Source organism: Physeter macrocephalus, chromosome 8, assembly GCF_002837175.3.
Source record: "Physeter macrocephalus isolate SW-GA chromosome 8, ASM283717v5, whole genome shotgun sequence".
NCBI classification, from domain to species: Eukaryota; Metazoa; Chordata; class Mammalia; order Artiodactyla; family Physeteridae; genus Physeter; species Physeter macrocephalus.
In genome coordinates, this window is record NC_041221.1 from 111,085,276 (window position 1) to 111,156,262 (window position 70,987).

At 40.8% G+C, this 70,987-nt stretch overlaps 1 protein-coding gene across 1 annotated transcript; it reads left to right on the plus strand.

The window, feature by feature from the left end:
* The first annotated feature begins 11,630 nt into the window (after positions 1-11,630).
* NREP (neuronal regeneration related protein) lies at positions 11,631-42,826 on the plus strand. Its single transcript, XM_007120029.4, has 5 exons — positions 11,631-11,839; positions 14,902-14,943; positions 16,254-16,322; positions 36,725-36,802; positions 41,082-42,826. Exons 3-5 carry the CDS (start codon positions 16,320-16,322, stop codon positions 41,205-41,207), a joined length of 207 nt encoding a protein of 68 aa, XP_007120091.1. The 5' UTR covers positions 11,631-11,839; positions 14,902-14,943; positions 16,254-16,319; the 3' UTR covers positions 41,208-42,826.
* Positions 42,827-70,987: the final 28,161 nt, after the last annotated feature.

Here is a 70,987-nt window from a genome sequence, read left to right on the forward strand (position 1 = left end):
TCTCACATTTGGAATCTCTCTGAATTCCCCCTTCTGTGACATCTTGCTGCAGCTAAAAGAGGTTCTCTGCTTTCAAAGGCCTATGTGACTAGGTGGACACAACTGGAAAATCTAAAATCATCTTCCTTTTTAAGGTCTGTAACTTTAATTATGTCTGCAAAGTCCCTTTTGCCACGTAAGATCACATATTCAGAGACTTTGTGGGTAGGACACAGGCGTCTTTGGGAGGCCATTAAGGTGCCTACTGTACCTTTTTTTTTTTTCTTTCTCTCTCCCTCCTTCCCTCTTTATTTCTTTCTTTCCTCCTCTTTCTTCTTTATTCACAGCATCTAGCACAGTGCTGAGTTTGTAATGTAAGGAGAATGAACATTGATGAGTGGAATGATCTTTTTAGAGTTCTTCATCTTGAGGCTTTAGTCTAAATTCTCAGAACGTATATTTAATCCAGAATTTGTTGGGTGGTTTATGAACTGCCAGAAGATCAGAGTAGAAAAAACACAAGGGGCTTCTCATCACCTTTCTCCTGCAACCTCGGATGAAGGGCCTGTCTGGTCCAAGAGTGTGGCTTTGTGTTTCTTAGTCTGAGCAAACACTTGGGGTTGTCCTAAGCACCTCAGGGCTGCTGTGCCATGCAGGGCTCTGGGGACAGAACAGGTAAAACTCTGTGATGACACAAGCCAAATTTGGACTCACTGGGGTTTTTAGAAAAACAGAGAAGAATATTAGGCACTCGATAGAAGGCAATCTGTTCTGGAACAAAGAAATACTGTGGTAGAGGAAGAACTTTAGATCACTGTAACCTTATCTTTGGTTCTGGGCTTTTCTTGGCAGAAAGCAGAGACATCTTTGCATGAGAATTTTGATCACAATCTACCCAGAGGCAACTGAGAAAGACAAATTCTCACCGTTCCCCAGCAAATTTCACTAAAGATAAATCCTTATGGTTAAATATTCTCAGTGGAATAAACATCTCCAAATTTCTTGAGCAAAGAGATTTTGACTAATACTTTAGCTCCGACTGCTTGGTTTGAGTGAAATAAAATCACTATATCATTATCGGTTTTTTTTGCAATGGTCAAGGACTAATTAGTTAACTTCAAATTCTATTTATTATGTTTGTTTTAGAGAGTTAGATATTTACCAGAGTTTTTATGTATGTTTACAACTCAGTCTCCCCTTAGGCTGCACCTTCCTTGAGCAAATGATTCATCTTTAATTCAAGGACATAGTACAGTGTTGGGCATCTAATAGTTCCTTAATTTTTAAAAAATAAAGGCTCAGAGAATCAAATGAAAGTTATTTGCACTGTAACTTGCACAGTTGGATCTGTTGCATCCCTCAACCAGAGACATATGGATGATGTATAAACATAATTAATAGTTGAAAGAAAATGTGTTTATGTGCAGTAAAATTCTGGAATTATCAATACTATGTTGACTTTAGTTGAATACAGATAAACATGGAACCTAAAATAGATAATCTGAATATCATTACTCTGCTACCGAAGAGAAACTAAGCAGCAGTAACCATTAGTAACAAGATAACATTACCTAATCCCAAACTGCCATGCTATGAAACTCAACATCATTTGTATTATACCTCCATGATTAATAATATGTAGTAAGAAAGATTCATGAAAAGGAACATTTCAGGAAAATAACATCTTTCAAGTTGAGTCAAAAGTTATTCCAGTTACATTCTTCATGGGGAACAAAGCAACCCCCTACTTGGAGGGTATGATTATAGTTCCCATAAAGAACCAGAGGCATTCGTGTCAGTGTTTAGTAAGAAGCTGGATGAGACGACTTGGTTTTGCAGCTCTCAGGCCTTACACCTGTTCCTCTATGTGGGACCAGACTAAGTATGCTCACCAAGTGCATAAAGAAGTTCTCCCAAACCAAATGATGATTTGCTTATGGCAGTTGAACTTCCAGACTTTCAGAAACTAGAATATTTCTTAGGTAGAAATGAGATTGCCCTTTAAAATAAAGCTTTGCATATTAATGATGGACATCTCAGAATCATTTTTAAAATTTAGTGAAACAAGCACTGACAAAAATGACAAAGGAAGAGTATTTCAAAACTACTGAAAAATTAAAAAAAAAAACCCTCCATCCTGTCATTTCTGATTGCTTATCAGGAATGCAAAAGTGACGAAGTGAGCAAATAGAGTGTGACTGAGATAATAATTTTACAAATCATCACAGTTTGAGGGCAACTAAAGAATTTCATTTAAACAGAAGACGGCACTTACAGATTTTCATATAATAATTCCATTCTAAGCTTTAAAGTCAAAGGATTTTAGAGTGTTAGAGCTGGAAGGGGTTTGGAGAAATTTCCAGTCCCGTTCCCTTGTCTTATAGATCATGGAATTCCAGTAAGTCAATTTCCTCTAAAACTTTTTCTAATTACAGTTTTTTATAGTGGCATTTATAACAACCTATAAACTAAGCTATTTTAACAGCTGATATATATTTTTAAATCATTCTGTAATCACGATTCTTTTGCTTCAGTTTTTTAGCTAAAACTGTGGTCATGAAGAATGTTCTTAGGGATTTTGATATAATTTTTGGTTTATATTAGAAGGATAGGGAAATACTAAATTTTGATGGTGCAATAAAATCCTGCCTCTAAATTTTCTATTGGATGTGTAATATATATGGAATACATGTTCAATTGTTTTATATATATAAATATGTATGTATTACATATACACATAAAAGAATATGAAGCATCTGGTCAGACAGTCCTGCTTTCAAATGCTATCTCTGTCATTTAGTAACTGTGTGTGATCTCAGGCAATTATTTACTCAGTAATCCCAGATCTGTTAAAATGAGTTTAAAAATGCCTAACTCAAAGAATTTTGTGAAGTTTAAGGGGGATTATGCAGGTGAATGTGCCTAACACAATACCTCTCAAAACATATCAGCTCAGGGCTTCCTTGGTGGCGCAGTGGTTAAGAATCTGCCTGCCAAGGCAGGGGACACGGCTTTGAACCCTGGTCCGGGAAGATCCCACATGCAGCGGAGCAACTAAGCCCGCACGCCACAACTACTGAGCCTGCGCTCTAGAGCCCGTGAGCCACAGCTACTGAGCCCACGTGCTGCAACTACTGAAGCCCATGCTCCTAGAGCCTGTGCTCTGCAACAAGAGAAGCCACCGCAATGAGAAGCCCGTGCACCGCAACGAAGAGTAGCCCCTGCTCGCCGCAACTAGAGAAAGCCCGCGCTTAGCAACCAAGACCCAACGCAGCCAAAAATACAATAAACAAATAAATTTTAAAAAATTTTAAAAAAACCCATATCAGCTCAATAGCTTCTTCTTTCATTCCTTCCTTCCACCAGCACTCATCTGTCTTTACCTACTACTTAAACACATTCTGCATCATTTCATTATTTCTAAATGAAGTATTAGTACTATTCTCCAAATAACTGTAGGAAAAAAATTTTTTAACATTAACATGGATGAGAAAAATAAATGTAAACACTTTTGTTCTTTAGGTGAAAACAGAATTTTCTATATTGAGCGTTTCTTTCCTGGGAGAAAAAAAGTTTCCATGCATGAGCTTTGGAAAATACTTTGAAAGTACTCATTCAAATCACGATGTAGCGCTTTTTTCTCTTGCTTACCCAGGGAGAGGGAATAATTGGGAATAATTTGTTATTTTTCCTTCCTGAAGTCTAGTCAGGTTAGCATCAACTTCGTTTCAACTTTGGCACTAAATCAAACTTGAGCTTGATGTGGTTAAGGATTAAGAAAAATAATTTTAACACCTCAAATGAATTCTAAAGCTAGGGGCTGACTTTACAGCCTAAAGAGAGAAACTATAGTTTGCTTTTTTTTTTTTTTTTTTTTGCGGTACGCGGGCCTCTCACTGTTGTATCCTCTCCCGTTGCGGAGCACAGGCTCCAGACGCGCAGGCTCAGCGGCCATGGCTCACAGGCCCAGCCGCTCCACGACATGTGGGATCTTCCTGGACCGGGGCATGAACCCGTGTCCCCTGCATCGGCAGGCGGACTCTCAACCACTGCGCCACCAGGGAAGCCCTAGTTTGCTTTTATAATCCTCCACAAGTTCTGTGCATATTTGAAGTTGAATATTGATAATTTATTAAACATTTAGTAAAACTTCATTATCTTGAACCATTTGACCACTTAAAACTCTATTTTTGAAGAAAAACTTGTTCTTTTATACTTATACATTAAGCAGATATTTTATCTACTTAGTGCCAGGTTTTATGTCATACATCAGGGATCCAAAAATCAAAAGTAATCCCAAAGTCTGGTGATAAGACAAGCAGACACAATGAAGTCTTACAATACAACATAACACATCCTAAACTAGAAGAATGCTACCTTTCTGATCTCATCCTTGGTACTCTTTCTCTTCCTCATTACACTCTAGTCACATTATCTCAATCACACTTTTCCTATCCTTGAACACCCCCACTGATTCATGCCTCAGTACCTTTGTACTTGCTTTTCCCCCCTCTGATAGGGATGCTTATCCCCCATATCTTTCAATTGCTGACTCCATCTCATTATTCAGGTCTTAGCTCAAATGTCAACTCAAAGAGGCCATCCCTGAATACCCCTTCCCTCATCTTGCCCTGGGTCAATCTTTGCTACATCATTTAAAAAAATTCTTTATCTAAAAATGCCTTGCTTACTAATTTTTTACTTGTATCTTGAATATGTGATTGTAATTGTAGAATTAAGTTCCATTAAGATAGTGCCTGGATCTGTCGTGTTCATGGCTCTATCTCCAGTGCCTAGCCCTTTGCCTTGCACACAGTAAGCAGATGCCCAATAAATATTTGTTGAATTGAATGAATGGTGCCATAAGGAGTAACTGGGGCCATCAGGAAAACTTCACACAGAGGGTAATGCTGAACTTGAGGCTTGAAGGACCATATTTGAGATATGAGATTAACACCCAAACTGGGGACTGTTTAGAAGAATTTAGGAAGGTTTCCACCATATGTGAATGAGTATGTGGAAGTGTGACTATTTGCATAAACAGAGAACAGAAGATGGTCCCATACTTCCAAGGGAGATGATAACTTCAGTTTTGGATAAGGTGAGTTTATGATGCCTGTGAGTCATTCAGGTAGGGATGTGTCATGGACAGTTAGACAAAGGAAAAAAGGTGTGTCTTGGAGACAGAGATTTCCACTACTTTTTTACCTTGTAAAGCCACTCAGGAGAGTTGCCAGTGAACTACTCCTAAGCATAGATCCTTCAGGGACTGCTTCAATAATTTTTTTTTTTTTAATTTGCAACACATTTTGTGAAAATTACTGAAAATGTGCTGAAGCCAGACTTTGAAACATAAAGCTAGACTTTAAAAGCTTAAATTTTGTTTATCTCATTAATTTATCTCATAAAATCTTCCTTCATATATGTCCCCGAAATATATCTTTGTCTAATCTCAGTTTAGCCTAACTCAAGTTGAAGCATTGACTGCATGGATTCCATTTATATATCACCAATTTAGGCTTTGTTCATGTGTGTCCTTAAATTCCTGGGGTGGGGGAGAAGTTAAAGTAAATTGCAACTTATGAAAATTGGACAAAAAGAACTCAGGACATTTTAAACTGCAAAACTATGAAAAGTAAATTCGTTGACAGAAGGAACAAAGGTTCTGAACTTAGCAACCAATGAAAAATTACCATTCATATGATTTACGACAGAAATTTTCTCCTCTTGTCCAGCTCTTCCAGGGAAAAAGCTCTCACCAACCCCTCTCCTGGGCCTTCAGCCCTTCTCTCCCACCAGAACCGGAAGGACACCCGACTCCCTGGAGGAGAAATCAATGGGCTGCTTATTTGAACTTGAGGTTGTGAGGAGTAAGCAACAGAACTCCAGGGAGGATGAAAAGAGGAGGAGTGGGGGAGGCAAAGGGCTAAGAATGCCTAGTAGACAATGGAAGGGAGGGAGACTCAAGGAGAGAGGCTTTCAGATGTCCATCCCGGGTGGACTCAGTGTGTAGGAGGAGACTGAAGATGCATAATGGAGAACCACCTTGCACCACCCTCTGCACTTGTGATCTTGATTGTCTAAACCTAAGAATTTTCTCTCTACTAAGGAGCAGTGTTTAACCCTTTCAACTTTTCAGGGCATAGTTAAGGGATTACAGCTGGATGCTTTAAGACTCTGATCTTTTGGTGCAAAATGAGGCAAATCCATGCAAATGAAGACCTGGCAGTTTTTCTTGAACTCTTCTGATTTCAGCTTCTTAATGTGCACATTCTCAGCATTCTCAGGAAAGTCTTATGGGACTTTCCAATCACAGAGTCAAATTCTCACTGTTTTATTATGATGCCTTTGAGAATCAACAAAAATAAAACTTTACCCTGTCTTAAAAAATGCTTAGGACACATTTTTCAACTCTAGAAAGATGTTTAATTTAGGGCCAACGCCAAAAACACACAACTCCAAAACTAAGATGAACCTGAGGTTATGAAATCTGTGCCCTTTTAAAAGGAACCGTAAAGATAGGTATGTAAATGAATATATGTGTGTGGTGCGCGGGGCAGGGAAGAGAACCTTAGTTTTTCAGTTCTGTTTTCTGAGAATACGTCATTACCAGTATTTGGTGGAGTAACTGGCACATGGTGTCATTCAAAACCATTTGTGAAATAAATTAATCACGTCAAAGAATCTCAAGTTTACAAATTGTTCTGCCTGCAGAACCATCTCTTTTCTGTAAATTGCCAGAATTTATGGGGTAGAAGGCGGAAGATGAGTTGGTGAAAAGGTCAAAGAAGCCAGAGAGTAAAGGCTAAGAAATTAAGGGGAGTCAAGGAGTGAAGGACTAACCAGTGTCCATTGGATCTGGGAATTTCTAGGCCTCAGGGCACAGCATTGTCGGTACAACAGCATGAGGACTAAGAGACAGGATTCTGGAGTCTGACTTACTGAGTTCAAGTCCCAGCTCCACTCTCTACATTGTGTTAAGTAATTGGGTGGCTTTCTCTTCACCTCAGTTTTCCGTCTGTGAAATGGGGATACAGATGTAACAGAATTGATACAAGGACTCTATAAGCTAACTTTCAGCCCAGGAGGAATTCTTGTTTCTTTTCTTTCTTTCTTTTATTAAAATAAATTTATTTATTTTATTTATTTACTTTTGGCTGGGTTGGGTCTCTGTTGCTGCACGCGGGCTTTCTCTAGTTGTGGCAAGTGGGGGGCTACTCTTCATTGCGGTGCGCGGGCTTCTCATTGCGGTGGCTTCTCGTTGCGGAGCATGGGCTCTAGGCACGCGGGCTTCAGTAGTTGTGGCACATGGGCTCAGTAGTTGTGGCTCGCGGGCTCTAGAGTGCAGGCTCAGGAGTTGTGGTGCACGGGCTTAGTTGCTCCGCGGCATGTGGGATCTTCCTGGACCAGGGATTGAACTCGTGTCCCCTGCATTGGCAGGCGGATTCTTAACCGCTGCGCCACCAGGGAAGTCCCGGAGTGCTCGTTTCAAATGCTATTTTCTGGGGAATGGAGGGCTTTTGGTGAAAAGTAATGCAGTCTAGTCATGGTTTAGATAGTCCAAACAGTGTTACTAGCTAGAGTTGTGATCCTAAGTGACTTCTTTCAATTTTTTTGCCTTTTTCCTCATTTGTTAAATAGGAATAATAAAATCTGTTTCTTGAAGCTTATGAGATATATATTGGAAGATTTTTATAAGATAAAAAGAAAGTACAACAAAAATATGTGAAAGTATTATTATTTTTAAATTCAAACACTTTCATCATTCTTTGCATGTGTATTCCCATGAATTCCAGGGAACTACAACATCTGATGTCTGAAGTTTCTGGCAAGGGTTTACCTTCTTGAGTATCTCCACAAGGAGAGGAAGTAAATCACTCCAATTTTTTAAAAGAAGAACTTCATACTAAAGGCAAAGAGCCTTCTGAAGGCTTCCAATCAGCTGTTTCTCTCTTTGGTCAGCCTCCTCCTTCCATCTCCATTCTCCACTAAGTGGTCAGATGAGAAGGGTGATGAGGTGAGGAAAGTGCCTAACGAGGGTTCCCCAAACTATAACCCTGGGTATCTCAGGTTCTATTAAATCCTGAAGTCTGAGGATGACAAATCCCCCTGTAAGGGGACAGAACTTGGCTCAGCTGTCAAGGTGCTTGAGTTAATTTCAAAAATAGATTTAGTATGTATAGAATTTTGTTTTAACCATGGCACAGTATCAAGGGATATTTAAATCTGGAGACTTTTTTGTTACTACATGTCTTGAATAAGGTAAGCACTACCTTCATATAATAGAATGGTGTACGTTCTGTCAGCTTCTTAGAGCATGCTTCTGCATTTTCCCAGTGTTATGGAGAACATCCATTGATTAATCAGTTTTTTAAAATTCACAATTTCCCCTTCTTCTTTGTTAAGACCAATTAGCTAACACACACACACACAAACACACACACACACACACACGGGCACACACACACTGGGATTTTAAAATTCCTTATACTTGTTTTGGAACAGCATTTACCACTCCTATTATTTTAAAAGTTTTGCACCACCATTCAAATAAGTTTTAAGGCAAGCAGAAGACTAATTTTAAAATATGTGTCATATGTGTCTGTTTTGCATAGTAGGATAATCTGAATAAATCTTCCTTTGAGACATTCCTTCCATTTATCTCTTTGTTTCTACAACAGCCAGCTTGTTCTTCACCTACAGGAGGGCTAACTTGACTTTTCCAGGGACTTTCAGTTATTTCTAGATGTTGGGAAAAATACAAGACTGAGATCACCATGATTTTCAAAAGTTCCTCATCTCTTACATGGTGTCCTTTATCTTTCAAATGCTATGTTCATCATTATGTTTGATAGAGTGACGTAAGTTGGAAGTTATCCTATATTCACTTTTATGTTCAGATTTCACAGTTTGCTAAATATAAACCTATTTTTCCTCCTTTCATTGCCAATGTCCCCAACATCAATGGCTCAGTTCTTGATGTTTTGTGTTACTTCCTGAGACTTACTGAATTCTCAGATATGAAGACACTTTTCTGAACATATTCTCAGTGTGGGTTTCTCAGTGGTGGAGTGGAGAATCCTCATCTGTGCTGCCTTCAGCAGCTGTGTAAATACAGCTGGAAACTTGCAAGTGGACAGCGTTGATTGTAAATTGGTTTCCTTATGTGTTTTGGAATGCTGTTCTGAGAACCATGAACCCTGAATTTCAGATGAGTTTTCATCGCTACAACTTTCATATACATATTTAATATTACTTTCTGGGTTTGGACAAAGCCTTGCCCTTAGTGGACATGTTACTTCTTTAGGCTTAAGCTCCTTCTTGGACTTTCTATTTTACAATATCCTAAAACTCATAACAAACAGAAATATTACAAATCCTTTAGTCTTCTGGACGTTTGGGGTAAGGCAGGTGTATTAGTCTACTAGGGTTGCCATAACAAAATACCACAGACTGGGTGGCTTAAACAACAGAAATTTATTTTCTCACAAATCTGGAGATCGGGGTGTCAGCAGAGTTGGTTTCTTTCAAGCTTATCTCCTTGGCTGGTAGATGTCCATCTTCTCCCAGCATCTTCACAGGGTCTTTCCTTTGTGTGTGCCTATGTCTTAATCTCCTTATAAGGACACCAGTCACATTGGATTAGGGCCTTCCCCCATGAGTCATCTTACCTTAATCATCTCTTTAAAGACCCTATCTCCACATATAGTCACATTCTGAAATACTGGGGGTCAGGACTTCAATATATGAATTTTGGAGGGGACACAATTCAGCCTATCATAGGAAGGAAGCAGGAGGAAAAGGGAGGTAGTGATAAGAAAATTACTCAAAGCTTGCTGTTGGAGTATTGAGTGTATGAGTTCTACACTCAACAGGTACAGAATTGAACTTATCATCACCTCCTTCTCCTCCCAAATCCACTCTTCTTCTTGTGTTTTCTGTTTCAGGAGGGACCATCGTCATCTAAGCAGTCACAGAGCCAGAAACCTGGAATCATCTTGGACTCTCTTCTCCAGCTAATCCCTGTTACTCTATTAAACCCCTAATGAGTCCTGCAATTCTACCTTGGAACGTATCTTGACTCCTTCCCTCATCTCTTTTCCCATGGTCTCTACCTTAATTTGGGCTATTTATAATTACTCACCTGGATTACTATAATAATCCCCTAATTCATCTTATTTCCTCAATTCTGCCCTTTCTCCCTACTAAAATTCATCCTCCAAACTGCTCTAAGAGTAGTCTTTCTAGGAAAAAAAAAATCTGGTCATGTCACTTTCAGATTGAATTTCTTTAATGGTTCTATATTGCTTTAAGCATAGAATTCAAATTTCTTAGCTCTAACATGCAATATAATTCTTTCCCTTCAGTCTGATGGTCACATGCTCATTTCTGGATGAGCATTATTAGATCCAGGCAATCCAGTACACTGATTGGCTAAGATAATTAGGATCTACTCCTTAGGGTCATCTTCCCTGGAATCATGGGCTGGATGGGGGAAACATGGGGCCCAGGACAAAATCAGGGTTTCACTAAGAATGTAGAGGAGGAAAGAGACAGTGGGTGTCAGGCAGGTAGCCAGTAATGTCTTCAGTCTGTTCCTTCATGGAATTCGCAGCCTAGTGGTGAAGACAGAAAAATAAAGGCAAAGTTACAGTGCAGTGTGATAAGGACAATTGTAGAGTTTTGCACAGGGTGCACAGTAAGCATGAAGCCTCCTTTGTAAATTAGACCAGGGCTTCAAAGAAAGTTTCCTAAAGGAGGTGATACACAACCCAAATTTGTGAAGAATGAGCAAGAGTTAACACATTGAAGAAGAGGAAAGAGGCATTGTGGCAGCCGGAACAGCAAGTGAAAAGGCCCAAGAGTCATGCAGGAGTCACTGGGGAGCCACACGTCATTTGGGTTGACCAGAGAGGAACTATATGTATCATATAAGTTTTATTCTATAAAGTTTCCGATAATACTTCTGTTGTATTCTATAAAGCTACTGTGTATGTACTGCTAACTAAAGGCCAAACACGGTATGCAATTCCACTTAATACAGTACTCCGGGGTTAGAATGTAAACCCCAACCGAAAGATGAAGAAACTCAGGCTAAAAGGCTAAAGAACTTATCCAGGGTCATATAGACCTGGCTCTAACCACTTTTATACACAGCCTTTCACTTAGAATTCAACCTCATGAAACTTGTTACCTCAAGCAATGACATAGGCTGAAAACAAATAGAATTGCAGGAATATACATTTGGATATATTTGAGAACCAGATATCTAAGAGAGATTGAAGGAAAACCATTTCTAAAGTACATCTTCTCTTTTTGACCAAGTCCTCTGACGGACTAATCTTTGGCATACATGTCAGGGATAGAACACAACGGTCAGTTTCTGACGCAGGGTTCTTCTGTCACCTGGCTGTCACCAGTCAGCGATCACATTTCTTAGCTCATGATCTGCCCCCATCCCTGCTGGAATGTCTCTTTCCCCCTTCTTCAATTTGCTGCTTTTTGTTCATTCTTCACAGATTCAGTTTAAGCATCACCTCCTTTAGGAAACTTTCTTTGAACCCCTGGTCTGGTTTAGAAAGGAGGCTTTGTGTTCACAGTGTACCTGTGTAGAACTCTACAACTGTCCTTATCACAATGCACTGTAACTTTGGCTTTGATTGTTTCCCTACCCCCTCACTCCAGTCTGTAAAGTCCAAGATAAGGCCATTGCATTCTTCTTTTTCCTCTTTCCTAAGAAAACCTCAGTTTTGTTCAGGTCTCTGTCCCTCCTGCATGTGGTCCACATAGCTCAAGAAAGGCTACCTCTTTCCTCTCACAAATGGATCTGATTGCTTAAGCCAGTGATTCTCAACCAGAGGTAAGTTTTCCCCTCCAAGGAACATTTGACAATGTGTGGACACATATTTGGTTGGCACAGCCAGGGCTTGCTACAGGCATCCACTTGGTAGAGGCCAGAGATGCTGCTAAACATCCTACAATGAACTGGACGGCCCCCTATCCCCTCCCCACCCCTTGGCCCCATCAAAGAGTCATCTGGCCGCAAACATCAAAATACTACTGCGGTTGAGGCACTCTGGTTTAAGTCAGTGTTTGTGTGACTTTGTTTCCTGATCATTAATGGTCTAGGGATGAATATGAACCATACGGATGCAAGGGACTGATATACCATGAATGGGAAAAAGATGGGATTAGAAAGCTAGAAAGCTGGATTGTGGTTACATTGTGGCGAATTTTAAGTGGAAGACTAAGTACGGTCTTTGTACTGTAATGGAGCAGGGAGTAAGTACCGTGATTAAAAAGTATTTCAGGAGAGTGGTTCTACTATGTCAGCCGCAGGATAGATGGGAGTGGGACGGAGCGTGACAGCCAGGAGCACCTGAGACAGCTATTGCTACATTTCCTGAGTGAGGTGACATGGTGGGTGGTCCTATTTAGGTCCCTAGTGGTTAGTGTAGTCTCCTACACCCAGAGGGACTCAAGAATGTTTCTTGAATAGTTGGTTTGCAACTGTTTTCTGGAACACAGTAAATAGATTATGATTCTGACCCAGTGTTCTTATTACTTAAAAAATCTGTGTCACCTAGGTGTCTGTGATTACACGTGAAGAAAAAATAACATTTAATAAATTCCAAATTTCCCTGTGTTTTGAAAGGACATCATCTTAGGTAAATTTTGCATAAACACTAAAGGCAGTTTGTGTGTGTGTGTGTGTGTGTGTGTGTGTGTGTGTGTGTGTAGAAATGTTTTCTTGTAGAAGTAACTTTTGAACATACTTCCCTGGGATAGATTTTTGGTTCATGTGGCAGTGCCCTGTTGGGTTTCGAGTCTGACTCTGAGGTGAATGCCCAAGATCTCAATGTTGGGGGTACCCTTTACCAGCTTCCTGGGGCTTCAGACCTGCAGAGGCAGCCCCCAGGCTTCTGCCCTATCCCACTGCTCCTTTTACTCCGCAGACCTGCCTTCCATCACTTTCCTGGCTGGTGAACACTGGCCCTGAAGGCATTAGGGAAGTTCACTGAGACTTGTTTTTTCCCTTTGTTCCTAGTAATGGTTCCAAGGTAAGTTTTTTTGGCAGGAAAACGACTGTGATGTTTTAGATTAATTCGGGGAAGCTCCTAGTGGACCCCTTAAACATCGCACCCACTGGCAGCCTAATCAGTACTTGCTGCTTTGGTAGTGTGCAAGGACATCTATAGTCCTGGCAATAAGCTTACAGAGAATTTATTCTTTATAACTGAGTGTAAAACATTGCTTTTTAAGGTGTGCTTTTCGTACTCAAAAAAACTTAAGACTAAAAAACAAGACATTCTATAAATATATGTTTAATAACTTAGTTTTGTTAAGTCCACCTCCCCTTTCCTTTTGATTGTTATAATGGAAAACATTGCTTTCAGTGATTAGAAGTAAAATGTTGATGGCAAATTTAAAAGACATTACGATCCTTTATATCTTTTTTCTCTTGGCGAAACAATTTAATTAGGAAATAATCTTGTCCTCTAACATCTGACAGTTACCATAAAATTTTATCCCGTTTGGTTGGCAACGAAACCAGTTTGTTCGAATTTGTAGCAAAATTTTGAGCTTTTACATTACTGTGAAAAGACAGTCAGATTTTAAATAAGAAAGATGAGGTTAAAAAAAATTAGAAATGGAAAGATCCGCTTTTAAAACGCAATCTCCAATTTTCAGAAGTATGATTTCAGTGGGGCTGAGAGTGAGGAACCTACAAAATCCTTCAGGGAAGAAGGGAGCACCTGAGGAGGGTGCTGATCACATCAGAGCTCAGCTCTTGCTGCCTGTGCACGCGTGTGACTGTGTGCACGCACCCGTGTGACTGTGTGCACGCACCCGTGTGTGTGTATGTGTGTGCCGGTGTGTGTGCCGGCGTGTGTGCGCGCGCGCAGCCACAGGGCCGCTGAGGTGCTCGGGCCACGGGCTTCCTCGCGGCCGGGAGCTGGGCGCGCGTCCCCGGCTGGGCAGACCCGGGTCGTGCGCAAACGCATGCAACGCCGGCTCTTTGTGTGTCTGTGTGGCTCCGCGCCGCCGCGGGCACCATTTTCTGCTCCGCTCGGGACAGGCACATAAAAGGGAAGGCGGCTGCCGCCCGTCGCCGTCCTCTTTCCCTCAGATGCCCTCTGCTGCAGGTTTATTATTACAGTACGGGCCGCGCCGCCTCTCCCCGCGGCCTTGGCCAGCCGCCGGGCTATGCAGCGCCCTGGCCGCCTTCACGCTTGGCTCGCCCCCAAACCGCCTCCTCCGCCTCCTTATTTGTCTGAAAAGCAACCGCACGTCGAGGCGGAGAAGCCCGCCGGGGCGACAGAGGCCGGGCCGGCGTGAGTGCGCGCCGCGCTGCGGGGGGCGGGGCCGGGGCGGCGCGCCTGTCTGCGGGCCCCTTTGTCCCCCAGGCCCGGGCCAGCGCAGTGGGGGCAGCGGGGTGCCTGGGGTGCCGAGGGCCGGGGCGCGCGCTCGTTGGCCGCTCGCCGACCGGGCCCCGAGTCGCCGATTCCTGCCGAGTAAGCAGTCTGGCTCCGCCGCGGCAGCACAGTGGCAGCAAGGCTGGGGCGCTGGCGCCGCACCAGCCCATCAGAATTAGCTCATTGTTCACTAGCACACTAGCAGCAGAGAGAGAAAGAGGGAGAGAGAGAAAGAGGGAGAGAGAGAGAGAGAGAAAGAAAGAAAGAAACTGACTCTTAGAGAAAGAGACACACACTCTTGGAGAGAGAGAGCGCGAGGCAGGGAGACCTTCCCCTCCTTTTTCCAAGGCTGCACTTCTTGGAAGTGAAGCTGGTTTGGGTTTTGTTTCCCTTCCCCCTCCTCCCTCCTCTTCCTCCACCCCTTTTCCCTCCCCCTGCCCCCTCTCCCCATCCCCCAGCTGTCTTTCTAGCATGATACCCTTTTTCATCCACATTTGTGTTTCAGGTGTAGAGAGGAGAGAGTGAACAGGGAGCGGGGCTTTTGTCTGTAAGTATATGCCATTCCCATCCCCGGCCGGGAGCGCTGCTTTCTCTTTTGTGTCGATTTCTTGCCATTGCTCTTAGCTGGACCCTTCAACCCTGCAGAGTTCATGCTTCTTCCCTCTTAATTTTAAAGAGCTGAAGCGTGTACTTGGAGAAATTCTGGCATTTTGGGTCCTACTGCATTAAGGCTGGAATTTAACTTGGGCTTTTTTTTTTTAAAAAATGCACAAGTTAAGAGGGAGAATTCTTTTGCGAAGGGGTGGGGTTTTTTGCTTGTTGGTGTGGTTCATTTTTGTTCTTCTTGCTCATAAAGCATTGTTAGGAATTGTTTTGTTTCTTTTCATGAGATGCACTTTGGTGCATGCAAGCCTCCCCCCCCGCCCCCCCCCCGCGCCTTTTATAAAATGAATTTATGTCCCTCCATCCTTAGACTTTATTACTCTTTCAAAGCTGCTGTCGCCTCCTGGGGTCTTTCCAGGCATTCGATCTTGCAACACTTTTTTTTCCTGCATTTTCTTATAAAGCAGTTGAACTTCAGGGGAGGGAGGGCTTAAAAATAACTGACTGCTTTTTGCTTGATGATGATAATAATCTGGTTTGCATTTATACGTATCTGTAATACCATTATAAGAAAACTCGAAGAGCTTAAGATACCCTGTTAGAGAACTTTTAGTTTCTCCATTCATCTTAATTTTTGTCTTAACTTACGTTAACAAAAGAACTGTGTTCTGATGACACAAAGGTTGAGAGAAAAATCACTGCAGCATGTACATTAATGTTTATTTGGTTTAGGGAGAAGGGCATAATGGTGTATATTCCTGACTTTTCCCCCTCAGTGTAGTTTTTTTTTTTTTTTTTTTTTTTTAAGCACGGAAGGTTATGTAATGCAGTGCCATTTCCAAAAATATCCACTCTGAGGCATTACACTACGCGGTGGAAGGCTGATTCCTATTCTGCTGTCTTGATTGCAAATATACTGCCAGTAGTATGTCTGGGAACAAAGAGCAGCCAGAAAACAATCTATTTTTATCACTTGGTTCTACTTTTAAGTTTGAACTCCTGCAATTTAAAGATGAACCCAACACTAAGAATAGCCCAGGACTCTGGGAAGCTAGGTACCAGGGATTCCTTTGTCCCCTATTTAAGCCTACAGACCGATTGAAAAGCTCTTTCAGAAGCCCCAGTGGTTACAATAATTTGCATGTAACTTAGCTTAACCACAGAAAATGGTTATTTGTAGCCTCTAAAAAGGCTTTCTCATTTGCTGACCTGTGGTGTGGCAATTTGTCTACTGTATTTAAACATATTTTGCAGGTTGGTTGATCTCCTTGGACTGAAGAGAGGGAGGGTGCAAGGCCAAGACTGTTAAAGATTCTCAAAATGGTAAGCATTGGTCATCAGGAGATTTTCAGTTGCTTCTTATCAGTCTTTATTCCATATAAATATCAACCACCCACCTTCATCCTGCCTGAACCCTCCATTGTTCCTACCCCATCTGACCTTTCAAAGGTTCTGTCTCTAGCCTGGGGAGCTTTGCAGTACAGCAATTTATATGAATTGGATGTGGTGAATTAGGGATTAGGTCTTTTGATTTTCAATCATTTTGAATAGAAAACTGAAATTCCTCTTTCAGAAGTGACGATTTATTTAACTCCAACAACAGAAACCATTCTGTTCTTTAAGAAGAGTGATATGTTGTGACATGCGTGGAAGAGGTGGCAACAGTAGGGCTCAAACAAAGCAATGAGTCTTCTATTAGAGATAGCCAGAATTTATCCCCAAAAGTAGGAGTCTGTGTCCAGCTAATCCAACAGCTATAGAATCTGCTGTCTTTAAAAGCAATATATACATAGGGCATGGACTTTTATATTAATACACTGTCTATTGTATCTCAAACATAATTAGCGTTTTGTTGTTGTTGATTTATAACTTCATTTATGAGAGATATCTGCTCAGTTTTAGAAGATAAGCATGTTATCCTCTAAATGAAAGTGTAACTATTTCTGACAAGCATTATGATCCACAGAGGAGGCAGTTAAGTGTTTGATGACTGATTAAAGAAATAGATGAAATACATATTAAAAACAGTGGAATAAGTGTATTAATTTTCTTTGAAAAATTTCCTCTATGGAAATAAAGTTGAATTGAAAAATAGAACAGAAATGTCATGAAACTTTTCACTTAAGTACAGCATGTCCTACTGCAGATGTTTATGCTCTTTAAAACACCTCTTTGCCACTTAGAGTGTGTGATTTCCAAATTTAGTTTTCATTTTTTCTTTTAAACGAGGGAGGAATTTAATGAATCAAAATTGAATCCGATGTACTTGATGTTTTCTTTGAGAACAATCCAAGTATAAGCTTCCAACGAGAAAAATGAATCAGAAGCAGTTAAATGAATTCTGTTAATAAGTAAGCTCTTATTTTTTGTGTATGTCTCACCTGTCATTTCAACAGGTGGGTGTCAAAGCACCTAATCAAATAGATCTTGTTTGGACATAGATTGATAATGACCAAATTAAGGAACTTAAGGTGGGAGGCAAAAGGGATGAACAGAAAATTAAACTAATCAGTAGGTTTTGTGCAAATGGTTCCTAACTCCATATTAAATTCCTAACTAGCCATTGTCATAGAGTTCTAGGATGGTAATAAAATAAACAGCTGTAAAGTATTTTTGTTTATTTAATTATCTTTTACTGTGACTGGCCACATCATCTTGTCTTGTAGATCTTTATCCCAGAACCTTACCCTTTGTGTCACCATAGATAGACCATGAAGATTCATGTGTGTTGTGATATGTCAGGTGACCAGTTTGGTTGAACATCAATTTGACCACTGACCGTGCCAAAACTAGCTCTATAGATCAGGCTCAAAGAGTAAATATCATGTTTCCATAGTAGTGAGCGGAGTGAGCTTTGTGGAAGGCAAGCATGTGTGCCAAAGCTGAGAATGAAAGTTGGAACGATTTGCATGCCGAAGAGCAAATTCGAATTATTACTACATGTTGTCAGTTTCTTACATTTGTCGTTTATGTATGGTGGCAGAATGAGAAATCACAATTTGTTGCTCTTGGAAGGATTTTGAGTCATGGAAAAATTCTCACAACTTTTTGGTGATCCTTTCATCAAGATGTCAGTCCCTTTTGGCACAAGCCCATTGCCTGAAATGAAACCACCGACAGTTATTGTCCGTGGGTGATTCCAAGTAACTTTCTAGCAATTCTCTTATTCCAGGAGGTCTGAGGTCTTCAAAGTCTTTTCACATTCTAAGGTAAAAAAAAAAAAAAGTTTCGATTGTTTTTTTTTTTAAAAACTGATATTAGAGGGGGTCTTATACCTCGTTTTCTCCTTTTTGGAAAAATGAAGTTATTTTCTTTCCTTGATTAAAACAGATTACTTTGCTGATCTCTGTAACTGGCTTTTTAAAGACTTAGCCCGTATACAGTAGAAACTAGTACTAGGGAAGCAACAGAGTTAACACCTGGACACCTCTAGAAAATATACAAACATGCCTTTTCTGTTAAATGTGTATTTCCATTCACATAATTTAAAACATTAAAGAGGATCTAATTTCAGTGTATTTGACCTGCTTAGTAAAGGGCCTATTTCAAATACAAATTTATAATCAACTCATTCCAGAGTAAGAAATTAACTAGTAGACTCCAGAATTCAAAACAGAGTGATTCAATATTTAGACATTTGACATACCCTAAAGTGATGTTTCACAACGATAATTTGAAGGCACTAAGGAATACTAGTGTGCCTTTTGCATTATCAAAAAAATACAACTGCTTTGTTAACACTACAAGGCGTTAATCACATTGTATTCTGTGTAGGGGACCCTTTGGGCACAACTCCAGGGGGCACCATTTACATAGACTACAGTTCATCTGGGGTTGTGCATTTTAGGAGGACTGTTAAAAGTTTTAATTTTGAGTGTGGTTTGCCTTATCTTAGTTTTCTAGAATTTTTTTTTAATAACTCATCCCTCAGCTTTTTCAGTTTTCTAGTAAACATACCTTTTTCTAGTCCCCCTCCCCACCCACTTCTTTGCAATTAACAAGATATTGTGAGTCTGCAGAAATCTTCAGCATTTCTTTAATTTATAGTTGGCTTTTTGTTAAATTTAATTTCTAAGATTATATTTTATATGGGTCCTTGGTTTTTACTTAGCTGTTTTATTTTAAAGGTACTTGCTTCAGGTACATCACTGAGAAGAAAATACTTCAGAATGAGCAGATGGGTCTTACTGAATAGTTTGAAAAACTAAATTATTTAATTCAATGTCACAAGTAAGTCCTTATTTTCAACAGGACTACCCTCTGTGCTGTAAACTTGCCTCCAAGTATGGATGTGCCATGGATTCACAGTGGCATAAGCATGGGCTCATTATGTTTTAACAGAGACCTAGGAATTGGAACAATTTTAGATTCTCTCTAAGACCGATGCTGAGCTTTTCAAAAAGATGAGTTGACTCCATTGTACCGTTCATAGAGCTCTGCTTTCTGTACAGTCTGTGAAGTGGCATTCATGGGCTTACAAGGAGACTCTTTCAATAATCTCCCCATTGACATAAGGTTTCCTTGTTTAAAGAAAAAGACAAAGATTGCGGAGGGATGAGGTCCTGTTGGTAGCTGTGCCGTTGGGTTTTGGAATGTAAATTTACAAGTTGCTTAGTGATTCTTGATTGTGGAGATGCTGAAAAGTACCTAGGAGGGTAATTTTAGATGGTACTATCTTCTCTTTCACCAGGCCTTCTAGCACACTGTGAGGGGAGAATTGGGAATTGTTTGGGGAATGAGGACAGTAGGGATGGTCTATCTGGGTTTAGCCCCAGTCCTGCTTCCTCTTGAACTAAATAGATATTTCAGGCAGGAGAAGATATTTAAGCAGAAATCTTGGAATAAACAGTTATTTAAAGCACCATTCTATTTTTTTGTTTGTTTGTTTCTTCTATTTTAACCTGATGCAATTCTTAAAAACTGGCCTGTAAATCAGATCTTCATAAATACACTGAAGGAATTCACTTTATTTTAAACCATAAGATGAATACTTTAAAATCAGAAAATACACTTCTAAAATATGAATACTTTAGTAAGCCAAATGAGTAACCTCCAGATTATGAGTCTTATACATTGTGTTCACTTACATTGGACCGACTGGGAGCCTTGGAGTGAAGTACTGTGGCCTCCTTGCTCTTGCACATATTTTTTTAAATGCTGTTTCTGGCTGGAAAGTCTTTTAAGGCCTTATTCTCACAACCAAAGTGAAATGGAGGGTTGAGATAATTATCTGAATAATTATGCTTAAAACAAAAAAAAAGTTGATTTTTGTCTGATTCATCTTGGCTATTCAAAATGTTGCTGGAGTGAGGTAGGAGTGGGAGGGATTTGCCTGAATTATCTGAATAATTCCTTTGTTATACAGGAAAAGACTAGCAATAGGGAAATCTTACCAGCAAATCCAGTTTGAATATACCAGAAAATATATTGCATGTACATGGACTGTGTCATCTTAGTTGATCAAGATACATTTAAAAAATTCTAATTTTAAACCACTCCTTTGCTTTGTACTGGAAAACAGGTTAACCATAAATCTCAGCCCACAGCTGTAGAAATTATGGTTACTAAAAATATTACTTATTGGTTCTAAATTTATCTGAAATGGGTATTTCTGGACATATTTTGCACCTAAGGACAGCTTCAAGAATCTCTCATCTCAGTACTTTAAAAAACAGCAGTGATCCTGAAACTGATCTATTAGCACATGACAGTATTAGCAGCTCTAATGGTTTGGGACTTAAGCATTAGCATGGCTCTCAACTAAATTCTAAATATCAATTCAGTTATTAGTAGCAATGAATGGTATTAACCTAGTGTAACACTAGATTATAGTCTCCTACATTATTTGTTAGTTGGATCACATACATTTCTTTCACTGACCAGCTAAATTTTAGGCTCCCAGAGGGTTTATAAACTTCATATACAGTGCTTAATAAAGTATTAAATATATGTTAGAAGCTCAGTAAATATTTGGTCTATACATGCTAATATCTATTAAGTTGGACTTTCAAAAAATTCATCGTTAATGACTTAATCTTATTTAGTTTTGGTGGACTAGAAGTAATTTGTATCCTTCCATTCTTCTAAAGAGCTAGGAAGTTGAAGTGAGTGTAATTTTAGTTTCCACAGCAAATTATTTTCCTTTTTTTCTTAATGTACCTCAATGGCATATTGATTTTTTTTTAATAAATTTATTTTTTTGACCACGTTGGGTCTTCGTTGCTGCAGGTGGCTTTCTCTAGTTGCAGTGAGCGGGGGCTACTCTTTGATGCGGTGCGCGGGCTTCTCACTGCAGTGGCTTCTCTTGTTGCGGAGCATGGGCTCTAGGTACGCGGGCTTCAGTAGTTGTGGCACGCAGGCTCAGTAGTTGTGGCTTGTGGGCTCTAGAATGCAGGCTCAGTAGTTGTGGCGCGTGGGCTTAGTTGCTCCGCGGCATGTGGGATCTTCCCAGACTGGGGCTTGAACCCATGTCCCCTGCATTAGCAGGTAGATTCTTAACCACTGCACCACCAGGGAAATCATCCATTATTTATTAACAGGAGAAAAAAATTGTGATTAAGCCATAAAGCCACTTGCCAAAAAAGAATGGCTTGCAATTGCTCACCTTTACCAGCGTTTAGAGCCACACTCTGAACAACCTGGTACGATGCTAGCTCTCTAGGTTTGATCCAGCTGTGGTACTCAAAACTCACAGCAGCTTCTCCTGCAGTCCTAAAAATCCCCTCTGGGATCCAGGAGGACCTTTGCTCCCAGTATTGGAACTTTAAAGCCTTTACTTATTTCCAGTATAATCTCATTCTGTGATACTATGAAAATGGTCCCAAGAAGACAAAGATGCCATGTCTGAAAGTACTGAAGAAAATGAGAACAGTTAGCAGTAGGATTATGCATATATTCCCATGTCAGCTGAACAAGTTTGTGTGTTTTTTTTTTGAGCATTTTCTTTGTGCTTAGTTCTTTGCATTATAGAAAGTGCACAGTTGGCCAGTGCCCTCAGTGGATTTATATTTTAGTTGTGGCAAGAAGACTAATATGCATGACAAACTTAAACATTGTCTTGCAGTATAATCTAGTGCTAAATTGTAAGATGAAGAAGAGTGATATTATTGGGGACTGGGAATTATAGGCGAAAACTTTTTTTTAAGGAGGTAGAAATTCAGCTAGACCCAGAGATGACAAACGTATGGCATGTGTGCCACCACTGACTCCTGCTATATACCTATGGCAGACATTGCTAATCGGTGTCTTGACACTCATTATTATTATTCACCCTGAGTATGATTTCCAAATCCTCACAGTCTTGTTCTGTTAACAACTGATTGGAGTCGGCACAAAATTTGAAACCTAGAAGCTCCTTGAGAGCAGGTACTATGCCTTCTTAAGATTTTTAGGGCTTAGCATCAATCCTTAATAAATATTGAGTGAATGAAGAATTAAGAATATTCTGGTAGATTTAGTTGAGGGAAAAGCATATTTCTCATAAAAGAAAAGTATGCTTACAGGAGTGAGTGTAATGCATTTTTACTACAGTAGGGAATGTCCTCCTCCCTGTTTAGGGCCTCTGTGCTCTCAAAGACAGACCTCACACACTCGACCTAGAGGTTGAGGACTTGATGTGCTGAGCCAGAGGAAGCCACTGAGCAGGCATCTTGGAGATGGCCCGAGGCTCTCACTCAGGTTCCAGCCTGTCTCAGGTTCTTTGCGTTTTGATTGTGCCCAACAGAAAAGGGCACACACACTCACTCACATACACCTTCTGATTGATTGTAAGCCAATTTACTGCTGCCTCTCACTCTCTTTGGGTCAGGGTGGAGTGGTGGAAAAGAAAGAAGGTCCCTAGCTGGAAGGAATTGGGAAGGGAGCACATGCTTAACCTCTTTCTTGGGAGAAGATGGCAGCGCTTCCACTGGTAAATGCCAGAGGGTTTGTCAGTGTCCATTTGGCCAGAGAGGGTGTTGCTGCCATGCCAGCTGCATGAAAGGAGGCCCCATGCATCCCTTCTGTGAGGCTAACTGGGTGTAGCCATGTGCTAATCAGTTGTAACCACACGCATCCAGCTGGTTCTCTCTCTCTACTTCTTCCTGATTAGCCAGACATACGTATTCAAAGTTCAAGCCAACACTTACATCACCATAATAAAATTGTTTACAATTTGAGGCCTACAGGCTGTTACTAATTTAGTCAGTAGTCTAGTGACTATTATAAGGGAATCTTGTCACATGATACACAAAAGTTGGGGAAAGCCAAGACCAAGAAGGATTTTTCTGGAATCTCTTCTGGAAACAGCACAGACTCAGAAGGCATCAGCTGCAAGGTTTTCAATATGAAATGATTTTACCGGCTCCTTTGGCCCCTTCAGATGAGGTTGGACTCATGCCCTAAGTCTCTCAGTAAGTGACATAGGTAAGCACTGTTCCTTGAATTCCTTAAGCCTACTCCCACCTCATACTTTCAAGTATTTTTTTTCAACTTCAGTGTTTAAACCTTCATAAGTTTAATTTCTGTGGCTGGGCAGCCATGCCAGGAACTATGTGAACTCCTCTTTTATTTCTAGCTACTATAGCATATATTTTCTTAGAGGGACCAGGCCACTTGTTATTCTGAACATGCCCCAGGAGGCCCTCCCTCTGTGACTTTGCTTACTCAGTCCTAGAAAGAATGCTCCTCCTGACAAAATAAAGCTCTTCTTCCAGACTGAATTTAAATGACAAGTCCTCCATGAAACTCACCCCAGGACATCCAGCAGGAATGATCTCATGCTCCTCTGTACACTCATCACACAACAGTCTACTTGTAGCTGGCTTCTTTCTGCATGCTTTTCTACCCTCCAAGATTGTAAACTTGAAACACGAACACCAACCACTAGTAAGTGAATATCAGGCCTCTTTTTATGATAGCAGTTGAGGCTGTGATGCCTCATTTTTTTCCTTTTCCTCTACCAGGATGGTGAGTTCAGATGTGGGAAAGTTTCATCATTGAGAGGGAACTCTAGAACAGCTAGTGAAGTTGATTGGCATTCTTTTCCTACAAAGTAGAAGGAACCCCTAACCTTCATGGACCTTAGAATAGATTGCACCTCCATGAACCACTCTGACCGCTGCTCCAGTACCTGTGTAGGAACTGGCACATTCTTAGTAATCGATAAATGTCTGTGGAATAAATGAATGAGTCAGAGCTCAGGGATACATAGAGATCTGTTGTTTCTGGGCAGAACCAGGTGTTTCATCTTGAAATTTACAACTAGTAATAGCCCAACACTTTGCAGGGTCACGACAGTGCAGATTGTAGAATGTATGACCCAGGAAATGAGATCACCATGGACAGGTGATGAATTTGCTGCTGAAAACCCCTCTCACTGAAAAAGAAGGCTCAGTGTTTGCTAGGGAGGTAGAAGGGGAGAGTTAAGTGAAGTCTAAGCACAATACAAAACCAGCTCTGTAGTTCTGTGCTCCCTTCCTCTACACTTCTTTAGACAGAAGAGGCCCTGAGAGTGTCCAGAAGGTTAGTTCAGTGTGGTCTGCTGGAATAGGACTCTCATCTTTAGGGTGGAGTCACACATCCATCCAGAACACTGGCTGTGGGGTGCCGTTGTGCTCCAGGTTATCAATGGTGTTTTGCCAGTGGTCCCAGTTTGCCTCTCAGCAGTCTGACTAAGGCATTCATGATGGTAGAACATCATCTGCTCTGGTTTCACAAGGTAATGAAATCTTCATAAATGAAATGATTGCCTCTTATTACCTTAGAATGGTTTCCAGTCTAAGCTTTGTGCCTGAAAAGTGTTAGGATTATCTAGCTGGAAGTATTTTTAAACCCTTGATTTTACACTATCCTTGTTTATCGTCACTCTCATAGACTAAAATACAAACATAATTCGTGTTTGAAAAGGAGAAGTAGAAGATATTTAAGAGAATGTGCTCGATGAAAGGAAGGTCTCTTTGCCCCTTTTAAGCTGAAATTGGGAACCAGAGCCATTGACTGGAAAGAAAGGGAGAATGGCTGAATAGTTGTTGCCAGTGAAAATATGAGCCAGAGACTCATACCAATAGGCAATTAAAACAAGAGGGAGATTCATAACGTGCACAGAAGTTTTGGTGTCGTTGCCCGATTCTAGCTCTTCTCCCTTCTCCACTCCAGCCCTTACTCAGATCACCATCACACACCAGTGTCCTTTGATTACTGGGGCAGGTAACAGCCTTCCTGTCTGAATTGTGTTTGATACAATTCCAGCAGGGAAAAATACTGCAGTCCAGTGGCTGAACAGGGAGAAATCTACAAAAGTTGTGTTTAAAATGGGTCCAGGCATTTTGAGGTCACTTTTATTGGATAAAGTCAGTGTCGGATATAGAACCCATTCTTGGACAGGAAAGAGTAGAAATTAGGAGAAGATACTGCGTGTTTGGCAGCCAGTGTTCAGAACTGTCAAGGAAAAACTAGCGTCTGTAGTTAGATGAATAAAACTTATTGACTAAGATACTTATAAACATGACCCAAGTAAGGGATTGTTATCAAGTACTTTACTAAGAAGGACTGTTTCATGTCCTTCATTGTCGTCATAGTGAAAGTTACCAAAAGGCTTATTGAGACCATGAGGGGAGAGTCTGTTCTTTTGCACCTTTGCCAGACAGTTGCTGAACCTGCGTGCACTGTTGTGCCATGTGGGTTTGGCAGCACATGGTTGAACATTTAGCCTAGTGCTGCTGCGTTGTAGGGACTCAGTTAACACTGGCTGAGCGAATGAATACTGGGCAGGGAACGGACCCACTGTTTGAAAGATGCGATCTCATGTACTTTCTGTGGTTGCATGGCTAAGAGAATTAAAATTTGAAAAGATAAATTCATCAACTAGCCCTCTCCTTTCCTGAATAGACGTCCAGGATTTGGTGGCTTAGCTCTAAAAAACTTTTTTGAGAAAAAAAAAAAAAAAGGGTTTTCTTTGCTACTTTGGCACTTCCAGCCCAAGCTAATGGGACATGTTCTTTGATAATATGTTCATTCTCTAGAGCTGAAAGCTACCTACTAAATATTAAATGCTTCACAGAAAGTAAGTACTTGGTTACTATTTCATGATTTATTGATTGGATAATCAATTAATATATCTACTCAACCAATTCAGTTAATAGAGCATCAAAAATTCTGCCCACATCTTCTTGGAGCCCTTCTCATCTTTGTAATTTTGATCCTTAGTCACCTGGATTTGACTGTTTCCGAAGCCTAGATGCTCTGGACCGCAACTAAGGCTCCATTTCATGGTGCCCTGTGGAGACTTAGGTCTAATTATACATCACGGAATGCCTCTGGCCTTTGGATATTTTGTTCACTTCTTGATAATAGAATCTTAAATTGTTCTGATCTTGTTATCAAGGTCTGGGAGTCAAGTCTCCATATCTTTTCATTTCATCTTCATTAAGCCTATGCTTTTTTTTTTCATGAGGACTCCTTTTGAAACTTTAATTTTCTTTTACAGGATTAATTGTCTACACTGTCACAATCAATTCAATCAGAAATTCAATTAAATTTGTTTTTTGGCATCATATAAACAATTCATCTGATAGTTAATGTGAATTTTTACCAAATTGATCAGTCTTCTTACGTTGTTCAGACAAACCCAGAGGGGCACTATGTCTTTGACTGATTGAATACAGTACTCTACCTGTAGTCTTGAGGATCAGATACTACTTTCCTTGTTATTTTCTATTTGTTACCTTCATGATAGTAATAACTAATAATTGGCCTGTTCCCTGATCTCTATTTTTCCATTTTTCTGTCTTTAGTACTAACTGCATTTCTACTACATTAATTAAAAGTTTCCAAGTGGAATCTGGTTAAATTTTTTTTTCCTTCAGAATTACCATTCTTAGTAGTTTCCACACTGCCTCTCTGGTCTAATAGGTGTTTATTTTCTTCCTCTTCAACTAGGATTACTTTATATGTAGTGTATGTTTTGTATATCGGCATATCATTGGTAAAGATAAGAGTTTCATTCTCCTTTGACTAAACAGTTTGTTCTGAAATTGAAATTTTGGAAAGCAAAGTTACAGTGAACATGATTTCAAATCTCCAAATGTACATACTCTGCCCGTGTGGATTCCAACAACCCTCATGCATTGCTCACAGCTCTCTTCCTTTGGAGTAGTATAGTTTTGCTGATTGGTTTGCAATGGAAGAAGGACTGAGGGGGAAAAACCCAAAAGATGTCAATGTCAATGTATTCTGTTGTAGCAGAATGCAGTCAGGACTTGGAATGAAGTTCTGAGTTTCCAAAGCTGGCTTTTTCGCGTCAATTGGAGTATGTGATCCCTTTCCCAGGGAATTTAGCCTCCTAATTTGGCATTCCTTTTGCAGTTATCTTCACAACTCTTGAGGTATTTGTTGGGTGACTCCCAGTACTGAAACACCTTGTCGATTTGGGTTGGTGGCCACCCCCATAGGTCGTCTCTGCTTCCCATGGTACTGCCTGACTGAGCCTTTGTCAGGGAGAAGACTTCTACTGAATCAGACCAAGCTGTACTCAGTGGGGCTGAAAATCCAGGTGGTGTACAGGGGCACATCCATTCCTAACCTTATTCTATTCCTCTTGTACTTTTAGTTTTTTGCCAGTTTTCACAGAGGACAGGTTACTGGAAGCCTCTTAGTGCCCTGTTTGTGACCTAAACACTTATAGCATGCAGATACGGATCTGGCTGTATTTTCCCCCTTTTTTTTTTTTTTTTTTTTTTGTGGTATGCGGGCCTCCCTCTGTTGTGGCCTCTCCCGTTGCGGAGCACAGGCTCCGGACGCGCAGGCTCAGCGGCCATGGCTCACGGGCCCAGCCGCTCCGCGGCATGTGGGATCCTGCGCAGGCTCAGCGGCCATGGCTCACGGGCCCAGACGCTCCGCGGCATGTGGGATCCTCCCAGGACCGGGGCGCGAACCCGGTTCCCCTGCATCGGCAGGCGGACGCGCAACCACTGCGCCACCAGGGAAGCCCCTATTTTCCCCCTTTTTAAAGCCAAACTTCTTATAAGATAATCAACTAGCCTCTGATTTAAACCAATTTTAATTACACCCTCTCCACAACAGAAACCATTTCCCCTCCAAATTTGGTGATCTGTTATGATGCTGTTTGCTGTTGAAGAGTTATCAGTCTTTGAATGACCAAGACGGTGCAAGACAAGCACTGAACTGTGAAATGACTTTTGCTAAATGTTGAGCGGTTTGCAGCTGCCAGCAGAAGAGGGTGCATTGATGGAAAGCGAGAATAACTTCTTTCGGAATGAGCACTTTGGGAGAAAATACACACTTTCTGGAAAAGTCAGTCTTGCTCATGTCATCAATAGGAATGCTTTGAAATGTCCACAAGCTCGTCAAAAGCAACTGGCTGTCTCATCATTCATCCAGATCAAGAAAAACCCCAAATCCTTATGTCCAGATAAATAAATACCTATTCCACTAGCCTTTGATTGAGGGCTTTAGCGAAAGAAATCTGAGTTTTGAGGACTTATTCTTCCATGTTGTTGGTGAAAAGTTTTATAAGATTTTAGTGGATAGTGCAGTAACTTCAGGACAAGAGGAAAGAAAAATCATTATTCTTGGTGAGTAGAAATCAGACTTCTTATAGTTATTTGAAACCCAGCATACCTAAAATTATTCAAACCAGCTAATAAAAGCAAGTCTAGATGTTTCCTATTAACCTTGGAATGTGCTTGGAAAAAGTCCTGCTAATTCCAGATGTCTAGTATTGGAAAGCATATCAACAGCGTGACTCTCATTTGTGGCAGAGAATACAGTTCAAAAATTCATAAGTGCAGTTTGGTGCACTGGGGCCCAATGTGGTTTTCTTTCTTTCCTTCCTTCCGTCCTTCCTTCCTTCCTTTGTTTTCCTGTTTTTCAGTCTTTTGCTCTCTCTCTTTCTTTCTTCCTCTCTTCCCCCCCTTCATTCCCTTTCATCCTTCCTTCTTTCTTTTCTTTCACCTTAAAAGTAGGAGAAACATTGCAAGATGTGGTGTTTCTGATTTCTTGGTTGCAAATGAAAACCAATTTATATAAGGGAATAAGGTGGTCCAGACTTAGAACTCAGATGTGTTAAGTAAATATTTATTCTGGTTCCACTCCAGGGAGGTAAAAGATTTTATTAACATATTTGTTGAGGTCATGGGGCAAGGAGAAGCTTATGCTGTGCTTAAATGCCTGAGGGGCCTTTTCTTTTCTTGCTAGTTAACAAAGGCCAGTATTTTTTTTCTGCTGAAAAGAGCAAATGTCTTGTTTTGTGGCCTGCACTTTCTTATTGGTCACTCACAAACTGCTTAATCTCAAACTAGAGTTTTTAAAAGCTGCTTTATTTTTTCCCTTTGTTCAGAAAGTCTCTTCTTAGATATCCCTTATGAGATTTGTTTCCAAGCTTTCTTCTTGTACTTTTTCTCCTGGTTTACTTTGGGCTGTTATCAGCTTTTTGCACTTTGTTTTGTCTTCATCACTGAAAAGAAAAATCGCCCATTAAAAGTCTAGATTTGAGGTGTTGAACTTAATTCCCTGAGTCCAGTCCACAGTTTGGCTCTGATTACCGTACCAGGCTGACCTCCAGCCCAGGGGAGGGTGCCTTGGCAGAAATCTGAGAATTCCTCGATCAGTAACTCCCTTTTTTGGATTTATGGAGCCTTTAGGTGGATTGCTTTGTGTTAAGCATGTTCATGTCGGAAAGGAATGAGGCTGAGATGAGAGGAGTTTGCACAATACAAACGTTTGCAAGTGACCTCGGGTTTAGCACACTGAGTTCGCCAGCTACTGCTTCACCCCTGCCTTGAACTACACGCCATCCAAACCCCCCAAACTCACATAACGCATGGTTTCAAAGAGGGGTGACAAAGCAGAGTTGGGTAGTGTTAACCTTTTGTGGCTTGCTCCTGATTTGATTCCTTGCTCCTCTAACTCTTTGTTCTTATTCTTAGAAATCAAATTTTAAAAGACTCAGCAGCCAAACAAGCAGAATATTATATTGTGGAACAGATCGACTGTGAAAGCTCTTTGTGCTGACGATTAATTTCACATGTAAACACTTTCATTTTGTTGCCAGTGAGGAGACTTCCTTTTCCTTTCTCTGCCTAGTTGAAATCTAGAAATGAAATTCCACAGCTGTCAGGCTCCCACATATTCATCAGCGGCCTCTCAAGATGGCTTCACAACCAGCAGAGGGAATCTAGAGGATTCCACTATTAAACTCTGCACAGCTTGTTTCAGACACATCGACTCCCAAAGTAAAGAGATATGAATCCTTTGCCTGCCTGACCTGTAATCACGGGCAGTAACATAATCTGCTGCATAACAGTAATAAAATGTGGACATTTTCTGTGCCCATAGTATACATATGCACCCCAAGCAAAGTTAATGCCAGTGGGCTTAAACAGTTTGTGAGCTATGAGCCACGGTTGTCTCTCCCACCCTCATTTCTACAGATTAAGAACTTACCAGGCCATGGAAAAACTGGGAGTGTCAGCAGGTGTTGTAATACAGCAGTGCCCTAAAAGGCCATGCCTTCCTTTCTAGCAGGAGGGCGTTTGTGGTTGAGTGCAACAGTCAGGTATTTGTAAGTCTTTCTCTGTGATTACCCATTGTTACCACAGCCAACTTCTCTGTGTGTGTGTGTGTGTGTGTGTGTGTGTGTGTGTGTGTGTGTGTGTGTGTGTGTGTGTATTTAAGTTAGGTCGCTGCATGTTTCACTTAGTTCTCGAACCAGAATGTTGGCCAACTTAGGGACCAACTAACACTTTTATTTTACTTTTCAGAATCTGCAGAGGTGACGTACACTATCTGAATGACCCAGTGTTCTGTATATTTATCTTTTGGTCTTCTAATTGCAGGTCATTTCCCCCACTGTGTACTCCATCTCCAAGCAGCATTCACAGGGTTAGGCAGATCTCTAAGAGTAGGTCTCTAGAGAGACAGCTCAGTGCATCATCTTTTGGCACCATCTAATCTTTGATGTAATGCTGTTCAGAGAAAATGACCTTGTAACTCATTTATGGTTTCAGTTTACATTCTGCCCTCTCACATGACCAATAACACCTGGGAGAAGACTGGCTTTTGAGGGAGATTCTTAATAGCACCACTTCAAAGGGTATTTGCAGAAATGAAGAGCATGTATGTGCACATAAATTCTCCTTGTATTACAGTACTGGGTTTCACAACCTCCCAGCCAATTAGGCAGAATAGAACATGGATCCATGCACACACACACACACACACACACACACACACACACACACACACACATTGGCAGAGAGATGATAAAATATACTCCTTTGCTGCTCAAAGAATTAATTATGCAGGTTGGACATCTGCTGCTCTAGTTCCCGCTCCTAATTGCTGGGGGTGGGCACCTATCCTTGGTAAGTCATAAAAAGGCCATTTTTTAAGCACATAGAATCCCACCAAGGGTAGAAAATAATATTATAATTATGGTCATTAACAAGCAAGCCATGCAACATCTTCATAGCAGGTTTCTGAGAAGTTATGTTAACCAGTGTAGTAAGCAGCATATATGTCTGTGGTATATTTAGGCTCCGAATAAAGCCATGACCCTGCTTTGAAGATTGTTCTCATATAACAGTCTCCCCAAAGAAATATTGATAAAGACAGTAAATGAGCAGAGGAAAATACGAATTTAGAAACAGATAATAGATATAGTTCAAAATTTACATGCAGTATGGTAGAAGTGATAGGAAACATGTCAACAATCAATCTTGATTCTGTATGTGGACTATACTGTTGGAAAATAAATAGCAAGTTTTGCCATGAAAAGCTTGAGAGGTTAGAAAAAAGAATTTGAATGATAATCTAGTTGGCATTTGGAGGGTCCGGGGTACCTTGCCTGAGGGGTCTTTGATTCCTCCACATTTTATTTTTCTAATTTGGACAAATTCTAATTTGGCAATAATCATTGCAAGCTAATTGTCTTATAGACTTTAAAAAATGAAGTTATTTTTCACTATGCATTGCCCTGAGAATAAAACAAGCCTGGAAAGAAAGAAGGAAATAAAGATTACAAAAGGCAAAAACCATGAGCATTTTCTTCTAAACTTGTATGCAGTGATAGACAATTGAAACTTAAATGCCCAACCATCAAATACAGTTAAGGGAATCAGGAAGAAATAGTACCTTTTCTCCATAAAACTATATTAGTGGGTTAAAATATATTAAGTATACTTGAAAGCAAAAACATTGGTTTTAACTAAGAATTGCTCATGGATATCTAAATACATATCTATCATGATTAGTGTATTTAAACCAACATGATTCTTCATGTTCTGTTGTTTCTAAACAGGCATCAATGAGATAAATGTAGCATTATAGAAAAAGACGCATTGACTAACATATTCAGTGAGCATAAACACTCAACCTTCCCCCAAATTCAAGTAAAACCTTTGCATGTTCTCCAATTTAAAACATTAAAATATTTCATCCCCTCTGTATTTTCACAAATACTGATGTTTTCTTAATTGCTGAGGCTATAGCTTGCTTCTCTGATTCCTGACATCTGGAAGAGCAGTATTCAAGAGGGTCTGAGGATTTTACTTGAGCAAAAACAAACAATTGTTTATTTTATATAAGGAAGACAGTTTTAAAAGAACACACTTCTCTTTTGAAGACTAAGACAAACTTTGGTTTACTTGTTTAATAAAACAACAGTTGTGAGGGATTCCCATGTGCTTACATTTCTGAGGTGCTCACACCACCAGCATCAAGAGAGAACTTGGTGAAGTTTAAGAGAGGAAAAGTTAGTTTAACCGGTCTTCATGAAAAACACAAACTTGAATCCAGAAACCTGAATGCAAGGGATACAATTTAAATCATGTGTCCACTTTCGGAGCATAAGTTGACTAATACCAAGAAGAATGAACAGCTTTGGGGTCCAGCAAGAACAGATGCTCTCCGGAAAGATAGATCAACTTACCCTCTTTTCTGACCCACATATTATCAGCACTCAGAAGCCTCTATCACAGGGTCATTGTCAGCTTCTAATATTCTGAACTATGTAAGAAGCAGCCTGTGGGGTTGCATCTGTGTTGTTACTATTGTGGCCACTGAGAGCTGTAGCGAGATCTGGCCGTGGAGGCGCCTCCCCCAACAGAGTTCATTACATCCTTACCCCTCAGCCTTCTGTCTTCCTTGGCTTGCATCTGGCAGCCATCACATACCCTCCCAGATCCCTCGCTGCCACCCTATTTCCTCTGTTGACAGCACTAGTGGATGTCTTGCTAAATGTTGGTTTTATTTGTTTTTTTACATCTGTTGATGGATATTCCAACAGCTATTACAGTTGACATAACCTATACATTTTTCTTAAATTGCACTTAAAACACACTGTGTTAGTTTCCTAGGGCTGTCAAAACGGAATACCACAGACTAGGTGACTTAAACAACAGAAATTTGTTTTCTCACCATTCTGGAGTCTCGAGATCTGAGGTCAAGGTGTCAGCAGGGTTGGTTTCTTCTGAGGCCTCTCACCTTGGCTTGTAGATGGCTGTCTTCTCCCTGTGTCTTCACATGGTTTTCCCCCTGTGTAGACGTGTCCTGATTTCCTCCTCTTAAAGGTACACCAGTCATAATGGATTAGGGCCCACCCATATGACCGCATTTTAACTTAATTACCTCTTTATTACCCTATCTCCAAATACAGTTACATTCTGAAGTATTGGGGGTTAGGACTTCAACGTATGGATTTTGGGGGGAACACAGTTCAGCCCATAGCACATGCTCTAAAATGATCTTTTAGAGGGTCTATCGCCCCTGCTGTTTGCCTCCCCTGCCCCTTGATTTGAGCTCCTAGAAGTCAGGAACTCTATTTCTCTTCTTGTGATATCCAGAGTCTAACTGTGTGCAGCACACTGCGGGTATTTCACAAACTCATGGTGAATGCCCACATGGACAAAGGTATTCTGAGTTATTTGAGAGTAAGGATAATGATTGTCATTGATTTTTTTCCTCTTAAGTCCTTCATGTTAGAGTCTTCAAAACACCACAGGTATAGGAATGAACAAAGCTGTAATGTAGGTAGCATATATTTCTAATAATCTACCACCTTTTCCCAAAACCAAAAAATAAAAGTTTAACTATTCCCCTTTAGGTTCTGTGTTCAGGGGTATACTGAGTTCTTAGAGACCAGCCAGACAGGTGTTAAGAATGTAATTGAGATTCTTATATGTCCCTGCCATTTTTGGCTTAAAATTCTGACTCAGAAGGAGACTAGATGAATTTACCACAAGGCCAAAGTGACATTTCTTTTTCCTAACATATACACTGATTACTTTATGATTCACACACTAAAAAAATGCCTAATTAGAAATGCCCTTGGTCAATCTGTAGCTAAATTAATATGTTTCAAAAGAACAAATTTGAAGTAGGGAAGGAAGTTTCCTTAGTCATGGATTTGCTGACAGATACTCATTGGCATACAGTCACTGGCTGTTTTTCTTTAAAAAAGGAAAGTTCTTGGAAAAAAACTTGTAATAAGTATTGTAACAGTAAGTATAATAATTTCTGAGGGGTAAGTATTTTTCCCTACAGATCAGACTTGGGTGGCTTCAGTATTCATGTTTTGGACCTAGAAGTTAAATGCTAATGTAGTGTCATTTTGTTAAAGTAGAATATCATAAAAAAGCATAAGAAAACAGATACAACATTTACTTGATTTTGCTTTTCATTGCATCCATGTGCCTACTATGTTTCTACATGTATTTCTATCAATGTTTTTGGTTTACAATAGAATATTATTTCTTGCTAATACGTGTCATGTTTTTAATTATACTTAAAGCATGCCTTGAAAAGCAGTAATGTAGTGATGTCATCGTCTTTTATCTATTTATTTAAGTGAATTTACAGTAGGTCCCAATTTGAGATCTCCTATAATTTCCCAAAGTGGGATTCTGTGTGCTGTGACTTTCTTTTAAGCCTTAAACAAAGCTTGTGTATCTAAGATTGCAGTTTTGTTTTTTTCACCCATTCCTGGTTCAGGGGAATGTCAGTGGTGGCTGTTTGTCCCAAACAAGGCAGATGGTGGCGTTCTCCTAGAAGGAGCTGAGCAGAGGAGGGAAAGCTGAGCAAGAGGCAGGAGTTTGGGTGGGGGAACCGCATGGCCCAGAAAGCAGACCAAATCCAAAGTCAGAAAACAGGCCCAGTTCTTGCAGCATGAGCTCTCAAATATTTAAGACCTAAATGTGTGTGGTGGCTGTGGACTGGTGTAATTTTGAAAGAGAAATGGTAGGCAATTTGCATTCTGGGATAATTCGAGGGCACCAGGATGGCGGAAAGAACCCAGCTTCAGAACCTGGGAGCCTGGCTTGAGTTTGAGTCCTATCCTACACTGTGTGACTTTGGGCAAGTCATGTGACCTTTCTGAGTTTCAGTTTCCTCTTCTTTGTAATGATAAGACCTATTTACAACCTACCTTCAGGATAAATTAGGTAATGCATGCGAGATTGCTTCGTACAGTGGGATGTGCCATAAATGTCCCTGGGTTTGAGCAAAGATAGTTTCTGTTAGACTCTCCCACAAAACCGGCACAGCCATCACATTTTGTGCCTCAGACCCCCTGACCAAAGTGACTGATTGGGACATTGAAAACATTGCAGTCAGCCCGATGATTAGGCTACCACATCTAGTGCTTTCAAAAATAAAAAAAGACATAAAAGTCTGTTAACCAATTAATGAGGTGTAATTCATAATATTATTTATTAAATGTGAAGCTCATTTACAGCATCTAGAGAATCAGATCTGGAGGGAATCTTACCTAATTTTCTCCCCTCCCTTCAAGCAGGGCTGTATCAAATGTAAATTAGCCCTGACAGATGGTTGTTGGATTCGGTTTCTAAATTTCTTAAAGAAGATTTCACAGTTTTCCTCTCTAAATTCTTTTCTTTTAGTAATTTAACAATTCTTATGCCAAGTTCTTCCTTACAGCTGACCTAAATCTGTAGTTGTAATTTAAGTCCTTATCCCCCTACTCATGCCTTTACCAGAGATGGAGAACAGCTGGTCAGCAACCTTCTTAGGATGGTCATAACCCTTTTTAATAGTGAAAGAAGAGTTGCTCAGTGTGACTCACTCTCTCCACCTCGTCCTACCCCTGCCCCACCCCCATATGCAACAGCTAGTGTTCTCTGAATCATTCATGGCGATGCCACCAGTCCCCTGCCCTGCCCCTCTCTGAGACACTTGGCTACTTTCAGGCAGCTGGGCAGAGTGTGTTGTCAGCGGACGTGTGAATCTGGGGAGGATGCAGGCTGCTTCTTCCTTTCCTCCATATGCTTTGTGCATAATTGAGCCTTCTAATAAATGAATCAGGATTTAACAGTGTTTGGTGGGTACATGACACCTTTATCTCATAAACATGGAGTTTTGCAAGGATACTTATCACAGGTTGCTTTGAAAATTAGGCCTCCCCAGTGCCTTAGTTTGCTCAGGCAGTAAGCCGTGAAGCTACCACTTTGCATGCTAAAAGATAGCACTGATTGATATCTCTGCTCTGCTGGACTTAGTCTTGGAAGACATTGAGCTAAAACTCTCCTGAGTGCAGTGTACATTCAAAAGCACACTGACAGTCTGAAAGAGCGGACGGGCTTCCCCAGCACTCTAAGTTGCAATTGGCAAATAAGTGACCATTGAGGAGAACTGAGCTCATAAAGCTGTCCCCAAGTGGTTTCAGAGTGGATCCAGTTTTTAATCTGAATGTGTGTACTTTTATGTCTCTCTAGGTTTATTACCCAGAGCTTTCTGTCTGGGTCAGTCAAGAACCATTTCCAAACAAGGAAATGGAGGGAAGGCTTCCTAAGGTAAGATCTCTAGCTGACATTTTGTTAAGGTTTTTTTTTTTTTGTTATTTTTCCATTTAGAAACAATTTTTTTTTTCAAAACCCAATTATTTCTAATTTTAATACTCATTATTGTCTACTATAATAATCCATTAACCTGATACTATTATGACCTTGGAAATAACATATACTACAAAAAGAAAAAGAATATCCTAAAGTCCTGTGACTCTTACAGTTCATACTATCTTTCTTTCTTGACAAGTCCAAAGTCCAAAGCAAATTTTCATTTAAGAATCATGGAACCAATTTGTCAAATGTACCTTTTACAGGTTTTTAATTTGTTTGTTCCATTCCTGGGTGGATAAACTCAAATATGAAGCTATCTAACTAAAAGATATCTTACAAGTATGAGATGGTGACAGTTTTGTCTGGTAATAATACCTGACTCTCTGATAAGATTACCCATGAAACAAAACAGAAAGAATATAAAAAAGCTGTTATATTTTTTCTTCTAATTTTTAGCCTAAAAATATTTTCTGTAAACATGCTTTCATTGTTCAGACATCTTAAGGTGTGACAATTCTCTGTCTTAAGAAAATTTGTAAAATTTACATTTTAGATTTTAGCAGCATTTCAAAACAGCAACAACAACAACAAAAACATTTACCAGTTTTTACTGTAGATACCTTTGGACTCTCCTGTTAGGGTAAATATCAATTTGACCTTAAGCAAGGAGGACGGTACTTTTTACCACTGACCTATTAATTTTGCAATTAAAAAAAAAATAGGGTCCATTGAAAATAAAATTTCCATTTAAAAATGTCTTAAGTGTAATTGACCAATGGAGAGGACTCCCCAGCTACTACTGTCATTTCAACTTTGGGAAACTATCTTACTTACCCTTAATGGTTTCAGCAATTTCCTATATTTTATTAACAGGCAGACATTAGTTAAAGAGATTATGTCTACTGGCAGTTTGCACTGAAAGAAAACAATTCTAAATCACTTTTAATCTTTCAGAGAATTTCTGAAGGTCAATGTCGAAATCATTGGCAGCAAAGTAGGTGAACCAAATGATTTGGGCCCTGCCTGACCTAGAGTTGTTCTGATCTTATAGAGTTGGAGTGGAGGTGCGCTAAAATACTGGAGCTTTCCTTAAAACACACCCACACCCCACCTCCTCAGCACGACCACACCACCGGGGCCGCCGTATAGTCTAGACATTCTTTACTGGGCCACCTCAAGGCATATTTCCCCTGAGTAGCTGGGGGGAAGATGTGATTATGGAAGAGAAGGGGGAGAGAGTATAGTCTTTTCATTAGTTCCTGCCCCATCGAGGCATCCAGAGGTCCTCTCTTTGATACTGGTGGCATCAACCAGAGGGGCAAGACTGGGCAAGTTCCTCAGTGAGGTCAACAGTACCTCCCTTTCCTCTTGGAAGGCCAGTCTGTGTCCTAGGCCTTGCCTGCATTGAGGTATGCTCCAGGGGGCTGGCATAGTGGATCCTGGAATTCAGGTCTTCTGTTATTTTGAGTTCTTTCCTCTCTAAATATACGAATAGTATTTCAAGCATAATATATTTGTCCTTTTTCTAGCTGTTGCCTTCTGGAAAAGCACGTCTTTGCATAATCATATGAAAAACAATCTTGGCTTACTTGGCCCAAAGCACATTATTGAGTAACTGGGGGATTCATGTACTAACAGTCATCAGCAGAGAGGACCATCCTACCTGAGGTACATCAGCGAAGGGACGTCTAGGAGCACATTCCCTCCTCCAGCCTTCTGGATTACTCAAGTTCCTCAGTCCTGTAGGGACCATTATATGGTGGATGATAGAGGAAGATATGGTGCTGTGTGTATGAATTCTTGCAAGGCCTTACTTGTGGGGAGTAAGACATCTTTGTGGCTCCTCTTCAAACGACCTCCCCCCCTTGCTGCAGAAGCTTGAAATTCCTTTAATGGGGGCAGAAATATCTTTTTTTGTTGTTAATGAAGGACAGGAGGTAGGGACTGAAATCGAGTAAATTCCAGCCTCCAAAGGGAGTATGCACAGAACTTTATCTCCCCAGGAGCTCCCCAGGGTGCCTCATAGCAGAACTCCCTGCATGGTTTACCACCACTGCCTTGTTATCCTCCAGTTATTTAGGTGTCTCCCGTACAGCAAGTTAATTAAGGGCAGGCTGGAGGGACTGCTTTTGTCTCTGTTGACTTAAAATCTAATAGAGTGCTCAATCCATATAGTAGGGACGCAAAACATGAATAATTGAAGGGAAGACACACGTGAACATTTTGGGTCCTTGAAAGAGAAGAAAATAGTAAACATGATAAATTCAAATCTGAAGTAATCTCCTTCACACTTTTTTTCCTGAAGGGACTTCTTTCCCAATTACCCAGATCCCACCCAGCTCTTTATTTCATTTTGTTGTATATTTTTTTATGGAGATAAGAGATTAGTAAAACAGACTTATATAAGGACCAACTAATGGTCTATATATTCACTTCACAGTAAGTCTGAAGGAGGCAGTGTTAAGGCCAGCCATGCAAAGAGTATAGCTGTTGAGTGAAATGTGTTATGAACTTTTGATTTCCCTTTCTAGGCCTATGACAGTTAACAGCCATTGAATTCTTCATTTGTCCAAAACTTAAGCTTGTCATATCCTGAACTATGCTGCTAACTGGTTGATAGGGGAGGAGAAACAGACATTAAAGACATCAGGATTACAGTGGATTTCTTTTTTTTAAGTAGTGGGATTGCATGCCAAAATTTCAAGATTGAAATTATTTTCACAAGTGAAGGGAACTGCCCAATACAATGCTTTTGGATATTTATCTAGATCCTTAAGTGTGTGTAAATGATGAATTATATTTTAATTTAATTTTCTGGTTTGGTCCTGTTGGTATTTAATGATACCAAAACAACCTCTAAATCACAAACTAAGACTGGAGCATTAAAGTACGTACTGAGTGGATTTCATATACATTCTAAAAATGTTACATGCTCTCAAAGTCTGAGATTTTTAAAAAATATTTTGGTATAACAGATGTTTAATATGGGAACCCTATACAGTAAATAAGACTTCTTAAAGTTGAATTATCTGTTACATTTAGTTCACTCTGACGGCTGCTGAAAACATTTATTTGGTTTCAAGTTGCTTGGAAGTCCCTGACTTCTGAATTAAAAAAATTCGAATAAAGTAATTTGCAGATCACAAAGCAAGATTATCACTTTAACCCAAGTATTTATATCCAGTCAAATTGGCTTATTATAACTATCCTGTTAGAACATGTGACCTGAACAAAAAGGAAAAGAAAAAAAAAACATCTTTTAAAACCATAGTGGATAATTTTTTTTAAGACAACTCCAGTAATTAAGTGTTAGGCTAAAAGAGACTCTTGTCAAATGTTCACTGTATTCATTTCTGAATGAGGCGTAAAGTCTAGTTGTGATAAGACCTTTATTTTGCATCATCGTTTGGGCAAATGGGCTTCATTGTCCTGTCCTCTTGCTGTTTGGTTGTGATGGGGAGCTTCTCCCCGTGGGTACTCAAAGGATCATCAGTCACAGTGCGTTTGGATTCTCCTAGTCAGAAACACGAAACCCTCACTCATCAGGATCATGAGGAGAGACTAGAAAAGCCCCAGTCAGTCCAATCTAGCTGAATCTCGCTCTCTTCTGGCCTTGGTTTCCCACTAGTCTCCTCTTTTCTGCAGCCACTGCCTTCCCACCCCCAGCCCACATGATTTCCCTCCCAAACACTCCCCTGCCTTTGGTACCCACTTCTGGTTCTTACTGTAAGGCCCATAGGGACTGTCCCAGTTGCTTCTAGAATAAACTGTACATATATTACATTTGTGCAGTTGCGGTGTGATTTAAATATTTTTATTATGTATTAGAAAACAAGTATCCCTTCCCACCACAGCCACTGAACTCTTTTTAAAAAAAGTGTTAGCACTCCTAGGAACACCTCTCACCCAGTCTTCTGTCAGGGGTCCTATCGGATCCTGGAAACTGTCTTCAGGAACCTAACTCTGGGGAATGCTGTCTCCTACATGGCTGGGCCCAGCCATTAGGGACGCGCTTGATGCCACCGCAGCCACGGGTGGCTAGTGTTTAATTACTTCATGCCCCGACAGACCTAATATTTACATTCAGGTGAACTGTGTTTAATATGTAAACTCTGCAAAACACCAGGAGTTCAGGGATAAAAGGCGGGAGAGAGAAGCAAAAGTTTTCAAATGGTTTTAGGAGCGTGACTCAGTGTGTCTCTTTTCTGTGTGTGTCTGTCTGTGTGCTCTTCAGGGAAGACTTCCTGTCCCAAAGGAAGTGAGCCGCAAGAAGGATGGCCAGACCGAGGCTGCCTCCCTGCATCCACTTGGCAGCAGTGAGCTCCACTCCCCGGGAATCAGTTACCTCCTCTCTTTTTAATCACCTCCATTTGTATTACACATGGTGTATGGGTATTGATGAGGTCATGGTATCATATATGGGATTTTTTTCTGTGTAAATCATCAAGTATAAGAGGAAACTATGGGACTCTGAGCCTTGCTTTAGAGAATTTACAGTGGACAAATAGGTATCATCAAACCAGTTTTTAATCATTCTGACTCAAGTGAAAACGCTCAGAATTTCACACTGTGAATCCACGTTTACAACCCTTACAGGTGGGCCTTCAGGCCTGGTTTGCTACGACGATGTCTTCCACAACTCAAACCCCCTCTGCTCTCACACAACCGGTCCACTTCTGCCTTTTCACTCACACAGCTCCCGACTGCTTCTTGCAGAGGCTGAGAGTCCCCATTTTTTTTTTTTTCATTTAGATGTAACAAGCCTAGTAGTTTATGTTCATCAATTGTCTGTATATCTCTATATTTTATCCATGTACTCTTTCGATGTATAGAAGTAGTTTGAAACTCATTGTTTCCTTGTGGTAAGTGACCGAGATGCTGCCACAGGACCTGAGACACTGATGAATGGTGCTATTTTGGACTTTCAACATGCTCCTTGGCAAGGTAGCTCTGATGGAGTTATTTTTTATTTTCATGTTCTAAGAAGGTGTTGGTACTCTGTTTCCCCGAATGTTGTTCTCTAGACTGGATTGACTTGTTCTCCTTGTGTCTTCAGTGTGGCTTTCTTCTTCAGCGTTGTAGGTTGAGTGAGTGCCACCACAGAGCGGGAGAGACCCACGTATCATGGGCTAGCACTCCAGGACACGCAGTCACTGTAGCGGGAGCAATCACAAAACTGTAATTTCCTTACCAAATCTCTTCCTTTCCATAGCCTCGCCTGCCTCACTTAGAGAACAAAAAGCAATAATTTGACAGGCATTTTTAGGTGTCTCTTTTGGTTCTTTTCGTTTGAAAGAATATTGGGGGAAGAAAGGGCAAACTTTTTTTTTTTTAACAAATGCCCTCTGAAAAAAATCTAAAAAACTAACATCTGAGTAGGAACATGAAAATTACACCTTTCCCAATAATTAGGTTGGAAAAAAATGTTTTTACAATTTTTTCTTTTTTTAAAGGCAGAGCACTCTTTTTCGGCAGTTCTAATAAGCAAGGTGTAGATTTTACATTTTTGTCCTTGCTCCCAATGAAATGGATAAACAAAAATACAATCAGACAATACCATCCACTCATGGAATGTTGTTGTGTTAGCCAGTCTGAAAGCCCACCTTAATTTTTATATAACTGTCTTTTAGCTCTTCCTTTGACAGGGCAGGCTTTGTTCTGAACTGTCCCGCTTCTGACTGTTACACATCAACCGACGCATGCACTGCACTTCTTCGTTCTCTTCTCGCTCCCCCATTGGCCTGAGTTTCCTGTGCATTTCCCCCCTCCCTCCTTTGTTAGAATAGGTATATCCGCTGTGTAAATAGAGCAAGAAAACAGTATTCTGCATCTGTGGCATTTCCGTAGAGTTGCAGTTGTGTACTGCTGAATATGCAGGCTTTTGTAACAATGTGATCTTTACTGATGCACTCACAACAAGTACCCAATGTATTTTAGCTATTTTAGTAGTATTCAATAAATATGCAAGCTGTATGGTAACTGGCTTGGCTCGTCATTGGAAAGGCCTACTTTTGAATGCTTTCACTTGTTCATGTTAATTCATGTGCTCTCAGAGCCCCAAAAGTAGACCCAAGGACAAATATCAAAAGAGATAGAATCAGCTCTGCCTTTCATGCATTTTCCCTTCTGAGGGTTTTATGAGATTAGGGGCTAGGCAGTGGCTCATTAGGATAGTATTTGCAGAGCTGCCTCTGGGTACAAAGGAGAATTAAACCGAGACCCTTTTATTTCTATATTTTTCTCTTTCAGGGCACTCCCACGCACCTCAAAACATTCTTTCTTACCCCTTGCCATAAAGACCTACTCTGTGGTATTCTTTACCCATCTCAAAAGATACCTGACCTTGCTGCTTCATAGAATATTTACACGCACACACAAAAGTGTACACATGTATAAGACAAAAGGCTTTATCCACTTGTAAGTGGATAAAAATTTGAGATAGGATTTTAAATCATGAATTCATATATAGCCAGCTACCTGGAATCTAGCAAATGATAAGCTAACATCACAGCTGGGAGGAGTTACATCTTGTCTTCTTGCCCTGGTTAAACTGGAACAGGAAAGGTGACGAGGCCAGGCCAGGAGGACGGTAGGCTGGGTTGCTTTATGCCCCTCTGTGTTAATCTATTGCCACATAGCAAATTACAACCATACTTGACATCTTGGAACAACAAAATTTGCTTGTCTCACAGATTCCATTGGTCAGGAATTCAGGAGCAGTTGAGCTGGTGTTTATGGCACAGGATCTGTCCTGGGTTTGCAGTCAAGAGGTGAGCAGGCTGCAGTCATCGGAAGGCTTAACCAGGGCTGGAGAATCTCCTCCCAGTATGGCTTGCTCATATGGCTCTTGGCAGGAGAACTCAGTTCCCCCATGCATGGGCTTCTCTACAGGGCCACTTAAGTGTCCTTATGACCTCTGGCTTCCCCCACAGTGAGTAATTCAAGAGAGAGCTGGGAGCAAGCCATAATGCCCGTGACCTATTCTCAGAATCACTATCATCTGTCATATTCTATTCATTAGAAGCAAGTCACTAAGTGTACCTCACATTCACAGCGAGGGAATTAAGCTCTACCTCCTAAAGGGAGGAGTATCAAAGAATTTGTGGACACATTGGAAAACCAGCACACCATCTGAAGTTAAAGCCTCAGGGTAATTGTAGGCCAGGGGCTGGAAGTGAGAACGGCTGAGAGCAGACCTATAGCTATTTCTTTGATTGAAGAAGTTTTTACAGTCCTTGGAGCTCCAGAGACTGAAGGCAAATGAGGAGAGCATCCAGGAACTATAATACTATTTACTAATCCAAGTGCTGTTAGCCCTGAAAGGAATATTTAGAAAATGTTAATGGAAGCTGTAAAAACAGGGAAGCTGAAATAAATGATGTTTTAAAAGTCCATCCAACTAAATGGCTTGGGTTTGATGATGACAACTCCCTCAGTCCCCATGAAGCTTGAAATACTAGATAATTGACCATGCACTTCACTCTAAACTTGCAGGACCCACGTGTGAATCAGCTACGACTTGTTAAGGGTTAATAAACTGCTGAAGCGGAACTGGAGCTAAGAAACTGGAGCAGTAGCTGGAATCAGAGCGGGAGACCCAAACTTTAGTTAAAGACTGCTTTGTTCTCTCTCTAGAGGTAAAAATATCACCCAGTTGCCTTTGGGCGGACAGAGATTGGTAACTAACGACCGCGGACCAGATACGACCTGTAGACTTGTTCTGTTTGGCCTGCAATGTGTTTTATAAAAATGTTGATTTAATCGCCAACATTTACAAATTGGAAGATTTCACATGAAAATTCAGGTTTTTGGCTTCCCTTGAAAAATGGGAGCTGAGTAGCAGCCTCCATCTCTGGTGAGGCCTGGCCCCGCCATTATCCAGTTTCACACCGCTAATCTCAGACCCTGTCTGCTTTGTTCGTTTACATCACCTGCCTCCCTCTGTTGGCCTGTGAGTTTGCAACATGAAACTTCTAGTTTCAGAAGATGGTGATGTGCTTATTTGCACCAACAAAGAGCCAGGGGATCTTCTACTTTCTGTTTGATAGCTGGAGCACGTGCATGTCTGTGAACACCAGACTGGAAACAGAGGCTCCTCATTACTGGTCCCCAAACAGGGGCTGCTGCTGCAGTTCCCTCTACACCTCTGGGCTCTCTTTTCAACTTTTCAGTTACTCTCCTCCAGTGATTGAGATCCCCAGGCTAAAACATCTTGGACTGGGTTAGGTTAGGCTACATACGGGTCTGATAAATGCATGGTTTTCAAGCCGGGGTATGTGTAACTCAGAGTATGTGAAGTCTTTCCAGGGAGTACATACATGCTCATGGATAGTTTTAAGGAACTCATTTCTAGATCCTCTATGCAAACTAGACACTTTCCTAAGATTGTTCTGCTGAGAATGAGTCTGTATTCACAATAGTCCTCTCCCCACATTATATAAAAAAAGATACAGGTCTCATACATCCCAACCCTTAATATAACAAATTGCCCTTAATATGACACAAAAACCCCAGATGTGGCAAACAAAGAGAGGTTCCTTTAATGATTAATCATAAATCCATAGTGCTTTGGGCTTTCCCTTCTTATACACAAAAACAGATTAGAAAACACAGAAGTGAGGTGTTTGGACTCATTTGGATTTTCAGAACTCAGATAATACTGGTAAAGTGGAGTGATGGAAATAATGACAATTTTTATTTAATGCTTTTTCCTCTTTCTCCTCCTGACTCTTGTCAAAGAATGCCTTGCACTTGAGGGAGAGTCCTGAGAGAGTGAAGCAAAGAGAAAATCAGTAGGAGACATCAACTACCCAAAATGGCTTGTTCATGTAATTGTAAGCAATTTTTTTCCACTATTCTCCATACTTATCCCTAGGATATTTCTTACCTGGGAGGAAAGTAACTTAGAACAGCTAAAGCAGTATAGGTTTGCAATGCTGATTATTTTCAATGTAATTAGGATGCCTTTTGAAAATACTCAATTTTTACACGATAAAATGGATAAAACTCAAGAATAAAAGATTTTCATATGGATTCTTTCAGACTTGATGTGCATTAGTTAATAAAATTATCAAAAACCTGTGGTATCAAAACATAGCATGAAATATTTGTTTCAATTATAGTCAATTCTCATCATATTCTGTCTTATAAAATGTTTAATATCTTTTTCATAACAACAACAAAAAATATTACGTGCTGCTAGACTGATTAGCAGCCTAGAACCTTTCTATTATTTGTGGTGTTTCTGATTTTTACACTAGTTCTTATTTATTCTCCAAAGTCAGTCAGCAGCATTCAGTAACCTCACACAGTTTTACTAGAGATACATCATGCCTTTCATCATTCTTCTTACTTGATTGAGAAAGTGTATGGATCATTTTGTTTTTATAACTTATTTAAACATGCAATAATTAATTATATTAGCTCTATCATTTTCATTCTGATTGGTTTTAGTGATCAATTTCACAAGATATGCTTTTAATTCTCATTGATTTTTATAATAATCCTCAAAATAGCTATTTGAATTGAAAAATGAAGTCAAAGTTTTTTTTTCTGACAGAAAGAGAATCTGATTTGACTAATTGGCTTAACAGTGAAGACTGGCTCTGCCAATGAGGTTTGTGATGGACATGTTCTGTAAATGGTCTGAATCTGCAACTCCAAGGTAACAGTAATATGGTTAAGGGAAGAAATATGATCAAAATATTTTATCCAAAAGCATTATTTTGGCAAAAGTATAATGAAATTAGTAATATATCTGGTTTTCCTTTCATTTCTGAAGACATGGGATTTAAAAAGGTGGGTCTAGGTGAAAGTGTTACAGCATAATTAACAATCATTTGGTAAATCATAGCAAAGATCTTTCTTCCCAGAAATTGAGAAAGTGAATTAGATTCTAATGACGAGAAGAAATCTCTTTGCAAGTCAGGGTGCTTTCCAGTTCGTTGCTTATAAGAAAAATGCAGAAGGACCTAATCAAGTTGTCAGGTGACAGAAGATTAGAAATAGTTTTTGATAATAGATCATTATATGAATTTTGGCATATAACATGGAAGGAGATCAAAGAGTTGAATTACATTGCTATAATAAAACACTTTTAATTCCTACAGTTCATAGCTTAAAAACAAACAAACGAAAGAAATAGAATTGATGACAACCCCTGTCTCATTTTAGCAATAAGTAATATTCATCCACTGATACTAGAACTAACTGAAAAAATTCATCGTCTCATTGAGGTGCATTTTCATTATAATTTCGATTTTTGTGTTTAATAATTAATATAATATATGCATGTAGTTTTAATTAGTAGCGAATTGCTAATAATGCTAATTCATCCACACAGATTTTTTTAATGCTTACAGTTTTATGGTCACAGAAGATAAAAGTTTTAAAATTTAGATACATGTTTTTATTGCAGATAAATGTGATAGGGTGATTAATATTTGTTAACATAAGATTCTTAGAGGGAACTGGAATAAAAATTTAAGTTCATGAAAGAAAAAGTCAAATTTCTGCAAGTTAAAGAATTGTTTGTTTTTAAAAATAAAATTATGGATTATCAATTGCACGGTGTTTGGATTTTATTGTATACGTTTATGAAAGAAATTCAACTTTTATGTTAAAACAGAAACATTTACAATATACTCCAAATTATAACCTTTGAAAGTATTTAAATTTACGATGAAAAACTTTACTATTAACTTAAAAATTACATGATGGAAATACTCTGTTAAGATTCTCTTTTTTTAGAACAAAAATGTTTTAAGATCTCTGAGCTAGATAACCACCTATCCACTGGGCTTTGAGGAACTCACTCTTGGCCAGAAATACTTCTCACCCAGCCCCAGTACCTGAATTCCCCCATTATTCTTCTGAATGAAGAAGCCTTGAAGTTTGCTGGCCATGAACTTACTGCACTGCAGGGAACAAGACTCCCAGGGAGCACAGCAGGAATGAATTTTGATGGGGAAGGGAAAGAAAGATCCAGACTACCTGTCAGTGGATGGTCCACCGAGTCCCTACTGCACAGGGAAATGGCAGGAGGAAGATCTCAGAGATCAGTCTTCCTGGGCTGCGAATTCAGTAAGTTGGTAATTCTTCTCAGAGCCTTTACTTCATTTCCTTACAAGGTCAAATCTCTTTAGTGCTAATCCTTTTCTTCCAAATTCTTTTAAACACTTCGTTATAGCTCTATCTAGCATATCCAAAAGGCGGGGGTGGTGGTCAGTGGTCATAGGAGAAGGGGTCCCAGGTCAGTGAGAGGTGGGGTTATACAGCAGGCTCCCAATCCTTGAGTCCTTGGGACCCCAGCACTGCTGGAGAAGAGCCCATAGAGCGGCAGGCAGCTTGGGTATCAGGGCAGAAAAAGGGGGTCGTCTTCTTTTATTGTGTGTGTGTCCATTAGGCTTACCTCTGAGCATAACTACATAGAAGTAATGTGAAATTGATCTCTTCCCTCTCACAATACACAGTGCCATTAACACATAGCTTAGCTATTTCACTGAGAGACCCATGCAGCTAACGTGAAAGCCTCGTGGAATACAGAATCTTAAGAATGCATTAATTTACTGATCCTTCAAGTTGGGCAGCTTTAATTATTAGTTGGAACCTTTCTGAGCCTAACGCTTGTATGACTTTCCACCCACCCTTTGGTCCTAGCTGAGTTCTCAGAGCTACAGAGATTAAGGGGGCTCTTTCTTCCACACAACAGCCTTTCGTGTCCTGCTCCCTCGCCTTTTTCTCCTCCAGGCAGAACTGCCTCAGTTCCTTTAGCCAGTTCCCCTGTGATCTGTTTTCTGGAGCTTTCAACCCCCTATTGCCCTTTTACAAGAACCCTTGTTTGTGGCTGACCCAGCTCTTTTTTAAAAATGATAGCCGAGGGCTTCCCTGGTGGCGCAGTGGTTGAGAGTCCGCCTGCCGATGCAGGGGACACGGGTTCGTGCCCCGGTCCGGGAAGATCCCACATGCCGCGGAGCGGCTAGGCCTGTGAGCCATGGCCGCTGAGCCTGCGCGTCCGGAGACTGTGCTCCACAACGGGAGAGGCCACAACAGTGAGAGGCCTGCATACCGCAAAAAAAAAAAAAAAAAATTATAGCCGAGGTCTGGGAAGGATCAAGGGCGGAGGCTTACACCAGGGACACATTATGTGGCTCGCTGGCCATCGGGGTGTCCTGTGATGTAGCTAAGCTGAGGGAGCAGGGGTCCCGTTACTGTCCCTACAGCTGCTGTAGAGCCCCTTGCCCGCTGCTCCCTGACACTTGGGGCAGCCCCAGTCCCGAGCCAAGTCTCCGTAGGCTCCTCACCATAGTGTCTCTCCCAGTGCCCCTGAGAAGGAGGAAGACAGTCACGTCTTTTCTCAGAGGCCCTAGACCTCCTGCTCCCTCCTCTCCCTCGGCTGTTTGTACCTAAGGTTCTGGAGAACTGGGAGAGGGGAGCCACAAGGGTAGCCACTCAGGCCTCTTCAGAGGCTGCTTCCCTGGCTCGCTCCTTCAAATCCCAAAGCTAGCTTCTGAAAAGCAAATGTCCCCTGCAGCGATAAGGGGCACGGCTTTCTTGGAGAGAGGGGTAACTGAGATGCTCTAATTTGTCCTTAACAGCTAGGATCTGCTTTGTCAGATGTGATAATGAAGGAGCATTTGATGTGAGTTCTTGTGGAGGAGGACTAGCTCAGAGGGACATTTAAAAAGTGTGGTAGCAGCTCCTGGGAAGAGTGTGAAAAATAGCCGCTTGGCCATTGTCTGTGTAGGACACTAGAGGAGCTGCCACTTCTATCACTTCACATATGGCCCCTCTGCAGTGATACGAGGTCAGAATCATTAGCTCGGCTGAGGGATAATTAGTTGCCCAGAGTGGAATAGCTTGTCTAAGATGGCAGAGCCTTTTCCTTAATCTTTACATTTCCTACACACTCTTACATGACTTCGGGATGCAACACAGTGTTAAACGTAGACTTAGCATGTTGCTCATCAATTCCGTGCCTAGGTGTACAGCCAAAGGACTGAAAATATGTCTACACAAAACAAATGTATATGGCAGCATTATTCATATTAGCCAAAAAGAAGAAATGACTTAAATGTCCATCAGCTGATAAACAGCTAAACAAATGTGATATAGCCACACAATGTAATACTGTGCAGCAATAAAAAAGCAATGAAACACTGATACATCTACAACGTGGATGAACCTTGAAAACCTTATGCCTAGTGAAAGAAGCCAGTCACATAAAGTTACATATTGCATGATCTTATTTATATTAAATGTCCAAAATAGGCAAATCCATAGAAATAGAAAGTAGATTAGAAGTTGCCAGGGGCTGAGGAAGGAGAGAATGGAGAGTGACTGCTAATGAATATGGGTGATTACCATGTTCTGGAATTACATAAAATGTCATGGTTACACAATCTTTTGAATATACTTAAAACTACTGAATTGTACATCTTAAAAAGGATGAGTTTAATGATATATTAATTATGTCTCAATTTTTAAAAATTCAACAGTAAAACAATCCAGTCAGAAAATGGCAAAAGACATGAAAAGACATTTCAACCTAGAGAATATACAGATGTGGCAAGTAAGATTTGAAGATTGTTCAACATCTCTAGCCATTAGAGAAATGCAAATGAAAACCACAAAGAGATACTACTACACACCTATCAGAATAACTAAAATAAAAATAGCGCCAACACCAAGGGCTGCTGTGGATGAAGAAAAACTGCATTGCTCATACATTGCTGGAAGGTAAAAAGTTCGGCCCCTTTGGAAAACAGTTTGGTAGTTTCTTTAAAAATTCAACAGGCAAATAACGTATGACCCAGCTATTGCACATCTGGCCGTTTATCCCTGAGAAATGAAAAGTTCTGTTCATGTAAAAGCCTAGGCCTGAATGTTTATGGCAGCTTGATTCATAATACCCTCAAACTGGAAACAACCCAGATGTCTTCCAATGGGCTGGTTAAACAAACTGTGTACACCCATATCATGGACTACTACTTAGCAATAAAAAGAAATGAATTATCGATACATGCAACAACCTGGATGAATCTCCATAGAATTAGGCTGAGTGAGAAAAAGCCAATCCCAAATGCTTACATGCTGTATGATTCCATTTATATAACTTTTTTTAAATGACAAAAGTGTACAAATAACAGATTAGGGGCTAAAGAGAGGGTGTGGGCAGGATCAAGTGATTAAAAGCACAACATGGAACTTCCCTGGTGGCGCAGTTGTTAAGAATCTGCCTGCCTTTGTAGGAGACACGGGTTCGAGCCCTGATCCAGGAAGATCCCACATGCCGCGGAGCAACTAAGCCCGTGCGCCACAACTACTGAAGCCCGGGTGCCTAGAGTCCATGCTCCACAACAAGAGAAGCCACCACAATGAGAAGCCCACACACCGCAACGAAGAGTAGCCCCCGCTCGACGCAACTAGAGAAAGCCCATGCGTGGCAACAAAGACCCAAGATAGCCATAAATAAATAAATAAGTTTATTAAAAGAAAAAAAGCACAACATGAAGGATCCTTGTAGTGATGGAAACGTTCTGTATCTTAACAGTCTCAGTGTCAGCATTCTGATTGTGATACTATGGTACAGTTTTGCAAGATGGTATGACTGGGAAAACTGCGTAAAGAGTACATGAGATCCCTCTGCATTAGTTCTTACAACTGCATGTGAGATTACAATGATCTCAAAATAGAAAGTTTAATTTTAAAAATAGAGGAAGAAAAAAACATTGAATGGCTGCAAAATATTCAATTATAGCAAACTTTCTTATCTATTACCTTACCTATGATGAAACTCTTTGCCCCCAAAGCTATATATGTATCTGTCATGTTTCCGTATTATATTTTGCCAAACTGCTTTCCCAAAAGCTTGTACCAACTTACACTCTTATCAACAGGGTAGGCACAGATACCTGTCCTACGACATCCTCACCAGACTTGCAGTACTCACCTGGTTTCCAATCTGCTAATTTTGTAAGAGTAAAATAGTACCTCATTGCTCCTATTTGGGTTTCTTTTTTTTTTTTTCATATTAGTGAGGATGAACATTCTTAAATGTTTATAAATCATTTATATCATTTTACGATTAGTCTATTCATCAAGGACCAAGGGATTCCTCTGACTCTTCATGCATGAAGCAATGGGCACAGGAAAACGTTATGAGCTTGTTAAAAATTGATTGTCATTTATTAAAAGATACAGTAAAAGTTACAGGTTTGGGTGTTAAGGAAATCCTCAGGTGAAATATAACCAAGAAATGGGGAGATGAGCAGACATAACCAGGGCAAGGTCAGAGTTGGGGTCTAGACATGATTTAAGCCTAGGAGAAGTCAGGAGGTGATTTCTGTATAGATAGAGGTATTACAGCAAGAACTTCACAGATAAAGAGATGCTTGTAGCCTTTCCGGGTGGAGAAAAGGAGCACAGAGGTGGGTAAATATACAAAAATTGTGCAAGAATCAAATGGCATAGAAATACAAATGGCGGAAAGCTAGAGAGGTAGCCCAGGGTACAATTTTAATCCCAGAAACAAGGTCCTAGTCTATTCTTTAAAACAAATATGGGGTGAGGGTTGCTTGAAGATGTGTGTGACTGTGCATGTAAAGTGGGGAATGGGAAATGTCAGATTGGTGATCGTGGACTCACCTGAAAGAAACGTGAGAGCAGAAAATCATCTACACTGCTTATAACAGGAATAAAGAGGTAGCAGAGAGCTTGTGACTGTTTTTCAGGAAAAGGGCACAGAGTTAGAAATGAAGAAAAAAGTGATCTCTCTAGACCAACCTTCTCAATCTGTAAAAGTACAAGACTAGAGGACCCTCCTGTGACCACACATGGATAATCACATCTAAATTACACCTGCCAGGAGAGAAAAGGGGCCAATATTGTAGAATCTGTGTGCTGGAGAGAAGTAAAGAGACCTCTCTACATGTAATCTTCTACCCTCAGCAGGAATCTCCTCTGAAACCTTAGATAAACTTCTGGTAAGACCAAAGACAGTTTCATCTTGGTTACTGACCTTGATAGGAATTTATTTCAGCAAAAGATACCTTCATCTATTTTTGTAATGCTTTAATTGCCAGAAAATTACTTCTTTGAGTTGACTCACTATTTTCCTACTTCTCACTCTCACCCATAAACTGTAGTTCTCTCTCTGGAATCACGCAAAACAATGACAATAACAGTTTATATTTACTGAGTGCTGGCTATTTGACACTATGTACATTATATGCATTATTTCCTTTAGTTCCCACAAGAACCTTAAAAATAGGTAATTTTTATTATACCTGCCTTACAGATGAAGAAATGGAAGGCAAAAGAGATTATGTAAAATTTCCAAGTTGATGTATGGGAACAGCCAATATTTGAATTCAGGCTTTTTTTCTAAAGTATTTTTTTTAGGTTCTGCTAAGCTGCCTTACAGGTCTAAGCCTGTGCCCTCGTGAGAGCCCTGTTAAGTTTTGGAAGCCAGCTCCTCCATAAGAGGTACAGATTTCTGCCATCAAAATATTGCTACATCTGCTTCTAGAAACATCTCCATGAAAGGTATGGTCAGATGACATAAAAGGACAGAGAACTGGCACTTCAGATTGTATGAACTGTTTTGTGCCTATTTATTAATAGATGTTTGCTTAATAAACGTCTGATAGAAGTGTGGCAGAATTTGTTTGGAGACCTGCTTTCATTATAACTTGGTAGTGACTTTGTGGGGAGGTAACTAATCTCACCCATTTCTATTATCTACTAAAACATCTGGCATTATTCACAAAAACAAACTAAAAAGAACCTCAGTGAATGATCAAACTGGCTCAGGACAGTTAGCAACAATTGGTCTTAAAGGCAGGTTTCCAGGAGTGAGCATGGTATGTCAAGGGATCTTATCAGTGTACAGTGGAGGGAGGTGATGGGCTCCCTCTCTCTGGACACTGACCTCTCTGCTCAGTCCAAGATCGTGGAAGCTCTTGGCAGGTTCAACATTACGAGACCTCCACTGGAGCTTTAAGGACTCAAACTCCAGCCTTCGTCATTTTCACACTTGCCGCTGGTCCATCCCAACTTTGGACAAGCTAACGTGAGGTTTTGATTCACTCAAGGATAGCTTGTCTATGTAGAAAAGACTATTCAGGTGTTGATTTTGTTCTCAAAAATTGATACTCACTTTGTTAAAGTTACTGCTTTTTAATAACCTCATTCTTCCTTAGGCTCTAAATTCAATGTATAAATCCTGTTATTCTAGTTATGCCTAGCAATTTTAGCAATCACTCTAATGGCCTTTGAACAACATTTGATCACATTTAAAACTAGTTAATTAAACACTTGCACATATTTTACATTGCATTAATAATTTTAATATATTTTATTTCCATTTAGAGTAATTTGTTTGCCTGATTGGCAAACTTTCCCAAGTACTAAGTAATTCATATAAATCTAATAAATTAAGTTTATAAATATTGTGAACCCTGAGTTATCTTAAGTGGTACTGTTGTATCATATAGTTAGTAAGAATTCCACTGCAAACCAGAAGTCTGAATCAGTTACTTAAATATTTTACATTGAAGTTACAAAGCTGTCATTCAAATGCAATTCTCAAACATTACAAGTGTGCAAAATATTGAATTTTAAGTTTCCTTGATGCAAAAATGTTGATATTATTGGGTTTTAATTTTCTAAGATATTTCTCTACTCAATTTTCAATTCTGAGATTGAAAGATGCTTACCTTTCAAGGAGGACAAGTACCATCGTTGTTAACAGATGACTAGCGTTTTTGGCCTGGACCTTGATGAGATGCAGTACACTTTTTTAATACTTGATTCCGTAACTTTAAGAAAGGTATGCCATGTGATCTGCATTTTTGGATTCAAGACATACACATTATCTATTTTTTCCTGAAGTCTACTCACAGAAATCTGTAACTCCCCATTCGTGTGCCAAAGTGACCACATAATTGATTCTTTGTCTCGGAAGATCTATACATAATCACCTTCCTGCCCAGGCCGAAAGACCTTTGACCATGGCCAGATCCCTGCATTTTCATTGACTTTCTAATATTACAAATGATAAAATGAATATTAGATGTCTCCCCTGTGACTTGAAGTCATAGGTGATGTGAAAATTTTACTGACAGGCTTTTTATTTTTTACCTAATCTTTGGTTTTTATCTGGTCAGACTTAGGCTGAGATCATTTCAGATGCTAACTCTGCCATCTTGTCCAGTTTCATGTCATCCTTGAATGTGATAAACTTCTCCTCCTTATCTGAGACACTGATGAGAGTGTTGACTGGAACGGAACACTGCATGGCATTTTGGGGTGTCTCTCTTCAGCTTGTCTTTGGTCTGTAAGTCAGCTTCCTTCAGAGATGTCATGCCTGTCTGCTCATGGGAGTCATCTGGGGAGATTACCAAAACCTGACTTCCGGAATTCACTCCAGAGCCTAAAGAGCTATGGCACAGTCGACTGTCTTGGACCATTTAACAAGCTCCCCAGGCTACTCTTAAGCAACTGTTTCGGCAGTAGTCCAAGGATTAGCTTTCATCACTGCTGCTTCTTTTTCCCTGACTTGATTACAAGGACAGAACTTAGGCTTTGTCAAGTGACTTGCTTCAGTCTAGACTCACTCAGTTTAAAGCACCCCCATCTACCTGTAGAGTAATCATAGCCATAAAGGAAACCGTAGCCTGGCATGACTTTTCCTTGTGACACAGATTGGCTCTAAAAGATTAACTCCAACATCATCGTGTGCTCAGGAAAAATCCCGAGAATGATGTTAAATTTAATAGTCTTCAGCATCTACCTTATTCTCCCTTTTAAAAAGTTAGGTCGTTTCCCCTCTCTGTACCATCTCCCCCCCACCCCACCCCGCCCACCAAATCCTCCAGCTCTGTCCTTGGTCTCCATTGTTAGTTTCTCAATATTCATCTGTGATGAATCACTGACATTATTGTCATCTTTCTTTTCCCACGAGTGTAAATTTTCCAGGTCTGAAGAAACAAAATAGCTATATATATATATATATATATATATATATATATATTTATTTATTTATTTATTTATTTATTTAATTTTTGGCTGTGTTGGGTCTTCATTTCTGTGCGAGGGCTTTCTCTAGTTGTCCAGGTCTGAAGAAACAAAATAGCTATATATATATATATATATATATATATATATATTTATTTATTTATTTATTTATTTATTTAATTTTTGGCTGTGTTGGGTCTTCATTTCTGTGCGAGGGCTTTCTCTAGTTGTGTTGAGCGGTGGCCACTCTTCATCGCGGTGCGCGGGCCTCTCACTATCGTGGCCTCTCATTGCGGAGCACAGGCTCCAGACGCGCAGGCTCAGTAGTTGTGGCTCACGGGCCTATTTGCTCCGCGGCATGTGGGATCTTCCCAGACCAGGGCTCGAACCTGTGTCCCCTGCATTGGCAGGCAGATTCTCAACCACTGCGCCACCATGGAAGCCCTAGCTATATATTTAAAAAAATAAAACCATACCAAAAAGAATTCCAGCATGAAGACATAAAAAATAGGCTCTAGAACAATGACTCTAGTTGTCTTGATTACTTAAAATTAACTTGTCTGGTTTTTATCTGAATTGCACTTTGGCAAAATGATCTTTTTGCACTCATGATTGAAAATAACTTTGTTGATTTTACTGTTCTCTTTGTGTTCTTATTTTCTGGTATTCCCAAAAGCCTGGCCCTTTCCCCACAACTGCTACCCACCCCTCTGCCCCATCCTGCCACGGTCTACTCTTACTCTCCATTTTTTTATAGTTATTCTAAACATTCATAATAGAAATGCAATTTATCTTATGGAAAAATATATGTCACTAGAACATGACCTCTTGTGTGAATATCCTTTGCAAATCCCCACTTTGTATGGGCATCTGTGACTGACCAGTCCGAGATGTGCAACTCTAAATCTCCTTGGCCAACCACCTATCTTGAAAATCTCTTATTCCAACTGGGAAAAATATTTGCTAACATGCCTATGATAACCTCCTCATGGAGGGCTTTTTCTTGGTCCCTTTCCTAGTATGCCCTTGGCGATGGTGGAACATCCTCCTGGCTCAGGGCTCCATTCTCCCCTCCCTCCCCTTTCTTCCCAACCTCCTTAACTTCATGCCAACTTCTGCTTTATCCAAAAGCTCAGATTTCTTTATTTCCTCTCACAAAAGACTTTAATGGCCCAATCAGTAAGAGACTTGACTCTACTTTAAACATGAGCCCAAATCTTCAACATCAAAAAAACTGGCTTTACTTCCCCAATGTAAGGCAGTTTTAATCCTCAGAAACACAATTACTTGATCCACTGCCGGGGATGAACAGGGCATATTTGTGTTCCGTCCTGGGGAAGGTCACTTTGTATCTTAGAATGCACCAAGAAATTAATGGGTTGAGATTTTATCCCCAAAACATGTTCATTCATATCCTGAATTATATGTCATCAGCTCACGTTTATAGGTGAGTATCCAGATAGGTGGTAAGAGTGTGAGTGGGCAGGAGGAGGGAAGGTCCTGGGTCAGGGGAAGGAGAGTACGTGGATAGAAAGTGGGAGGCTGGAGACTAGGAGGTGAGAATGTGGGTGGTACTCTGCAAGCTTGGGCTTGCCTAGAGCTGGGAAGATATTTGCAGCACTCCAAACCTCTTAGAATTCTCTTGTCCATTATATCTTATAAGCCAACCACTTGAATTCCTTTCTTCTTTCTTTTCCTCCATGTGCTTGCAATCTTTGCTTGGTACACTGATTCCTCATAAGAGTTCTATGATTCCAGAGAGAAGGAGGTGATTCTAAGTAGAAATAAACAGCGCCAAGTTTTTGTAAATTCGTAATTCTTAGTATTATGACACTAAGCAAGGCATTTTTCAAGGTTTTGAAATTCTAGCCTCATCATAGCAGAAGACATTTTATGCAGAGAAGATTGCCAATAATGGAAATGAGACTCAGAAAAAATAATTGCTGTGTTTTTGAATACTATTGAGTTAAGTTGAAATTTTGAATAAACAGATACCTGGATTTATTATTCTGTAATAGACGAATCATGGTACTAGACAGAGTATAAAGGCATAATCTTGTGGTTCTCATTCCAGGGATAACAGTGGCAGTATTGTTGACTAACGTAAATGGAATTATGTTCATTTAAAAGGTATCTACAAAAAAACTGTCAATTAGAAAATCATCGTTGAGCACTCACTGAATGCATCTCCTCTGTCTCCTGGAGAATTTTATTTTTAGCAACTTCAAGGAAGAAAGTAAGGTTGATGTTCACCATCCACCACCCACCCACACATGCAAGGCACCCGATTTCAAAACACCTGGAACCACCCATAAGGCCTGGTTTTAAGTTCAGGGAGATTTTTTTTTTTTTATAATTCTAGAATTTTTGCATATATTTGCATGTTGACTTTTAAACATATGGAATCATATATACAAAAATAAGTTTGATAGCGTCCTGCTATTTTGGTGGCCAAACTCAATTCAAAGAATTGTCACATGTAAAAGATTCTAAATTGATTAGATTCTGGAGTATAGGAGAAAAAAAATACATACAGTGACACAGAAATGTAAGGAAAGAAGAGATGACATTTAAAAGTCTTCCTAAATTCACAAATGGAGCTATATAAAAAGAAATTTATACCATGAAGAGTCTAATTAAATCCACTTAAAAATATTCCTTTGTTAATATTGCCTGGAATCCTGTATCCAATTCAATAACAAAGGGGTTCTTTCTTCTCACTCCTCACCCTGGGAATTCTGGGAGATTTCCTTAAGCTTATTGTCAAGCTGCAGAAGCACCGGAAGAGTCAGATGTAGAGAGCCATGGAATCATGACATCCTAATGTCACTGAGAGACATTTTTATGTGAGTGCTGTCACTTTGTGGAAAAGAAAGTAAATGCAAAGCAGTTAATTTCAAAAAGGTTAACAAGAGGGTAGGACCTCCTTGTTAGCTTTCAGTTTCCTGTGAAAGAAGAATGTCTTCTGTTTTAGTCTCTTACCAAATGCCCATTACTGACCTCCCTTGTTTCCAGAATTCACATAACATCTGTTGCTGTATTTTCAGAATAGGTTTCTTTCCCTTCTTCCAATTATGAAAGCAAAACATAACTGTAAAATCAAGGTCAAATGTTCAAAGAGGGTGAAAATGTTCCAAAATCACATAGGCAAGTGATAACCTCTTTATTTTCCAGATCCTTTTGTTTGCATATATAACTTATTACACATATGTTATGATTTGCTTTCAAAAGCCAAATTGTTTTAGTCGTACTGCATGCAACTTGCTGCTTTTTTTCACTTAACAACATATTGTGAGCGTTTTACATGCCAGTTGATGCATCTCTGTCTTGTTTTGAATGTCTGCTTAATATTCTGTTTTTTTACTACATCACAATTTAATTAACTAGTACCATATTGATAGACTTTTGTTTCCAATTATTCATTACTATAGATATTTCTGCAATAATCATACTTATGTAAATTATCTTTGTGCCTGTATGTGGACATTGCAGTGGGGAAGGGAGGTTAGACTGTTCCAAGAAATGAAGTTGTCATGAGAAATATACATAATGGAATATTATTCAGCCATAAAAAAGAATGAAATCTTGCCATTTGTGACAACATGGATGGGCCTAGAGGGAATTATGCTAAGTGAAATAAGTCAGACAGAGAAAGAAAAATACTGTATGATTTCACTCATATGTGTAATATAAAGAACAAAGCAAACCAACAAACAGAACAGAACAGAAACAGGCTCACAGATACAGAGAACAAACTCATGATTGCCAGATGGGAGTGGGGGTATGGATTGGGCATAACAGGTGAAGGGGATTAAGAGGTACAAACTTCCAGTTAAAATATATGTCATGGGGATGTAGTGTGCAGCACAGGGACTATAGTCAGTAATGTTGGAATAACTTTGTATGGTGACAGATATCTACTAGGCTTATCATGGTGATCAACTCATAATGTACATAAATGTTGAATCACTATGTGATTTTACTATGTGAAACTAATGTAATATATATCAACTGTACTTCAATACAAAAAGAAAAAGAAAAAATAATCTTTGTGACATGTGAAAATAATATGAAATTCAAATACCAGTGTCCAAAAATAAACTTTTATTGGAATTCAAAAAAAAAAAGCATTTATCCTGCTATAAGGATACAGACAGTCTCTGATGAACTGTGAATTACAGATACTCAAACACAATGTTATGAGGTTATAGAAATGAAAAAGATAGATTCTCCATTAGGGGAATCTCCAGAACCTGAGAATATGTTACTTTACATGGTAAAAAGGACTTTGCAAATGTGATTAAGGATCTTGAGATGAGGTTTCTTGGAGTATTCAGGTGGACCCAATAAAAACACAGAATTCTTATAAGAGGAGGGACAGAGAGGAGGCAGAGTTATGGCAGAAGGAGAGAGAGATTTAAATACGCGACCCTGCTAGCTTTGAAGACGAAAGAGGGGCCACAAGCCAAGGAGTGTGGGTAGCCTCTAGAAGCTGGGAAAGCCAAGGAAACCTCCTCTAGAACCTGCAAAAGGAACATAGACCTGCCAACAGTTTGATGGTAGCCCAGTGAAAGCCACTGCAGACTTCTGACTTCCCGGATTATAAAGGTATAAATCTGTGTTGTTTTAAGCCATTAAGTTTGTGGTAATTTGTTACAACGGCATTAGAATACAGAGGAGTAGAGACAGTTTAATGGAAGGTAATATTTCGGCTGAACTTTGATGCATAGGTAGGATTCTAATAGGCAGAAATGAGAAATGGAATTCCCAGCAAGAAAACAGCATGGGCAAAGGCACAGAGGTGAGAAAGTACAAGGTGTATCCAATTGATAATAAAAAGCACGGGAGCCATTAGGGAAGGGAGAGCCTGCGAGACACACAGAAAACAATACCTGAACTCACATGCTCCGTGTGCAGGGAGTACTTGGATGACCTCAGAGAAGAGGTGGAGGGGATCCCTCGAGCAACGCCTAGGAAAAAGAATTTGTGTCTGGCAGCTCGGCTAGCATTAGGTGAAGGGTGCGGGAGGGCGCTCTGGCGGAGGGCGATGGCAAGAGGCAAGAATCCAGCACTGACAAGAACGGGCAGGGTAAGGAGCTGCTGGGGAGAAAGGAAGCGGGGAGGTTCGGGGCGGGCTAAGGGATGCCTCTAATACCGAGCTGAGGATTGTGACCTTCTGTAGGGAAACACTGAAAGAATTTGAGGACACCAGTAACATGAGTTGCTTTTTGTATGCCTTTGTTCCCTGCAGAGAGAGCATGCAAAGCCACATCATGCCCTTTAGCTGCTCCAGGGGCTGACTGGTAAGGGAAATGGATAATTCTTGAGGCAGGGAGACAAGAGTAGCTTCGGGCTTTTTGGCTGCACAACTGACGTTCTCAGACCTCTTATTTTGTCTGGCATGCAGAGCTGACTTCATCGGTTGGAGGCTAGGGTGGCACTGTGGGATAGATGGGTTGGTGCAGAAGCCCTTGCGAGCCACATGCTAAAACAGCATGAACCCTGAGCTAGAAATCAGGGGACCTGAGTTATGGGCTCAGCTTTACAGCAATGAGCTAGCTACACAAACTTGGGCAAGGACCGTATGTCTCAGGGACTCAGTTTCCTCACCCTTGAAATAAAGGTCTGAGCTGGGGGACTTCCATGGTGGTCCAGGGGGTAAGACTCCACGCTCCCAATGCAGGGGGCCCATGTTCGATCCCTGGTTAGGGAACCAGATCCCGCATGCCGCAACTAAGAGCCCACATGCGGCAACTAAGAAGTCCACATGCCGCAGCTGAGTCCACATGCTGCAACTAAGACACGGTGCAGCCAATACAAATAAATAAATAAAAAATAAATATTAAAAAAAAAAAAGGTCTGAGCTGGGCTGTTTGGCAGCGGTAGGGGATACAGTGCAGCGATGCTGATAACCCCTGAAGCATTTCCACTTTGACTCTCTGTCCAGAAACCCTGGGTTTCTGGGCTGGTGAAGGTGCTTTTAACATGCAGCATTGGACAACCCAAGTCTTTCCTCAGCCACTTGTAACTCAATGACCGTGTCTCAGACTCTTTATTTGCAAATAGCAGGTCACTGAGCAAATCTCCCTTCCTATTTGGCCAATAGCACAAGGCAGGAGTTCAGAGCCAGCCCTGACTGATTCCACTGCCAAGTTGCCAGATGGAAGGGAGAGGGCACTGTTGGGTGGATGGTCTTCTCAAAGATGCGGATCCTTGCTAAAGACTGAGGGAAAGAGGGCAGAATAGGAGACCACAGAAGGAGGGGGACACAGCAAATTATGCTTTGATCATCCATGTAAAAGTACAGCAAAGTCATAAGCAAATAGCATAAAATAAGCAACCAGCCAAATTTCTAACATATCATAAGAAAAAGAAAAATTACTTCAAAAAAATTGCAGAGGGTTCCCCCTGGAAATTTGCATTTATGACCAGCATGACTCTCCAGATTTCAAGGGAGTTGACCATACAAGTCATCCATTGGGCAAAAATTCTTGAATTAGCCACAGGCTAAGTGCTTTTCTAGCTGTAGCCATAACTAACACTGGAAATCCAGATTTCAAGGGGAACCCAGGGTCACCATTTTCAGAATCAGTTTGTGTATTTTCTTGGAAACGTTGGATACCAGGCCTCTTCCTGAGACTAGATATGGGGCAGAGGATTCGGTAATACAGAATTAATTCAAGTTCAGATACTGTTAGGGGAGTGACCTGATACAGGAGAATCCTTCCGACAGTGAAATATACAGGAAACACTGCCTTTCTGCCCTGGAAAATGTTGATGGTTTTGTTGCATTGGAGTTTTCCTGGCAGATTTAACTGAACAATTTCTTGTGGTCTCGTCTAGCTTTATGATTTGGTGAATCAAATTCATCTCCTTAGATGTCATCTTCAATCAAGGAAACTGAAGGAGAACCTCGGGCAAGGCCAGGTAAGTTACAGCGTAAGAGCAAGAACAAGAGCAAAGTGATATCACTCAATAGAAATAAGTTCATTTTTAATACATGGTTGTTATTGTATCAGTGAATTGAAGAAATAAGCCTGTGCCCACCAAACTTATTACTACGAAGCCATTAATTGTTAATTGCTAAAAGACAGATTGCTTCTGACCTGAAAATCCGGAACTTGCTTTCTGTCGCCATTAAGAATAACTGCATGGGCATCCTTGATGCTTATGTCAAGAATATTTGTTCTAGAAAACAAAATTCAGAGAACCCTGAGGGACTTTGAAGTAGACGGTGAAGCAGGTAGCATGTCAACATCCTGGATACCTTGTGTAATTTTCTCGGCTACCATTAACTTGAAGAATGAAGCACAGGAAACCTGCCAGAGAAACGTTCAGCAATGTTGGAGTGCTTTGCCTTGAGTGTTTGAATGAAGTGCTGGATGCCCCAGAGGCAGTGGGGAAGTCAAGTGCTGAAAGCAGACCTGTGTGCAGCAAACCTGTCACGTCTCAGCCATGCTCTTCCTGCCGGGTTGAGAGACTGGAGGCTTCCTTCATTTCCTGATTTTTACCCTGCAGTCCTTCCCACCACACCGTTCCACTCACCCCTAATGGAGACCTCTTTATTAAAATCTTCGAGAAAGCATCGAGGAGACAGCCTAGGGTTTTCAGAAAGACAATCAGTTAAAAACAATGCCATGTTTTGCAGACAAAAGAGAGGATCAGAATGAAGAGAAGAAAGACTGTCACACTGACATTGATGGCCACCTGCCTCTCCTCTTTTGTTTTTCTAGACTTTAGGGCCTAGATGTTATTGCCTTTTGACATCTGTATTAACCCCTGAATTGTGTCCCTCCCAAATTCATATGTTGAAGCCCTAGCCCCCAGGACCTCAGAACATGATGGTATTTGGAGATGAGGTCTTTAAAGAGGCGATTGTGAGGTTGTTAGGGTGTCCTTATAGGAGTTACAGGACTGGTGTCCTTATAAGAGAGGGAGAGACACCAGGCATGTGTGTGCCCAAGAAAGGGCCTTGTGAGGACACAGTGGGGAAGTGGCCGTCTGCAAGCCAAGGAGAGAGGCCTCAGAAGAAACCATTCCTGCTGACACTTTGATTTCAGACTTCTAGCCTCCAGACTGTTAGAAAATGCATTTTGTTTAAGTCATGCAGTCTGTAGTATATTGTTATGGTGGGCCTAGCAAACGAGGACAACCCCAATGTCGGCAAACTCTCCAGCTTTTTGGGTAATTTTTCCTTTTAATTCAAACGATGACAGTAGAAAAACAAACACAATGATAGTCTGGAATCCTATCCCATGCCATGTGGAAATCTGGTCTTCTCACATTCTTCTCTACCCTCCCACCACCCCTAGTAAACTTTTCAAAATTTGCTTAGGGATGATTTTATGTTCCATTAAACGACTTGTTCTCCCCTGCACCCCTCAGCTGGCTTTCTTGCTCTGACTGATATTCCTTGTTTACTAGTCATTCATCTTTTGCCATCTCATAACTTGCTTCCTCCTTAAGTACTGACATTGGACCCTCCCATATGGACATGGATAATTCTTCCAAGTACCAGAGAGTCGGCAGCCATGTTTAACATAAGCTTTTTGAAGTATTAGGTGTAAGAGGAGGGAATAATAACGCAGAAAGAGAAAATTTAAAACTGGCTTCTAGATAGGATGTCTCCTGGAATCTCCTCCTAGGGGCTTCCGCAGGCTGCCTTGGTCCTGAGCTCCCTATACCCTGCCACGAAGGGATCCCCTGACCTCTGTGCATGGGACTGAGCTTGTTCTCCTCTAGCCAGCATTGAGGGCTCCAACCTCAGCTCAGTCCCAAGAAGAGAACAGTCCCCCTTTATGAAGGTGGAATCAAGGCATGACTTAGTTTCTCCCTGGATCTATGGTTGATGAAGAAAATCCCACCTTCCAGAGGACATTCCCAAACCCACTCCCAGGGGGTGGGTGTGCAGCAAGGCAATCCCATGATTCTGTGCTCAAGTCTGGCACACAGTTGTGTAACTAAAGGGAGTAATTACACAGGAGACAGTTTATGAGAGTCATTAATTAAAAAGTAATTTTAAAAAAATCACAAGATGTCTGTGATGTGTAAGAGATTCCATTTCTGCATTTAGTAGAGAGCAAAAGAATCATGCCTCAAGATTATTGCTTTCCCAAAGGGTTTCTTCATGGTGGGATAGTTGTGAACAAATAAGAAAAAATCTTTCCCCATGAAAGAAGAATATTTAGGGATAAGGAGAGACATCACTCAAAAGTATATGCTTTTCTCATATTCTTCTTTCCCAACTGTAATCTTGTAACACCTCTACCATAATGATGACAACCATGAAATAGACTTCCTGAGCTAGACTGGTAATTGCACTTCACTGTAAAAATAACAATAGCGGCAACAATAAGAGTAATAATAATACAGACACCATCTATTTGGGTCTTAAAATGTGAGAGGCATTGCCTTATTGCTTTTCAAACATTATCTTTATTGGTCTTCATCACAAATTATTCTGAAGTAGGCAATATTACCCCTGTTTTCTAGATGGAGAAACTGGGTTTAGAAAGTAAAACAAGTTACCCATTAATCTCAGCTCTCAGAAAGATTTTTTTTTTTTAACCTTTACTATCTTTACTTAGTTCTTCCTAAGCTGATTCCAGGGTTATCCTTTTGTCTAAGAGAACATGATGTTGATGATATCTTACTTAGTTGGATACTGGCATTCCACTTAGCCAGGATCATACATGACAGTTTGTTTTTTCTGGGAAAACCTAATATCCTGAATTGATTTTGGAAACATAAAATGGTTTCAAGGTCAGCTTCTTTTAGGTTGGTAATTTAATTCATTTGGACCAAGATTCAGTGAGAGGCTAGAAATGCCACTGTGGCCACTGAGCCATGAGGGGACCAAGTTGAACAAGAGGCTATCCCCGCTTCAGGATTTAACATTAGCATTGTCAACTAAAGCCTCCTCTTTAGGGACAAGTTCTCTATACATGTGCTGTTTGCACATGCTCTCTGTAAAATGCTTCAAGTAGCATGCTTTGAGGTGCTAAGCTTATCCTTGGTAGTCTGAGAGTAGGAATCGAATTCCACCACATGATCCATTTGAAATGTCATCTGGAAACAATTAAGGACCAACAGCTCTTCCAGATGGCTCATAAGTGATACTCTTGGCACTTGGTGGCCAAATATTTGCGGAGGAGAGGAAAACCCACTCTTTTCTAACCACAAATGAAAATATAGTAACTGCTAAACCCTGACTCCTCCTAAAATAGTATTTCTGGGAAGGGCCAAGGTGACAGGCTGTCATGTAGTCAGGCAATTAGAAAGCACATACCTTGTGGCAGTCACTGGTCTAAGTAATACCCAACTTACTGGCAAAAACTGAGGAAAGGAATTAGCGGATTGGGCAATGATAAACCACGGGCAACCAAATGTTGAAGCTACTAAAATTTCTTGGGTTGGAAAATGATGTCAAGAAATGTAGCATTGCACAATAGCTCTTTTTTTCAAAAGAGAAAAAAATACTCATATACCATTCAGAAAAACTAATAATCACTAGTGAATACTTGTGGTGGGCACTATCTCTCGGGTGGGAACAATGCTATTATTTATGTGTATTAGTTTTTTAATGCTCCTAGTCTTATGAGGCCTGCTTTCTGGGTGAGGGAACAAAGACAGTAGCCTGCTAGGGTGGCTTCATTCCAGTTTGGAATCCAGTGGGTTCATCCCAGTCAGTGCTGGTTTATGACTCTCATAGTCCTTAGATGCTTTGGCCTTTGTGGGCCCCTTCTCTGTTTAAAAGTTAAAATTAAATTTTACAACTGCATTGGTGTAAAGACAAATGTAATCCAGACTAGATTCATTGTTATGTATTCATATTCAGTATATTATTTTTCCCTGCTGATTTTAAAGGAAAGTAAAATGAAGACATTTTTATAGGCTCCGAAAAGTATGGTGGGCTCTAGGCACTGTGCCTAATGGATTGATCAGCCCTGTGCTCAACTGAAAATACTCTTTACCTGACTCTCTTGCAGCTAAGGGCAGCCTTGTGACATCAGCTCAAAGTTTCTTGGAAATTTTGGAAGGGGTGGTGCTTCCCTCTTCTTTGTTCTTGCTGCCTAGAATTAAGGACACAAAACCCTTAATAGACACAGCAGCCATCTTGTAACCGGGAGGTGATAATGTCTTCTTATTAAGGACAATAGAGGAACCTTGCCTCGAATGGTATTTTGAGTTGCAGTATTAGTTAAAAGTCTTGTTAGATAAGGGGGGAGGAAAAGATAAATCCTACATATTTAAGCTAGTGGGGATTTGGTTTTTTGATATGAGCAGCTAACTTCTCTCCTAGTTCATGTAATGCTGCAGGGCCTCAGTACTGTTCTGTGGTACAATGTCAGGACTTTACACAAATCTGTTCCAAACATCAGGAAGCAGCCTGAGGACCTGGAAATGTGTATAGGAGCCACTGGCACAGTGGGTGACTTAAGACTTAATAGTTCTCTGAGAATAAATACAGAGTGAAGTTTTGCCCTTTCCAGGTGTGACTACAAAGCCAATGGACCCTAAGAAAGTATGCTCATTCAACAAACCCACAGGAGTCTTCACTTCATCATGAGACACAGGAGCTTGAGATCCAGGCTTCAGCTGCCTACACTCAGCTGATTTCTCTACGTTTGCAGTTGTGGAGAGGTCTGAAAGGGAAGAGTATCATGGGAAATAGAATGAACTCCATCTTTTCAGAGACATTTGGCTGCTGTATAGGACCCCTTGGTGATGGGGTAAAAGGCCCATGTCCTGTGCAGAAGAGGGACAGAGTTGCCCTGCAAGAGAAGGTCAGTGCACAAACTTGGGGTAGGCTGTTCCTGTTCTTTCGAAAACCCAGGAGCAGGCAGGACAGTTCCTGGATCCCAGGGCTGAGCTGGATTCCTTAGCAAGTCTGCAGTAGCAAGTGAAAAATCAACTGTGTGGAATATTGATAAAAGCTGTATCAGAAAAGTTTCTTGATGGAATTCGTAGGGCAAACGAGTCAGACAGTCGAACATGTGAAGAGCAGTAGTCCCTGTAAGTCTATTATGAGAAAGTCAGACAATTTATTTTAGGTAAATGGCTTTTTGGCAGACCCTACTCTACCGGGGGCTGGTGACTTGGGTAATATCGTTTACAAATTCATTTTTATTTCTATTTTTGTCACTCATTTATTTATTCAACAAACATTTATTCACCGCTAATGTGTGTCAAACACTGTTAGGGGAACAGACTCCATTTCTGCCTTCAGGGGGGTGAATGAGCTGGTAGGGCAGATTAGATGAAAGCAAAGAGAAAAGAAGCCAACAAACTGACAATAGCTGTAATGAAAATACAATGGAGGATGGAAAGTAGCTTGAGTTTTTAGAGCAGTGGTTCCTAAGCTTGTTGGCATTATTAGAGTCACCTGAGGATCTTTTAAAACTCCCAAAGGCCAGGATATACCTCAGACCAGCCATAATCTCTGGGATGAGACATAGGCACCAGTATATTTTGAAGGTCTCTCTGTGATTCTAATGTGCAGACAAGTTTGGCCACCACTGATATAGAGGAAGGGGGTGGCCCTCTTCTTCTAAACAAAATTAGGGGTATTCAGAGCTGAGCCCCACAAACATGCTGCTAAAAGTGGGAGCTTGTTAGAAAAGCAGAACCTTGGGATCCACCCCAGATGTACTGAAAAAGGCTCCGCATTTAACAAGATCCTCAGGTTATGGTAGATGCAGCAAAGTCCAAGAAGCAGTGCAAAGCAGTAGTTCTCAATTTGTAGGCCGCAGATCAGCCTCACCGGCAACATGTTAGAAACGCAAATTCTCATCCCCACTCCTGACCTACTGAATCAGAAACTCTGGGGGTTGGGCCCTGCCAACTGTGCTGTAACAAATTCACCAGGTGATTGTGATGCACACTGGTGTTTGAGAAACACTGGCTCAAAATAAGAGTATGGGGAGACCTTCAAGATGGCAGAGGAGTAAGACGTGGAGATCACCTTCCTCCCCACAAATACATCAGAAATAAATGTACATGTGGAACAACTCCTACAGAACACCCACTGAACGCTGGCAGAAGACCTCAGACCTCCCAAAAGGCAAGAAACTCCCCAAGTACCTGGGTAGGGCAAAAGAAAAAAAGAGACAAAAGAATAGGGACGGGACCTGAACTTCTGGGAGGGAGCTGTGAAGGAGGAAAGGTTTCCACACACTAGAAGCCGCTTCACTGGTGGAGACGGTGTGGCAGGGTGGGGGAAGCTTCGGAGCCACGGAGGAGAGCGCAGCAACAGGGGTGCGGAGGGCAAAGCAGAGAGATTCCCGCACAGAGGATCGGTGCCGACCAGCACTCACCAGCCAGAGTGGCTTGTCTGCTCACCCACCGGGGCGGGCGGGGGCTGGGAGCTGAGCCTCGGGCTTCAGAGGTCAGATGCGAGGGAGAGGACTGGGGTTGGCTGCGTGAACACAGCCTGAAGGGGGCTAGTGCGCCACAGCTAGCCGGGAGGGAGTCCGGGAAAAACTCTGGACCTGCCTAAGACGCAAGAGACGATTGTTTTGCGGTGCGCGAGGAGAGGAGATTCAGAGCACCACCTAAACGAGCTCCAGAGATGGGCGTGAGCCGTGGCTATCAGCATGGACATTAGAGACGGTCATGAAACGCTAACGCTGCTGCTGCAGCCACAGAGAATCCTGTGTGCAAGCACAGGTCACTACCACACCTCCCCTCCCGGGAGCCTGTGCAGCCCACCACTGCCAGGGTCCCGTGATCCAGGGACAACTTCCCCGGGAGAACACACGGTGCGCCTCAGGCTGGTGCAACATCACACCGGCAGCTGGTGCCGCAGGCTCGCCCGGCATCCGTACCCCTCCCTCCCTGCGGCCTGAGTGAGCCAGAGCCCCCGAAGCAGCTGCTCCTTTAAGGGTTAAAGGAGCTTCGCTCCTGTCTGAGCGAAGAACAGACACCAGAGGGTGACCTACATGCAGAGGCGGGGCCAAATCCAAAGCTGGACCCCAGGAGCTGTGCGAACAAAGAAGAGAAAGGGAAATCTCTCCGTGCAGCCTCAGGAGCAGTGGATTAAATCTCCACAATCAACTTGATGCACGCTGCATCTGTGGAATACCTGAGGAGACAGTGAATCATCCCAAAATTGAGGCTGTGGACTTTGGGAGCAAATGTAGACTTGGGGTTTGCTGTATGCGCCTGACTAGATTCTGATTTTTATGTTTATCTTAGTTTTTAAGTGCTTGTTATCATTGGTTTCGTTGCTCTCTGTTTTAAAATTACTTTTTTTTTTTTTTTTGCGGTACGTGGGCTTCTCACTGTTGTGGCCTCTCCCGTTGTGGAGCACAGGCTCCGGACACACAGGCTCAGCGGCCATGGCTTATGGGCCTAGCCACTCCACGGCATGTGGGGTCTTCCCGGACTGGGGCACGAACCCATGTCCCCTGCATCAGCAGGCGGACTCTCAACCACTGCGCCACCAGGGAAGCCCTAAAATTACTTTTAAATTTTATTTTAGTAATATATTTTTTAATTTTTTATTTTAATAACTTTATTTTATTTTACTTTTTTTCCTTTCTTTCTTTTTCTCCCTTTTTTTCTGAGCCATGTAGCTGACAGGGTCTTGGTGCTCCAGCCGGGTGTCAGGCCTGAGCCTTTGAGGTGGGAGAGCCGAGTTCAGGACATTGGACCACCAGAGACCTCCTGGCCCCACGTAATATCAGCAAGTGCTCTCCCAGAGATCTCTGTCTCAATGCTAAGAGCTAGCTCCACTCAATGACCAGCAAGCTCCAGTGCAGGACATCCCATGCCAAACAACTGGCAAGACAGGAACACAACCCCACCCATTAGCAGAGATGCTGTCTAAAATCATACTAAGTTCACAGACACCCCCAAAACACACCACTGGATGTTGTCCTGCCTACCAGAAAGACAAGATCCAGGCTTATCCGCCAGAACACAGGCATGAGTCCCCATTACCAGGAAGCCTACACCACGCAGTGAACCAACCTTACCCACTGGGGGCAGACACCAAAAACAACAGAAACTAGGAACCTGCAGCTGACAAAAAGTAGACCCCAAACACAGTAAGTTAAGCAAAATGAGAAGACAGAGAAATATGCAGCAGGTGAAGGAGCAAGGTAAAAACCTACCAGACCA

Excerpts from the sequence above, each read along its gene's own strand:
- NREP (XM_007120029.4), top strand. Across the intron at positions 36,803-41,081 it reads TGGAGGGAAGGCTTCCTAAG|GGAAGACTTCCTGTCCCAAA; the intron begins GTAAGATCTCTA and ends TGTGCTCTTCAG.